Consider the following 59403-nt stretch of genomic DNA (forward strand, 5'->3'; position numbering starts at 1 on the left):
TTCACGCAATGTTTCCGAGAGAAACTCTGGCAGAACGAATCGGAAATTGCGCTTGCAGCCGAGGCCCAGACCAAAAAATGTGGCAAGTTTGCAGAGAGGAAGCAATCCCTTTATATTCCTACTCCGGTCAAGAGAGCGGATGGCCCCCGGGCCACAGGCAAAATGTTCACTGGATGACCATTCAATCTGCGGTCTCAAAAGGTTCCTGTCAGCTATCAATCTGAGCAGCACTATTTTCCAGACAGAAGCAAAATATTTGGCTGGAGGGCACACCTACACGGAGCTGTGACGAGATTTATAAGATGAAAATAACACCACCTGTAGACCAAGTGCCTTCTAAGCCACGGGCTTGTAAGTCACAAATTTGTCTATAATTCATCATTAGCGCACTGTCCGGGTCATTGACCAGTTCCCACATGTATGTCATTACTTTTGAGAGTGTGTGTGTGTGTGTGTATATATACACAAACAGAATTACAGCAAAGACAAATATCAGTAATAATAGAAAACTGGATGAGTTCATTCGCAGGTCAGCAAAAGTATTAAAGTATTACTGTATGATGTTTTGATATAACATTTAGTCTTGCAATTATTTTGAAAATAATAAACACAGTGAACTAGTGCAATATTGTGCTTCTCAGTTTTTGATCTGTGACATTTGAAATGAGAAGCCTGTCAAACTGCGGATTCAAAGCGCCGATCGTTTTAAACGGAATAACTTCTCTTTCTCACCAACACCATCAGCTGTGGATTTGCATCTGTGAGAGTAATCATTGCATCATTGGCTGTGGCTGTCAATTTTTTTTTTTCTTAATAGGTGGGATATGGTCAAGATACTTCTAGCATGATAAATTACAGCTCGCTGCAGTTAACTGAAATAGGTAAACAGGGCTTAACCACATTATTAAGGTACATGGGCACTATCAGCGATTATATAACTAAAGATTCTTATTATTCTTATTCTTATTATTATTATTATTAAAGTTTTGTTTTCGACACTTTGGCGTGGCCCTCTGTGATGTTGTTACCGGCCTTATTCATCTACTAATACGCAAACCTGTAATATAAAAATATTTATTACTGTGCAAAAACCTTGTGCATTTTTAAACAGTTTGGAAACTTGTGGAAATTATTTTAACTTTGCATGAGACATTTTTGATTATATGAATCCTATCTCTGTCGGTACCTGTTTATCACCAGCAGAGGGCAACAGTGGCCCCACCCGATACTGACACTAAATAGCGGAATAGTTAGAGCGACTGCCTTTGGACCCAAAGGTCGCAGGTTCGATTCCCAACGCACTTACCCTAAATTGCTCTAATAAAATTACACAGCTGCGTAAAAAAATGCTTGCTACGGTAGTAATTGTAACATCACGGTGTACTTCACGGAAATAAAAAGAATGTCATTAATAATTATGACAACTGTCCTATTTTGTTAAAGAAAGTGGGTGTGCATTTAAGCTGTAAAGTTCGACAAAAGATTGTGTGAAATTATGCTAGGATGAAACTAGGCGATGTGCGGTACTGCACGGTGCAGGAAGTCCAAGTGCCGTTACAGGTGACAGACACATGGTGGCGTAGTGGTTAAAGTTACCGCCTTTGGACAGGTTGCAGGTTCGAGCCCCACCTTCCGCTGTCCTACGGTCAAGGTACTTACCCTAAAATTGCTGCGGTTAAATTACCCACCTGTATAAATGGGTACATGACTGTAAACTTATAACCGTAACAGAGTAAGTCGCTTTGGAGAAAAGTGTCAGCTAAATGAATAAAAGTACAGTAATATACTTCCCGTTCTTTTCTTCGACTAACAGGGGTCGCCGTAGTTTCGGTTCGCCGCTTTGACCACAAGGCGTCGCTGTACCTTCGTGTCTTCTCTTTGACCAGCAGCAGCAAGTGCTTCATTGGTTCGAAGCGCCGCATCCCTTCAAGGGGCTCTGATTGGAGTCCTACCTGCTGCTGCTGCTGTAGTACCCTTGATCGAGGTACTTACCGCGAAGTGATGCAGTAGAAATTACCCTGCTCTAGAAACTGGGGAATAACTGCAAATGTTAGCTTGTCAGCTGTTTTGGATGAAACCGTGAGATAGACGAATAAATATACGTTTACATTAAGCCGTTAAAAGTGTTAGCTACGTGGTTTTTTTGTTTGTTTGTTTGTTTGTTTGTTTGTTTTTTAAACCAGCAGACGTTTCTCGAGAAACTACTCTTTGCTCCGACCATCAGGCGTCGCTGTAATTCCCGTCCTTTCGATTTGACCACCAGATGTCGCTGCACTTCCAATTCTTTGTCTTGGCCGCCGGGCGTCGCTTTGCGTTCGCCGTCGCTCGATGGGACAGTCACGCCGTACTTGGCGTTCTTTGCTTTGACCACGAGGCGTCGCTCTAGTTCTCGTCCTTCGCTTTGACCCAACGTCACATCCGGCGCGTATTTGATGGTGGACGAGGATCAACAGTAGGGGCTAAGTGGAAAAAGAGTGTAGCTAGGGCTTGCTAGCTACATGACGGTGACATAGACGGGAGATTGTTTGCTAGAAAAAACAGAAATAGGGAAGCTAGGATTGAAGGGGCCCGCCGCGGAACCGGCCTTCTTCCTCCACACAGCTGTACGTGCAGCCGTTTTGTGTCCAAGCGAGGAGGAACGGGAGAGAGCCCTCGACCCGCCGCCGCCGCCGCCATCTCCCGCACCCGGACTCCGGAGCCGTCGCCTGCCTGGTCTTCCTCACGATGGGAAACGCCGCCGCCGCCAAGAAGGGCAACGAGCTGGAGAGCGGTGAGTGGAGACAGCGGCCCCGGCCGGGGGGTAGAGACAGACAGACAGACAGAGAGAGAGAGGGTCGGTCGGGACACGCATGGCGGGCGGGGAGATACGGGACAGGATAGGGAGCAGAGGAGGAGGAGGAGGAGGACGGGCCCGGCGGCGGGACGGACGGGGCTCATTCATTAGTGACCACGGTGTGAACGTGAAACATGATCTGTCCTGACCCATGATGATCGCCACAGCCCGCGTGCGAGAGAGCGAGCGAGCGAGCGACACACATGATACACAGAGACAGACGGACGGACGGAGGGAGGGAGGGAACCGAAGCGTCATTGCTTGCTGACAAGACAAGAGTCAGTCGCTCGGGGCTCCACACACGACCAGCCGATCGGTAGATTTACACTGGTTCCCCCCCCCCCCCCTTCATTATTTATACGGTGCCGAAGCTGCTTTTTAAATTTAACGCTGCTCTCGTGTTGCAGCCTCGTCTTACTTATGAAGTCAGTGCTGCTGTGTGTGTGCGCGCGCGCACGTGCTCTATGTTATTCGGGGTCACATCTCAGATCTGAGTGGAGTGCGAGCACCGCACACCCACACCACACCTCACCTCACCTGTCCGCGTCGGCTGTCCAGACACTCTGCCTGGTCGGACTCGTGCACTGCGATCATGTGGGGGCTTCCGGGGGGTATTTGCCACCGCCGTCAGAGGCCGATTCATTGCCAAGCCTCGCGTGCCATGGCATGTGTCAGGGGACAGTTCACGCTGGGGGGTACTGCGCTGCGCAGCGACGTGCTCCTCCTATTGCCACACCGGGTGATGCACTGAGTTCTGCAGGAGTTGCAATGACAGCTGGGCTGGGAGCAGGGAGCAGTCTTTGTTTGTTTGTTTGTCTGTCTCACCCCTTTGTTCAGGGAGACTTGGTGCTGATGGACTTCTTTGCAATGATTTCCCCGCTTACAGGGCACTGTGTTCTTAGTGTGCCGGTTCGGGCTAAAGACTTCCATCAAGCCTGCTACGGTTAGAGGGGATTCGAACCAGCGACCTGCAGCCCTACGCACGACGATGTGTCCCGCCCTCAGCACGTTACTGTTAATGGGCTGGAAGATGTCGCGAGCTGTTTTCTAGATCGTTGCGCCATCTGATTTTTGTGACGGCTCTTATCGGTCACATGCACATTTTTCCAAACCCTCTCTAGGTTACTGGCCTTTTTGAGGCTTCTTGGAGCGCTAACCTGGCTGAAAAGTGCTCCGAAGCAGTCAGAATCTTACTCTCTGCGCGGTTATAAATCTGATCTTGCATTTGAACATCTCATCTGAGAATTGCAGCTGTGTCCGGTGATTTGAAGGAGAAACCGGTGAAGTAAATGGAAATCCCTGCGAAGCTTCAGAGAAGCTGACAAATGAAATACTCGGAGTTCAGCCCCGTTAGACTGTACCGGCACTTAGGCCATTTACACACTGGGGTAAAAGTGTAAAATCCAGTTTCTCTATTAAGATTAAGTAAACTGATCTTACACAGTCTGCGGGATTAGAAGACCTGTAACGTGAATGGAAGCTTTTTAACCGAGAGAAGTCTGGAAGTTTGAATTCCCTCTCTATGGCTCTTTTGTCCTTCCTCACACTTTGGAGTATTCATCCTGAGCAGGGAGTTTAAACTTCGTTTTGTTTTTGTCAGCGTTTATAACTGTATGCCAGCAGCATTGTTGGAGATTTTGTGTAGTGATAAAATGTAAAAAGTATTTTACCGGAGCAGGAAAAGGCAGGCATTACTTCACCGGTTAGGCAGAATTTGCTTTGCGAAGTCTCCCACCGATTACAGCAAGGCACGTATTTATTACTCTGTAATTTGCAGTGAGTTTTCCGAAGAACCTCAAAATGTATTTTAACACCTGTGAAATTGACCCAGGAAAGAATTCATTCTGCTTGACTGAACGAAAAGAAAAGATTTGGAATATTCCCTATTTAAACAGTTTGTTGTGGGGCAATTGCTGCCACATTTGTGGAAAAGTAGGACGCGTCTTCGTCTCTATCGACATGTCTTTTTCAGTATGGTAAAACTGGTCAAAACTCACAGGTTTGTTTTCTGTGGAGTTGTGGAATATTATTAAAAGTTATGTTTTTGCTGAAATTATTTTGAGTAAGCGTCGCAAAATTGTGGTTGATCATGTTATTGCAGGAAATGAACATAATAGGAAACATGCTTCGCAGATACAAATTCTTTCCAAAAACATACTTCTCAGTTTTGAGGTGAGTTTGGATCTGACCTCCTTGAGCTACTTCACTATGATGCATTGTTTTGTTCTTGCACAAGTATACCTCTTCAAGTAGTAAAAGCAAGTAAAATATCAAGTTTATTTAACTTCAGTTTTCCAGTTTTCCTACCAGATAGTAAGGCCAAATGTCTGCACAGATACTCTCAAGACATGATATGCACTTCTGAGAAAGAGGTGTGTGTGTGTGTGTGTGTTTTTAAATAGGTCCTAAAACAAGACTTTATTATTTACTCTGGGAATTGGTCTGTTTCTTTATTATTGTCCAAGTTTACTTTTACAAAGTTATTTCCATCGTTGTCCCTCTACTATGAGTACTCTTCAATTAATAAAGATTATGGTAAGTCCTCACTTTTGGTTTTCAGATCTAACAGTTATGGAGTTTGTTTAATGAGCAGCTCAGTTAAGTCTGCTTAATTATGACCTTAGTTCAAATATGAGCATGTATTTTAGTATACATTTAAATTTATTTATTTAGCGGGCACTTTTCACCTAAACGACTTACAACGTTAAGCTACTTGCAATTATTTACCCCTTTAAACAACTGGATAAATTTTACTGGTGCAATTCAGGGCAAGTACCTTGCTCAAGGGTACTACAGCTAGAGGTGGGAATCGAACCCACGACCTTTGGGTCCAAAGGCAGCAACTCTAATCACTACGCTACCAGCTGTCCCGCAAGTGCAAGGACACGGAACCACTGAGCTGTGGTTGTTGATGGGAATGAGCAGTTACGGCCTCACTGATACTTATCCTCACTTGTCTGCTGAAATTAGTTTATGCTGTTTGTGCTTTTGATACCTTCTCAAACCATCTTCCAGCTGCACACTGGGTATCCAACAAGTAACTGGTAACAGCAAAGCATTTGAAAAAGTCCTCTCGAAGGTCAACAAGAGTTCATGGGTGAATCACTTCCTAATGTACTTTGTGGTTGACATTTGACCAAGGTACCAGAGGGGTTGCACTTTAATTGTAAAATAATGGTAGGCACTGATTAAAAAGTTTACATTTTAAACCCAGCACACTGGATTATGTTTTGAAAGGCCATCTATTTATTTTAATTCCTCTTTTATTGTATGTATACCTCTTCCATAGTGTCCACTGTGAAGATGAGGGGTTGAGCCATATGTTTGTAAGGAAAGGTTGGAAAATAATTTCTATAAACATGTTTGTACCGTAGTTAATGTTTCCTAAGGTTAAATGACTCTGAGACTCACTTACTTGATATTTTGAGTGCTCTTTTTTGTGTGTTAGCAATGTGAATGTTGTTTTTTTTTTTTTTTTTTTTTTTTTTTTTCTTTTTTCTTAACCAAGTTTCGAGAGAAAATCATCATTTTAATATATTTTAGCTAAACTTTCTGATCAGCATTGTTTATGGATGATGGCAAGGTGGCTGCTATATTGAAATGTGTATGAGAAAGAGGCGATTGCTCAAACTGATGTGAACTTTCCACCGGGATGAGTGAAGTGCACATAATGAACAGTACAAAGTGGGCGTGAGGATTTTCACCAGAGGTACTGCATGGACTCTCGCAAGCTGTCAGTTCATAGGTTATTTATGACCTGCAGCCCTTACAGGTGTTCCCTTAAAGCAGAACACAGCCTAAAAGTCAAACGCTGTTGAATATCTAATGTTTTCATTGAAATACCTCTTTTGATCACAGCTGAAAATGTTGTCATAAAGTGTAAAATATAAATTTTCACGACACTGGCATTGTCTGCTAGTAATCCATATGTACCATAATATACACATTATGTTACTATTGGTACTTCGTATCAATTAAACGTGTAGAAGGTCTTGCATGCAGGGGTTACACTTTTTAAAGGCACTTCTTGTCCGTATTTCTTAATCGCAATATTCAGTCAGTTTTCAACATAATTGCCGTCTCTTAAACTGTGGAAGATGAGAGAAGGTGGATATCCATAGCGGTTTTCTTCATCAGTGCATTGGTGAAAAGAAGTTAGTGGTAATTTTTCTACATTTAAATTTTCAGCAGAGGTACATTTGCCCCATCTCATAGTGATGGAAACAAAAATTAACAATACAGTTTGAGTCTTCAGCACAACACTGAAATCCATAACGCTGGAACCCACACATGTTTTGAATATGTGAACTGTACTGTTCACAGCTTCCAAGAGGAAGTTGTGTGAAAACAAATATTTACTTTTAGCTTAGCTAACATAATTTGATTTTGTGTACCCACAAGATGTCTCGCTGCCTGCCGTGGGACAGGATGCACCCTAGAAAGAAAACCTTACTGGCTTCAGGCTTACAGCACCGTGGCACATGTGTATCTCAAGTGCACTAAAACAAATTACCCAGAAAATATGTAACAGGTGAAGCAGCTAAATGGCCATTTACTGCCTTCTACTGAAAGTGTGACATAGCCCAGCCCTGCACATAGAATTATTGATTTATTTTTTTTTTTTAGGTGTAAGTTTGAGGAAATTGAAAGGATTTTTAACAAAGAAAATTACTTCTATATGAAAGTGGGTGACACAGTGGGTAGTGTTGATGTTCTGCAGCTCTTGGCCTGTGGGTATGAACCCCCCCCTGGGGGGGGGGGGGGGGATATCTGAGAGAGTTCTCAGGTGAATTGATGGCTTTGTGTGTGAGACTATGTGTTTTCCGTGTGGTGGACTGGCACCCCATCCTGTGTACCATTCTTCACGCGGTCTCTTTCAGGGGTAGACTCCAAACCAGCATGATCCGCATTGGGCATGGGGTTACCGGTAAAGGAAAGATCCATCAAATACTTTACAGGTAGTTATACCATGTAAGAAAGCTGTGCTTCTGGTGACTTTGGCTGAAAAGGTTCACGTCCTCCTATAGGCAACCTGTTTTATCCAACCTGGAATAACGCTGCCCAAACTGTACGTAACTATGTAACTTGGGTTCTCCAGATTTAAGCAGTAGTACATGGTAATTACATATCAACTGTAATGAACAATCCAGACAAAGTAGTCCGTCTTAGTTAACGTTATCATCAGTTGTGTGATCATGGAGTTTGTTTGTTGTGTGATCAGTTACGTCTCTGTGTACGACTTCCATGTTTACATTGCGCACTGCACACTTTATATACGTATATAACCTCGTTTCTTGGATTTTTGCACTAATAGTAATTTTTGTAATTTGTGACTTTGCAGTTATGGTCATTTTTGTAAATTTGTGATTTATGCCTTGTGTTCCTTGTTTTCCTTGTGTTTTTCTTTCCTTATGTCCTTATTTATGTCATAGGCTGCTGAGAGGATTCACAGAGTAAGAATCTCGTATGGTGTAACGAACTGTTTACTGTACACATGACAAACTCCTGAATCTTGAGTGTAGACATAATAAAACAAAAAAAATGCATTAAAGGGTGATTAATGCATACAAGTTAATAGCTAAGTTTTTATTCAGTGCAGTACATTCAACTGTGTTAGTGCATTAGCAATGTTAATTTACGTTTTAACTCTTACTGTCCGTCAGTGTCAGAATTGAGCGTGGTTTTCACCGCAGTGCAGTTGAACTGAAAATTTGCAAAGACGTTGGTGTCAGGATACACATTAAAAGTGCATGAAACATATTGCAAGCATTTAGTTTTTGTTTTTAGTCACACACGTAAAGAAGATGTGTGTGTCACCCTTACTTTGCTTTTTTTTCACTTACTGGAAAGTTCTGTCCTATTACCAGTTCTGTGTTTGGAATGAAATTGTAATTAGTTTATTAAAATCAAATAATGACTGACAATGAAAATGCAGTTTTTCTGTTCAAGGGTTTAAGAGCATGATTTTTCTCTTTTTGTGAAAGCGTTAAGTTTTTAGCACTCGTCTTTCTAGTATATGGTGTGTGTGTATAAACCGAAATAGCACAAAATGCTGTTCTCAATAACTTTTTTCACATGAGAGGAATCTCTTGTGAATTTTGAGCAGCCGTTTCCGTTACAGTACTTATCTCCCACAGTAAATAGCTTCTCCTTTCTGTTTACTTAGCACATCCCTATACGGTGACCTAATATGGTGAAAAAAGGCCCAAAGTGCTCTGTTCCCATTCATAAAAGCAGCGAAGACACTGGTTTCAAGTGATTTATTTCACGTCCGTTAGCTTAAGCCATCGAAACCCCCTCTGTTTATGTTCCGCGCCACAGGGCTGTCGGGGCCCTTGTTTGTCGATGACTGGAACCTTCGTCAGAGGATAAATGTAATTACAAGCTTTGAAAGGGTTGACGCAACCAGCCCTGAGTCTGTATTAATTGACATGTACTTTGATTTGTGTCGATCGGTGATTTATGGAGCAGTGTTATGTAAAAGAGTGCTTCCCCAGCACCACGTTTGTAGTGTGAGAACATGGAAGAAAGAGTTCCCTTCTGGACTTCTGGGACATTGCTATTTATAGTTTACGTTCACTTGTGCTCCTTCTCACTAGATTGTGCACTTCCCGACAAAGAAACGGGCATCGAGTAGCGTGCTTTGCAGCTTTAAAATATTTCATCCATTCTGTCAATGGGTAACATCACATTTTTCTTTAAGTATTGTGTGAAGTTTATTTACGACTTTAATTAGTGTTTGTTGGCGTTTTGGAATTGATTGAAATGACCAACCCGGCAACTCAGGGCGTATGGGACAAGCGGTTCGGAAAGTGTGTGTGTGTGTGTGTGTGTGTGTGTGTGTGTGATGACCAGAAGCGACATGTTCTAGGTAAACATTGTAGTATTTATCATTTCAAGCTAAAGGTTGCTTGTGGAATTGCTTAGTTTTGACATGAATCGCCACAAAATTCTGCTTACAAAAGTGTATCCTATGCAGAACGAATGTTAAAATGTGTATCGGGCTTTTTTTGTGACTATTTCCATTTTGGTTCCGAAACTTTTATTTGAGAACATGTTCTAGAGATAAATGTTTTAATGTTAAGCGAATGTTCCGCATACAGTGGTATAATGAAAAGAAGTGGTAGTCATATAGCAGGTCCCCCCCCCCCCCCATGTCTGACGATTTTTTTTTTTTTTTTTCCCCCCCTGCTTAATGCTTCACATCACTCTAGTTGCCAAATTATGGTGTTACAAAATAAAAAAGCCTGTCAGACTTCACTTCTTATGTAGTCTAGCTTTGCTTTCAGTCTCAGATTTTTGTTCTCACTCTTCAAAGTGTTTGTCTGCCACATTTTGCATTGCTGGTATTTAACTGGTTCTGGGAATTTCTTTTCTTGGAAAGCAGCTGAAGAGTTTCAGATGGTGGGTCAGTGACTTGGATTAAAAATAATGTGAAAAGATACACACGCTGACAGATGCGAAGACTACTCTCGTGCCTGGCGGGAGTAAGTCAGTCACCAGCCCTCATGACTCTAATTCATGACTTATTTCAGGAGAAGGTGACCTGCAGCTTATTACTGGTTAGCGTGCAGAACTTTGGAAACGCACTTCGGTTATGCTTGTTTGGTGGGAAACCGTGGCTTTCTACAAGGAAACGGTTCCCTGTTTGTTCAGCGGCCGGAGCTTCTCCTAGCGTCCTCCACGCTTGACTGAGCAAGTCGTGTGGACACGAACAAAGGTGTCCTAAGCTTTGCTATGTATAAACCCCTCTAAGCTGACACACTGAGAAGATTTGTCTGTGTATTACTTCACAATGTGCCCGTGACCAGGTGGCCCAGCAGCTGGCTTACTGCCCTCCATACCCACCCCGCTCTTTTTAATTTAAACCCTCACGCAAGAGATCTTTAACACTTTTCCCCTTGCTTCAGTGACAAGTGTGCCAGTTTAGATCATTTTCATATTAATTTTATTTCTGGAAGAAGTGGCACTCTATGAATTCCCTTATCCATGTGTTAGTCTCTTGACACAGGTGTGAGTGATATACATGGTGGAAGACACCAGACCTGTTCTTAAAGACAATGTACAAAACATTTTAAGGCATTATTGTATGTTATAGTTGGGTGTATCTATATTTTGGGCAGCAGCTACTGTAGAGGTTAGGGGTGTCACCTTGTAATCCTGGGACACGGGTTCAACTCTAACCTTCTGTGGTATTCCCGAGTAAGGAACTTGCTTGGAATTGAACCACTGAAAATACCTTTCTGTACAAATGCCTAAAGAATTGCTAGTAGCATATTTTCTTTTAAGTCTGGTTGAACAAAGGTATCAGCTAAATAATGGTTAATACATGTTTGCCTTGTTGCTTTGGTCATTGTTTTATGAACAGTGCCACACATCACCAGAAGAGAGCGCTATTAGCCTTTTCATACACTGTACCTATGCATGTATACTACAATTTAGTGTGTGTGATAAATCCATAAATGATGTGCTGTTCTTACTGCCGGTCAGTTGTATTCTGATTGTTTGTTTAATTACGCCGGACACCCACTAAGGAAGCTGCTCGATAAACGAATGAACTCTTGGCTACGTGGGACGAGACAATTTTTTTTTTTTTGGTCAATAAGTAGTATTTACACACAGAATACATTTAATTGCTTTTGACTCGCTGCAGTAAAACCCGAGAAGATAGGGACATGCCCATGCTTTCACTGAAAACACATTCAAGTGCTCTCAGTGTCTGCATTGGTTTTGGTTTCGTATAATAGTTACAAGGCATCAGAGGAGGAAATGTGACTAAACCACAGGACTGCAGTTCTGCAATGTCTCATTTTGTCTGGTCATTTTGCAGCTCAATTAATTTGATATGAGCCTGCGTTGCCTGTGCAAGGAGTTCTAATTTTCACTTCATGCGGTGTATTTCATAGTAGGACTCACTGCAACGTGTATATCCTTTTAATTGTAACTTGTAATAGACAATATGATTTTTTTTTTTTTTAATTACAAAAAGTTTAAAAGTGTTAAAAGTGCCTTGGGGAAAACAAGTCTAAGTAATAGAATAATAAGATAAGAAAATTAGTTATGGTGGAAAAGAGCATATGCACCAACCCTGCAAGGGCTTGTTTTGAGACCCTTGCGCTCAATGTGTTCATCTCTTGAGGAAGTCTCAGGAGTGCGGTACGCCAAAAGGCCGCTCAGTACATGACAAACAGGAAACATCCCCTCTCGCTGCTGGGTTGCGTGTCAGAAAGAGTCTCATCTCCCCGCCAAACTGTCGAGAGCTTGTGTGTGTGTGTATATGGCACATGGGAAGGACCGGCACTCGAACTACAGCATGCAGAGGCTGGCCAACTTGGCCGGACAGTTCCTTTACAAAGGCTACCAGGAGCAGAAGAGCGAGTGGCCACATGTTTTAGAGTTTGCTCTCGATTCTGATAGATCAAGTAAGTGTCAGCGGTGCTGCTCCTAAGGGGAAAGAGCTGCCCAAATCTGCTGCCAGATCTAGGAATTATTTCTGAAATTTTTATTAACTAAGCTGTTAAAACAATCTTACCATAATTAGATTTTTTTTTTTTTTTTTTTTGTCATGATTCTTTGTTGAAATCATTGAAACCCCCATAAGCATATTTTAAAGTACTGTTTTATATGTTTAGTATCGGTATTAAAATCAGCACATAAACTTAAAATGTTTTTATTTGAATCTATATGTGAAAAGATATTGCTTTTATGAGTATTTGTGAAAATAAATAAATTCTCAATGGAAAGAAGTTTTATGTAATTGTAGGATTAGGTGATATGACCATCTGAGTTAAGGTAGCATCTTGACTCTTTCTTTACTGTTCAGTATCCCTATGTAGGGCTGCATATTCTTTTTTTGTTTTTCTGTATGCATTTGCTGTCAGAGTGGTAATTCTTCTGCATATTGTCTGTTTGTGTTGGTCCAGGTAGCGCTACAGTGTTGATAAAGCAGAGAGCATTAAGGTTATTTAAAATAGAAGACAGGCAGCCAGGATGCTGAACTGATCTGTGCTCATTTATACTCAAAAAGAATGACTCCTTGGTTTTTATTTTATTATCATGTATTCATTCTCTTGGTTTCTTGATCAAAACAATTAGATTCACTAGAAGTGAAACATTCTGGGCAAAACATTCTTTGTATGTTTTTCTCCGTCAGCCCAGCACTAGAAGCGCTAGATGAGCATGCTCATAAGTTGCTGTTGTAGTTTTGGTCAGTCTCTCGGCATTTTTGATTTGCCCCAGTGTAGAAAAGTTGTTTGTTATCCCATTTCCTCTTGTTGTTTCTTAAGATCATTAACATCTATTCCAGTACCTTCAATAATAACAAGAACTGGAGTGGTAAATCTGTGTGGACAGTTCCCAATTATCTTCCACTGTTACACCCTCTCCAGTAGCCTTTAGAGCTGTCATCTTAGCTAAAATGTCATCACGACATAATAAAGAAAGCCATGCAGTAGAATGTATAAAATGGAAAGACATCAAAGACCTATTTAAGCATTAAGTTTGAAGACGATATAAAGACAGTGTCAAAATTGTCTCTGTTAAACCCCACTTCACCACAAACGCTTTCAGCAACAGGATGCAGGCCTTGGCTGGTTTGCTGATCAAATGGCTTACTAGAAAAATGAACTTCTGAGTAGCTATTTTTGGCCTAGCAGACACTAATCTTGATATTATGAGCCGTTTGCGTGTCCCTTTGGGCTCCTCATAATAAATGCTGAAATCTACCAGCACAGATGAGTTTTGTTTGGGTGGATTGCCTTTCACTTTGCTGGTATGTAGACATCAGATATATTAGCATATTTAAATTCCAAAAGGATAGTTTATCTGATAATCCAAAGGAGATTTTATGTGGTGGTTACAACAAAATACCTTTTAAATATTATGGAACTGAAAGCCAACAAAAAGCAGCGGTTCATCACAATTAAGCCTTTCTTTAAAAGGAAGCTAGTAATAACATTTAACCTTATTGTGTGTCTGTGTGTGTGTGTATGTGTATATATATATATATATATATATATATATATATATATATATATATATATATACATGTGTGTGTATATACAGTATACAGAGAGAAAAAAACAGTTATTATATGAACAAGATACTGTCCTTATTTTTTTTGAATCTGTACTAATTTGTACTTTAAACAATTGGGCCGTGTTCAAATTAGGTTCAACTTTTGGAATGGAAAAAATGACATTCTTTGTGTCTGCTTGTAGGGCTATGTAACATTTTTTGTTAAAATTGTCCTTGAAGAAAACGTACTGAATCAGGGATCTGTTATCCGCATGTTGCCCATTGCTGCTATTGTTTCACTTTCACAAATTTGTGGTATGAGATTTAAATGTTGGCCTAAATCCATTTGCCTATCACGTACTGCATTCCTTTAAGATGAGTGATAAAAGAAGTTTTGTGCCTATGGGCTTTTGAGGGTCTGGTGTTACAGTCCTCCCTAGATCTGTGCTGCATTTCTTACTTGAGTTATTATCACTTATGTCTATATATTCACATAGCAGACTCTAGGTTGCTAGTAAAGTCAGTCTTTACAGCTGCGCAGATTTATTTCAGATGTTATGTTGTTGTTTTGCATATGTTGAGTATCACAGTGCTGACATGTTTTGTTATATTACTGCCATGAAGTAATTGTGTGAACTAACAAATTTGCTTTAAATTGTTGTAGCTCGTTGTATGTAGTAGATGTTTGTGCCCGCTGTGGTCTTCTGTTGAGAGAATCATTCTCTGAATGGTCCCTGCTACAGCACGAAGTCAAGTGTTAATTCTGTACAGATTCTGTTACCATGGCAATGGTCTCCGCTTAATCTAATTGCAAACACTTTAGCATCACGATGCGTTTTACATCCTCGGTTTCATTTCAGTTCCCACTCAGAATTAAAACAGTGCCAATCTGTTTGTTGCCTCCTGGCTTTCGGAAGCAGAACATTTATAGAGTTGCAAAATGCGAATTTAAAAAAAAAGTTAGTTTCCGCAATATTGACACACTTCTTGGTTGTACTCGACCTTCGGTTGTATTCAGAATGTGAGAGAAATCTTCTGAATTTTTTTACGTACGTCAGGAGTCTGCATCATAATGAATGGTGAGTGAATATTTGTCTTGATGTTTAATCTTAAGGTGCAAGGTGTCCTTTGATTACATTTCTTTATGCTTTATTTGATTTCACAACCTTTTGTCAAAGATACAATGAGATATCAAACAGTGATTGCAATACTGTAACTGTCTAATCTGCTGATTGTTGAACAAGGCTTATTTTTGAATTTGCCAGCTGCATCTAATATGTATTTTTATGTATAAAGATGTAAAACTGGCAGATACAGGTTACTAAATATTACTGTCAGTAGTATATAAGCTTGGTGTGTGCTGTGAGATATTCATCACATGGTTGGAGTGTGGTGCTTGAGGGCTTATTGAGAAGTGCAACTTCACCCCCTTAGTTTCCATGCTATTTGTCACGTGCATTGTCTTCCTGTCCCTCCACACCGGAAGGAACTTTCCCCTCAATGGAGAGTCATCATTGAGTGTTCTGAGAAGTTGGACATGCCTGAATTATCATGTTGCATTTCTTATAAAATTTGGGAGAAAATTCTGTGGGTTTTAGAATGAATGTCCTGTCCAACACATATGTATCGCCTTCAAAACGCTGTTACAGTTAAGATGTCTAGGTTACCGTAACATAAATGTGTATATGTTTCTCAAAAAAAAAAAAAAAAAAATTCTAGGAAGGTGATCAGGAATTGTCGATATTCTGATAAAGTTTTATGCAGCTACTCGTTTGAACTTTGGTTCATATGGTGGAAAGGAAATAACTGTACTTATAGATGCAGACGTGATTTTTGTTTCTCTTCCTGCTAATGTACACATTGTATTTTCTATGAGATGTACGTCGCTTTGGAGAAAAGTGTCTGCTAAATGAATAAATGTAAATGTTAACGGTGTCATACTCACACAGCCCACTGACCCTTTTACTGTGGCCAGCTTCATTGGTATCCAGAATGTATGTGATATAGCTTGCTGTAAGCAGCAGTGGTGTTTTTAAATATTATAAATTCTGGATTTGGCCTATTTCAACATTAACCATTAAAATTTTAATAAATTGCAGATTCCTGTGTACACTGTATAACCCACCAAGTGCATGTGTCACCATTCATGCATTATTTTATTGTCACTGAGAATGAATTCCAACAAAAAGAGAAATGGTAACCTTGCAGTGTATCATCTTGAAATGTTGAATGTTCATACCTTCTTGCATAGGGCTTTTTAAAATGGTAAATTACAGTAAGTCCACACCAACATGAGACAAGCATTCAGCAAATTTACTTCTGACAAAGAATATGTCACACAAAGGGCTGTGAAGCTAACACAAAATGTAGAAACACCTCTCTCATTAAGCAAAAAGTGTTGCAGCCTTTTTCCTCAGAGCCCAGCAAAAGCACCAACATTGTAATGAAGATCTAGCTGTCAGTTTTCATCTCGAAAATGAAACATGGTCTCTCACAGAGAAGGTTTTGGATATGACACCAGTGCAAGACATCAATTCAGGGAAGGGCTTGTTGAGTAGGTGTCAGCTGTATGAATAAATTGAAGTCAAGAGGGTATACTGTAAATTAGTGTGACTTACACCAGGTGTAAGATTGGGGAAAATATCTTTGTGGATATAAAGGAAGTTGGCAACTGATATAAACAGCATTAATAAATAGGAAGTTGTCTCAAAAAAATTTCAAATAAATCACATTTTGAGCATTATATTTACTGAACTTAATCAGACCATGGGTTTGAACCATCATCAGAGTTTGTGGAAAAAAAGGATTCTGGTGCAGCCCATACAATATCTGATAACACAGATATGGAAAAGATTTCTATTTGAATGTGACACTACAGCACGGTGACTTGGCAATTACAGAGGTATATGACAGGTCACCTGAAACTGCTTATAAAATTTGATTTTCTTTGCCAATTTTGAAGAACAGTTGTTTGTTTGCGTTTGATCTTTTTTCTAAGCCCATTTGCAGTTGATTTGAACAGCACTTCACATGACATTCAGAATGATCTCATACGTGTGCAGTGCTACAGTAGCCAAATGACCACCGTTGCTGTGTTCAGTTTTTTTTTTTTTTTTTTTTTTTCTTCCCCCCCTCCCTCTTAAGGGCACCTCCCTCCCAGCCGAAATAGCACAACTCTGCCAGCTGCCTGTGTCCTCTCTATTTGGAAGCAAGTAGTTCTTTGAGCAGCTATTTATTCAGCCTTAACAAATCAAAATGCACATCCCACGTTGGTGACACATTTTCGCATTAATCTGTGTGTTGCAACAGCGCAGAGCATCAAACCAGACATTGATGAAATTTGGCTTTATGAAGTAATTTCTAGTTTTCTGGACGGAGAAGCAGAAGCAACATGTAAAGCAAGAGGGTGGTAAATAGTCAAATCCATTATATTTGTACCTTGTGTTACAAGGTTTTGTATTTCTCAGTATAGGAACATTTTCATTTTATTTTTTATTGCATTTTCACTTGTTTTTAAAAAAAAAAAAAAAAAAAAATTTGCAGGGCAAAACTGACTGTCATTTAAAATGAGTAATGTATTCAGTGAAATTTGCTGAGAGGCCAAGGTATTTATCGGTGTCTCACGGCTTTTCTAAACATATTTCTATCATTGTATATTTTTTATAGGTATACCTGAAAGTTTTGCAGAAACTAGACAGTGAGTGAGCAGAGGTATGTCTAGTATTATGCTTTTTGGAACTTGTTTCTGTTATGAATCACTTCCACATAACCATTAAAATATAGTCAGGCTTTTAAGGGGTGAAATACTTTTCCTTTCTCTAACTTACCTTTTTTGTTCTACATTGTTTTACATTGTTATATTTTTACATAGTTTTTTTTTCTCCTATGGTGCCTGAAGCAGATATTTAACAAGTGAAGGAACACAGCACTGTCTTGTGTGTGTAAAGCACACTGAGCAGATGTGAACATTTTCATTTTTCAGTCATTTGAATGTACATTTTATTATTGCTTCATATAATAAAACAGACATCCATTTCAAGTTGTACGTTGTCTCGTATCCAGTGTTTGTAAGATAGAGTAACAATTCGCCCCTGCTTTCAATGAGCTGTTGATGAAAATAGAGCAAATAGTCTTACGGCAAAATTTTATTTCATAACAGCTTTATCTGATGTTTCTAACAGAACATAAACAACCATTATCATGTAATTAAGTTTGAAGAAGTCGTGCTGGGTGATGATTCCTAACACACAAAATGTACACACTAAAATAGAAACTTTCTCATAAGATGTCAAAATGCCAAATATTCTATGGAAAGTTTTCTATTAAAAAAAACTGTTCTTCCATAAAAGAATCAGGTTTTCCTCAAGTATTCTTTATGTATAGGAAATTAGAGTTTCTGTATTTTACCGTTTACTGCAGTAAAATTGTTTGATATGTACGTTTGTCCATATTACAGCGTTGCATAAACCAAATTTGATTTCTTGTTCCGTAGTCCTTGCATAATGGCTTTTCACATCAAAATTTGTTCCTTTTGTAACCTTTATTATCAACTCTGAAGTGTCATTCACTTTTTCGAATACTTCAATTTCTGTTCTCATGCCCGCAAATGGTTTAATATGCAGGCATGACCTGGAATTTAAATGGTTTCTAAAGTTCCTTTGTGGATTGTGGTGGTATTCAAGGGGCTGCAAACTGACAGAACATTTTTATCTATAGCTGTGTATTTTACTATAGCTGTGCAGTATGTCTGATGTAGGCTAATACAAAGGGAGTTCTTGATTAGTCTTTAGCAGAATGTGGTAATAAATCTTGTTTAATACTGTTTTCAAAGGGGAGAGTGTGTGGTGTTGCAAGAAAACTGCTCCTGTCATTTTTCTCTGTCGGTCTGATAATGACACTTGTAATGTTCATTGCATCTAATCCATGTTTTGTATTTTTGATGTTCTTGTTGTGCAATACATAAACCTTTCTCTCTTTCTCTCTCTTTCTCTCCTTCTCATTATCCCATCCGTGTGGGTGTTCCTGCAAACCCTTGGTGATCTTTAGAGACTTTTGGTATGCTCATTCTTTCACGAGATGTCCAAAGTCACAAAAACCGCCAATCTCTCTCTCTAATCATTTTAAGGGGTATATTTGAATCAAATTTGCTTCAAAGTGATGGTTCTTGTTTTAAGAATTTGATGTTTTTCATTAAGGTAATAAAATATAAATATGAAACATTTAAAATTAATTGAAAGCTATGGATTTTTTTTGTTTGAAGTTTCTGTGATTATGGATGTCTCCTGTCTGCTGTCTGTTCCATGTAGTTTGTCTTTTTGCAGTAATAAAAAGATTACAGACCACAGGCTTTCTAATTTACACCATATTATAGTATCTCTTCAAATGATGCTCAACAGTTCCTTCCTTTACAGTTCCAAAATAATTGAACTGTAAAATGTAGAAAACTCTTGGCATCAATGTCTTTTTTTGAGATTTTATATCACAGAACTTAACGATTGTTGCTTTTGCATTAAATACATTTATCCCCTGCTATTCGGTCTCCTAATAAGTTTTTTGTTTTTCTCCCCCCCCCCCCCCCCCCCCCCCCCCCCACATATCTGGTTTGAGATTATTAACACCACTTACCATTAATTAGTCTGGATTATATAAATAACAATCTACAATCTGCTGCATCTGGTCCAGCCCACAATGCTTGATCCAGCGTGATAAACTGAAACATGATAATAACATAATAATAAGAAGGTTTTACATACCGGCCCATGTTTTCTACAACAGTACACTTTGTGGAGTCACTGAAATAAGATATTATAATGTATTTATTTTCCTGGAACAAATTGAGAAAAAGTAAGACTGCAAAACCTTTTAATGTGTTACACTAATTTGCTTTGATATTAGGCTTTGTTAAGGATAGATTTGGAAAGAACCTGTGATGGGGTTGGAACAATTTAAGATTTTTTTTCACATAGAAACAAAAGTAATTTCATTTCATTACTATTTAACATTCAGTCCGTTTTCAGGAATGAATTAGGGCCAGTTAACGGGGGATAACTGTAATTTTAAAAATGTATTTTAAATATAAATGGGTTTTGCTAAATGTCATCCAGCCTTTTTCACTTTGGTTTAATCTTACTGCAGTTATTTAAAGAACCCATTGACCTGACACTTATGTTGAAATGGTTTTCTGTGTTGACTGCAACTTCCCAACCCCCAAACTGCAAGAAATCACCTTTGAGAAAAAATGGTTCATATGTTCTAACTGAATACTTTTTTTCTCCCTCCAGTGAAAGAGTTCTTAGCCAAAGCCAAAGAAGACTTCTTAAGGAAATGGGAATGCCCACCACAGGTACAGACCTGAAATGTTAATGTTAAGAAAAAAATTATCCCCCGCCCTCCCCATTGCAGAAATATCAGGTTGCTCACTGTTAACAACATACTTCTCCACTGATGTATGCTGATCAGGCCACGAAAATAATTCTTGCTGAAGAGAGAAGGTTTTTTTTTTTTTAAAGCAAAAATAAATATGTGATTCTGTTATGGAGGTCAAATAGTCTAATTTTGTATAAATTCTTTGTCCAATTAGCTTTTTTCTTTTTATGAAGTAATTGCATTATGTTACCTTACATAATGATACTTTATTTTTAACCGATGCTTTAAACACCGAGGTTAAATACACGTGGAATATAATCCCATAGTACCTTTCTACTTCAATCCTTTTTTTAATGGCTTGGGGGACAGCTGGTAGTGTAGTGGTTAGAGTTACTGCCACTGTCCGGCTGTATAAATGGGTAAATAATTGTAAGTTTGTAATTGTAAAAATTGTTACCTTAACATTGTAAGTCGCTTTGGAGAAAAGCGTCAGCTAAATGAATAAATGTAATGTAAATCTAATGGTTTTTGAGGATGGGATGTTGTTAATCCTGTTTAAACTGATCCAAAGGGTTTCTTCTTCAGTGCACAACAGGTCTAGATGACTTTGAAAGGATAAAGACGCTTGGCACAGGCTCATTTGGAAGAGTTATGTTGGTAAAACATAAAGGAACAGAGCAATACTACGCAATGAAGATACTGGACAAGCAGAAGGTTAGTAGAGCATTAACTGCTCTGTTGTTTTAGAGGTGTGTGGTGTAATGTAGTACTTTCCCTTCTGACAGATGCAGTCACAACAGCAGCTGTATTCCAGACTTTTTTGGTCATGTCCTTATAATGTAGTGTTCAATGTCAGCATTTTTCCAGCATCCTCGATCAGGGGAATCCCATCTGGAAAACAATAGTTTGAGTAGTGTGAATTCTCAGTTTCTTTTGTATGAGTTTTTTTCAGTATTCTCAATAGTTACCATGGGAGCATGGTGTAGTGTGACCATTTTTGAAGAGTACCACCTCCTGACCATGGAACAGTTGCTCTGGATGCATGGGCTGAACAACTGTTTTATTAACAAATGTAAAGTTTTCGATCCTCAATCTGAAAGAAAATTCTAAGTAAAATTGTCATGTTCTCTGTATGTCTAGGTCTTCTGCTCTTCTGTTTACTTCAGCCACTCTGGCCCTTTTATCAAAATGAAATCACCTTTCTGAAACTGTGTATCACCTGTTCCCTGTTGATGTGCAACTAATTTATACAGTATAATAACTACTGAACTCTGAGGGATGTTATTTTAATCGTCTTCACTAAATAATCTGTTGATATTTAAGGTTTTATGACACATTGATCAAAATGACAAAGGTAAAGACAGTTTGACGTGAACAAATTGAATAGACACTTGTCATATCCACCCACACCAGTTCCCTTAAAGTATATGAGTATTTTGTACCATTATATATTCATGAAACATCACTAAAATTCACACCCCTTGTTCTTTATCTAATATACTGTGCATCCTGCTGGCTCATTTGTCACCTCAGATTTAATGACGTATCCTTTTCTGTTGCGTAGGTGGTCAAACTGAAGCAAATAGAACACACACTAAATGAGAAGAGAATACTGCAGGCCGTCTCCTTTCCTTTCCTTGTCAAACTGGAGTATGCCTTCAAGGTGAGTTCATCTTTTATTTGTACTGCTTCTATTTGTGGCATTTTTCCATATGCAATATTTTGACCATCTTGTTATTTCACTATGGGGTTACTTAATGTTTTGATTTTGTTGTTTGTGAAATATGTGTATCAGGTAATGGTGTCCTGCCCAGTTTGCCACCTTGAATCTAAATGCAATAATTAAAGGATTTATCATTTGTTTCATCCTAGCTAAAAATGTTTTGTTTTTTTTTTTTTCTTTTTTTCCCCCCCCCCCTTCCCCTACCATTCAAGGACAACTCCAATTTGTATATGGTAATGGAGTACGTACCAGGTGGAGAAATGTTCTCACATCTCAGACGAATTGGAAGGTTCAGGTAGGGTTAAAATTACCGAGAAACAGAGTGCAATTTGTTTCAATCATAAATATATTGCCTTTAATTTTGTTTGAGCTGTTAACTGGTTTTCAGTACTTGATGTTTCTTGGCCTCTGACATACTATTTGCTTGTTTTAAAGTTTATGTGCTTTTTCTTCCACAGCGAACCTCACGCACGTTTTTATGCAGCTCAGATAGTTCTGACATTTGAGTACCTGCATTCACTAGACCTTATCTACAGAGATCTAAAACCTGAAAACCTTCTCATTGATCAACATGGGTACATCCAGGTTTGTCACTGTGGACATGGTCCACCCTCTGCTTTTGGTTGTGCTCATATTTTATATTTCCCAGTCATAGGTCACTTTTTATTTTAGCATTCCTAGTGGTCATATTGAGAATTAACATTAAGATCCATTTTCAGAGTATATGCTTATGCGGACAGAAATCTTTTATATTTTACTTTCTCAGGTCACAGACTTTGGTTTTGCCAAAAGAGTAAAAGGTAGGACTTGGACATTGTGTGGAACCCCAGAATACCTGGCACCAGAAATCATCCTTAGCAAGGTGAGCTTCTTACTGCATCTTAGTGATGGGTTGAATTTAACATGACCTGTAGATAGAGTATTGAAAATGTAGAAGATTCTCCATTACGTTTTACTATGTAGAAAAGTTTTTGGTATATAATGAGCCATGTCTTGTACTGTGGTCATGTTGTCTAGGGTTACAACAAAGCTGTAGACTGGTGGGCCCTGGGAGTGCTTATCTACGAGATGGCAGCTGGTTACCCTCCCTTCTTCGCCGACCAGCCCATCCAGATCTATGAGAAAATTGTGTCTGGCAAGGTGCGGAAAAGTTTCCTCACGTAATGCTTACTGTGATGATACATAATGATTTATGGAACCCATAGGTTTTAGCAAAGTTTATCAGAAGAAGTTTGCTAGACAAATATTAATATTGCACTATGTAACTTGATAATATAAAATAGAACAGGGGTCCTGATGCTTTGGAGGTTGGTTTTTTTCACTGTGAGCACCATCAGTTATTCTTACTCAGCCTTTTTTGGATATTAAATGCAATGGATTATTCGAATCATGCTGCCCTGAAAGCACTACTTTAGAAATCACTGTAATTTTTCAGCCATGCTGAGCCAAGCTAAATTTTAGAAAACTGCTGTCTTACTTTCCCTTTGTGAAATTTTAATATACATCCATCATCAGTAACAATTTGTCCTATGCAGGGTTACAGTGAGAGAAAACTTTTAATTTAGTTAAATTTTTCAAGAAGAATAATGTAATTGTTTAATTAATAGAAACAACATTGCCATTTATTTTAGGGGTGAATGTAAACAGTTGTTTCAAAACATTATTTCCCACGTTAGCATAGTTACTTTTCATTAATTCTACAAATGTGATTGTAAACTGAAAGGTTTTTTCACCCAGTGTATAGAAAAAATGGTCTCCTGGTTTGTTTGGGATGTCCTCACATTGTGTGGTACTTGGCATAAACCCTCTGTCATTATGTCTTTATTCACACTGCTGTAGTAGTGATAATGGCTACCCTGCCCACATAGTCGCAGTAGTGTGCTCCATGGCATACAGCATTGTGTCTCTGCACTGTAAAATAGAGCGGTCTATGGAAGGACCAGTGTTGCCATGGCATTTTGAGCTTGTTCCACAGTTGCATTCATGTAATCCTGAAGTTGGCATCTAAGCATGTTTTGAAAAATGTGGTCCGTGTCCTTGAATCGGGTTTGGTGTATTGGTTTTTGAACAACTCGAATTTCAGATTCATGTGCTTTTACCTTTGTGAGAGGGATAATGTTTGCAGGAAGCCAAACATCTCCTGTACAGTTGGAGCTCTCGTTTCAAAAGTCACCTGGTAGTAAATTATTGTGAACACGTACAATAATTTGTACTTAAAAATTTGAGTTTCAGAACATTTTCATGATATGGTTATTTTCAAATGTCTTTTTTTTTTTTTTTTTATCTTGGAAATTGAACCTTACATATTTTCTTCTTGCATAACGCTCATTAGACATCCTAACCTCCTCTTTTGTAGGTACGATTCCCCTCTCACTTCAGCTCAGATTTGAAGGACCTTTTGAGGAATTTGCTGCAGGTGGATCTAACCAAGCGGTACGGTAACCTGAAGAATGGTGTCAATGATATCAAAAACCACAAGTGGTTTGCAACAACAGACTGGATTGCCATTTATGAACGGAAGGTAAGATGTTACTTCTTAAAAGCGCTACTGATGCTAAAACAATATATAATAGAAATAATTAAAAAGTATGCAGAATTATTCATCTGAACTGATGCCCCATGGAGGTACATGGCATAGGAAGTAATTAACTACATTTCATATTTATTTTACCCTTATGTTATAATCATTACTGTATTTCTTAACTTTCCATCATTATTCTTAGTTATTTCAGTGACTTTAATTATAATACCTGTTCAGGTGAATTTCATAGAATGTTGTAGGTATGTTGTGAATCCAGTTGACTGAGAATTGCATGCAGTAGTAGAAGCACGCAGTAACAAACATCTACTGATTGTGTTCGAAAACATATTAAGTGTTGTTCTGTAAAAGATGTAGGAGTGCAGTATTTTCTTCAAAAAATATCTTTTGTAACCAGAAAACACAATAAAAATATAAAAGCACATTTCTTTTTGTAATATTTGGTTTAATTTTAAAATGCATCCCTCTGCAGGTCCATTGGTGTAACTGCAAGGTTAAGTGCTTTACAGTGTATCAAGGTCACAAACTGGAGTGCTGTACAGTATCTGCAGAATTACTTGGTGTGAGGTGCTGTGTAACAAGGAGTCTCTACAAAAAAAATGTTTTTTTTTTTTTTTGGGGAGGGGTGCATTTTTGTTATGGGAAATTTTGAGCAACAACTTTTTAAATTATTCGAGAGCTGGAGTTTGGAGCTTTCTGTGGATGTTTGCTGCTATTGGAGGCAAAAAGAAATTTTTGGGTAGTGTTGGCAGACAGTTATATTAATCTGTCATTTTCTTATTCAAGCTGTAAGTGATGCAGTGCTTCTATTTAAATTTGGGTTTGTGCTTATAGGTGGAGGCCCCTTTCATACCAAAGTGCAGAGGTGCTGGAGACACAAGCAACTTTGACGACTATGAAGAAGAGGACATTCGCGTTTCTGTTACAGAAAAATGTGCTAAAGAGTTTTCAGAATTTTAAGGGCATGTGAGTGAGGTCACATCAGGGCTCAAATGTTGGGATTGTTGCACTCTGCTAAGAGAAGGGTTGGATCTGAGACCATCCAGTTAGTTCAAATAATTACCTAGTTCCTTCATTCCACAAGGTTGAATGAGGTTCTTATTGCCATGATCCATGTGTGCTGTTAGCACAACCATATATACAGGCACATTTAAGCAGACACTTTTTGTTGCCCCTTTGTTTTGAACTTTGAAGCAGTTGTTGTCTTGAATGTTGTTTTGCCCCTTGTTCAAAGCAGTTGTATTTTTATGGATAAAAACAGCAACTAGAAAAGGCTACATTTCTTTAAACATCCTTTAATGTTGACAGTTTAACTAAGTGATGTCCCTGGCAGTTTTCTGTATGTTGTGTAATTTGGGTTGAATCAAGAGAAATGTGTTGCTTCTATTTCTTGCCAGCTCAGTTCTGTCTGTTACATGTATGACAATTTTTAAATTAAAATCAAAATCCCTCCTTAGCTCAGACTAAAACTTTGACAACTCCTTCCACAAGCAGTACTTGTCCTTTGTGCATATGTCTGTCAATCAAAAAAAGGTTTAAGACATCATGTGTGTTCAGATCATGACCAAAAATAGAAGTAAATAGATGGCAAAACAAGGGAGAACTAACCCCTGTTTCATAGAAGCCTGGTTCCACCTAGCTTACAAAAATGTAATTCTTCACTCACTCAATATTCACGCATTTATACAGCTGGTTACTTTAGACAGTGGCCAAATTATAAAGCAGGAAACCATAAACATTCGATCTTTGTATCATTTGTAGCAGTGTTGTACACTTTTAATTGTTTGTTTTTTTGCACTCCATAAGCCAAGTATTTAAAAAAATAAGACAAAGGAAAGTTTAATGAAAATGTTTAGGGTGCAACAAAACTTATGGCACTCTATATGTTTCAACTTATATGTTCCAACTTAAATTGAATTTTTTTACAAAAACTGGTACTTGGAGTAAATTACTAAATCATTTGATCCATTGCTTGCTGTAAGGTAGTGGGGAGATTGGGTTTTGTCTGTGAAACACTGAACTGGCTTGGGCTAGAGCATTGTTTTCTGCATTATTTTAATCATTAACCTAAGTTCTCAAAAGAAATTGAAAAACTGCCATATTTTCATGCTTTACATTTTTACTTCTGTATTTTTGGATGGATTAATTTTATTCTTATGAAAGAATGTAGTGCCACGAACTAGTAGATATGTATATTTGTTAAATGCTTGATTTTAAGTTGCTTCCACACACCAACTAAAACAACATTTTAGTCATTTATTTGCAAGCATTGGCACATTTCTATAATATTTTATTCAGTCCCTTTTTGGCACATTTCATAAAACACATTGCATTGTTTCAGATTTTTTTTATTTATACATATATTAGGGAAAGATGCTGTCTAATAAATTTTATTTTTAAACTGTTAAAATGGAATAGTTTTTCTGCTTACGTTCCACAGTTTTGCCCTCACTGATGTACAACCGTTTTAAAGATATTTGCATCACTGTGTTAGCTGTCACACTTGCTGGAGAGTGAGTTGGTATGAAGTATTTTACGGCCTTCTAAGTTATATGGCACCCCTCACTTTTTATTTTTTTTATTTTTTTTTTTTTTAAAATAAATACTTGTATCTAGCCATTTCACTGTACCTGTTTTGACTCTAATATCAATTATCTTTGTATTTAGTTTATTGAATGTTTTGCACAACAACATCATTAGAAGGCTAACAGCAGTTTTTGACCACCCCTATTTACTTGTACGTGCAAGGCAAGTACCAGATACTGTACTGTAGCAGAATATGTAACAAAAGGTGTGTGCGTGTGCGTGTGTGTGGATGTATTATATAAAAATAATACCTATATCACATTAATAAATGAACAGAAAATTCTTTGTATGAAAATATTAATCTTTTGTATTTCATTTAGAATGAGGATATGCTGTTGTATGCTAGCTGTATGCGATAAAATCTACAGTAACTGTTGTCCTTTAAAGATTTTAATAAATGCTGGAGATCACATTTAACATTTTTGTTTTGAGAATTTTAGATGTTACTGAAAATATGAATATCAATAGCTTAATTTTTAGCTAAGTCCATTCAAGTAATAACTGAATACAGATACCCTGATGCTATTGACAACCATGATCTTATAACTCCAATGGGAGTGACTGGTCATTGATGTCAGACTTAATCATTTAAATTCATTTTTCATTCCTTAAATGTTTCATACTATTTGTTGAATGAAGATTTAAGCATGGCACAAAAGTTTCCAAGTTATCTGTAAGCCATATTTTTTATGCTTAGCTTCTTTATCTTAAATGTAATGTAACCCATATATATAAAACACCCTGGGGGGGGGGCACCTGGTTTTGTGTGTCACCATGCATTGTTAAACAATGTAAAGTAAAAGAGTTCTTGCATAATTTGGTTGCCACCATTAAGTAATTGCAAAAGCTCACACACAGAACAACATAAACTATACAGCATAACAAACCGTCAATATACTTGCTGTTCCTTTCTTGGAAATTCCACAAGTTATTCTGCTGTTCATGTTGAGTCCTGTTAGTTTTTGTATACTATTCTGGTTATCTTACAAAAGGAATACCTTTTGTCACAATTTCAAATAAACAATTATTTGGTTGATACCTTTTCCCAAAGTTACTGACATGATTAATGTAAATATTCAGAGCAAATATCTTGGTTTAAGGCAATACCTACTTTACCACTATTTACCTGTATATAAGTTAGGGCACTCTTTCTGTATCAGTTCAGGGTAATTTTATTGACCAGAAATACTACAAAAGGAATCTGGTAACAGCCAGGAACCTTTAGATTGCAAAGTTCCCAACTCTCTGCTCTGGTCCCTGTAATAAATACAAGTTTCTATTCTGATTCCATAAGTACATAAGTCAGCAAGACTTACAAACCCATACAAGTTGATATGAACATAGCAATAAATTATTTGATGTAAGGTAGAAGATATGCTAGGCAAGTTATATTTGCTATGATGTATTTGCTGTCCAGTACTATCAGATAAAATCAGCTGGATGGTAGTATGAATATCTTATGAAAACAAATTTTCAAATGCATATATTATTAACATCGCAAGTGACACATATGTAATAACTCGTCCATATTTTTACATTATTGTGAAAAATGTATATTTGTATACACAAGCAGCTGTTTATGTTTTAAAATCTTTACTGGTATTGTCTCCTTAATCATTACTAATCTTCCACCGTTCCGTTTGCGCGAGCCAGTCACTGACTTCCGGTTAAATCCTTTCTTTTAAAGCAGGCTTTACCCTGTAGCACCGGAAATAAAAAACTACAATGCCCACAATCCCCTGTGAATGAACGTGATTGGCTGAAGTAGACTGTTTCGCTGTGAACTATAGATGTGAATGTAGTTCAGGGAGGAAGCTCTTGGCAAAATCTGGCTAACGAGCCAGTTACAATAATTATATCATAAGGTAAGCGCGTTTATTTTTTCGAGTGGAAAAAATGTGGGTAAATATCTCAGTGTATGCGTGCGGTGACGTGGAAAGTTTCCAGCGTTTTTCCCGCGGTTTTTAACGAATTTATGTATCTGTTGTGAGCATCCAGCTAGTACTAGCTAAATGTGACATTGAGGGTAGGTGGAGTGGAGGAGCCCACGCGCCGCCAGCGCTGCTGCTCAGTCTCTGTAACAGGACCGCGGACACAGAGGAAAAAATGAAATAAAACACAGTTCTTTTTCACACTTTACACGTGGCCGCACAACTATTTATAAGACTTCAAAATTATACGCGGAAATATCGAAATTCCGCGGAAACGTCGTTCTCCAACTAGCAGAGTGAGAGAAGAGAGTTAGGAAAAGCGGGATTATAATCACGAGCTGAAGAAAACTACCTCAGTTGATATAAAATAGTTCTTGTTGGTGCAAAATTACTGTTTCAAACAGTGTTGATAAACGAATCGATATTTCTGGCTCCTTAAATATTATGCTCGGAAAAAAACCGTCATGAAATGATGAATATGATGATTCCATGTAGTTTCGTCAGTCAGTGAGTGAAGCTGAAATTCCAACCTAAAAATGCATTAATAATTAACAGTCATTAAAATTAGTTTATTTTCTTTTATCTGTTCAGTTACTGCTGAGGATAATTATATAATAATTACCTTGTTGATTAATTTCTAGCTGACTTGAGTCATGCATGATGCAGTGTTCATACTGATACTGCCTACTTTTTTCACTTCGGAGTTCATCTGAACTAACTTAGTAGCACTAGTAGTACAGCCTTGATGGAGGAAATACTCCTGAATTATATATTATTTTTGCCATTTGGAAAAATTGAATAATTATACATTTAAAAGTGTGAGAAGTGGAAGTTTGCACAAGTGTATGACCTGATGTGATCTAACATCTGGTTCCTGGAGTGTTTTCAGAATCCTGAAAAGTCAAAATTGTGCCTGTGTCTGAAGTCCAAATAATAACTTTAATTTAAAATACTGCTGCTTTGTAAACACTAAATAGAGTGAAAATAAACTACCGTAGTATCTTAAAGTCAAGGAAGACTAACAAAGAGAACTTGTGGCCATGTTCACCAAATCACGTAACATAAGCAATGGGTGGCTTAATTCTTAAACATTCAAGGGTTCGCTGTTTTATTTAATTTGGCTTTTGACTTTCATTTGCAAATATGCTTTTTTTCTACATCTTCTGTAAAATAACATATTGCCGTGACTTTTGTCGCTTTCTCTTAAAATTATAGAAATACTTTTAATACAGCGTTGCTATCTTTGGAGTATCAGTATCCCATAATAAAGAGCCTTTTGTGGCAATAGCTTCCGCTATGACAAAACCCTCAGCAAATATCCGCATTGGGCCATTCAGTGTTGCAGAGACAAAGTGTCGGCCTGTGGGTTTACTATGGTTTGACAGACTTCAACAGGTGTGTGTATTATTTCAGCCATATTTGCCAGATGCAGAGGGAAATTCATAACCCTAAGCTAAGGCAATGAGAGAATGATGCTGCAGATGTGGTGGCCAACATTTATCTAAGAAAGCCTTTACATTTGCTTTTATTAATTTATTTACAGACACTTTGGTCTGAAGTTACTTGTGCTGGAGAGTCCTCATTGAGACTGCACAGACAAGCTAGTAAAGTAGCAGGTTAAGTGTAAAAATCAGCAAAATCTGGAATGTAGAAAACAGGGTCTCTGGTGATTGTACGGCTGTATTCCAGTGTTAGATATTATGAAGTCATGCCTGAATATGTTGCGCAGTAGACATGTTTTGCAAAAAAGTATGTCCACTTCTTGAAGGTTTAGTAACAGCTTAGTTGTTGTATACTTCACTTCTAAAATCTCAGGAAAAAGCTAAAATAAACATGTTGCATCACAGGGCATGTGTCCTGATGTATTACACCATGAAGTCAGATGTTCTGTGTATATTTGAGAACATTAAATATGAGTCAATTGAGAATTAGCTATCGGAACATTAAATTCTGAATATCATTTTGGGATTTTAAAAAGGAACAGAGTGTTATGATTTGTATGTGTTTTGTAAACCTACATTAGAACTTAGTTTATTGATAAAGGTTTGTTTGTGTGTATTTATAATGGCATGCTGTCCCCTAAGTGATAAGCATTTATTCTCACCCTGCAGGCTTTTACCATCAACCATTTGCATCAGTATAATCACATTTTTGTGCCTTTCAAGTAAAGTTTGCAGTTTGTCTGTCAGTTTCTCTGTTATGTAATATGTAGCAGTACACGGTTTTATGCTCAAAGTAGGAATACAGTGCTGAGGTTGAATCGTGGATCATTGTATGAACTCTGTCACGCAGCTGTTCTGTCTTCAAAATGTACAATATAACAGCTCTTTGAGGTAAATGGGAAGGCTATTGTCTTATGTTGTTTTGTGCCTCAGCAAGACGCTTGCAATCCACATAAAGCAATTATATGCTTCTTTGTTACTGATGTGAATCTAATTGTACATAAAGTAGATTCGTAAAGGTTTTTTACTTACATGAATATATGCTGCCTGTCGTTATAATTGTGTGCTTTTAATATGACTATTTTATGTGTTTTATAATATTAATACTATCATAACAAATATATTATATAGCAACATATATATATATATATAGTATATTTTAAAAATGATAATGTGTAATGTTATGATACCCACACACTTGTATTAAGAATAAATGGGAAACACACCAATAAACTCTAGTATGGAACAGATCACATAGTATATTTGCCCCTAAAATATTTTTAAGGAAATTCTTGGTCATTTAGTTCCCAGTCTGTAAGCAGAGAGACCAAATGTGAGTGATCCAAGGATAATAATTTCATGGAAGTCAGACTTTAATTTAGTAACTGATTATTTATAGTTGGCTTGTGATTACTAATATATAATCACTATTTTTTCCCCTGCAGTACATTGTCAAGCGCTGTTCCTCTGTGTTGCTTAGCAACTGGCTTTCCATGTGCATCAATGAGGAAGCGCACTGTGGCGAGGCAGAGGTGGGGTGGGCTGAGTCTCTGGCAACTGGGAAATCACAAGTACTAAGGCAAGCCTGAGGTCTAACAGAAATAGAAATTAGTGAAATACAGTAGGCAACCCATAGCCAACGAAAGCCACACAGACTAAATATAAATGAAAACATTGCCACCTACTTCTGCTACTAAGTCATGAACCTTTTCTCTACAGTGATTGCCTTGTATGGTCCTTATGCTTGTTAGGGAGTTGACTCTTCTAAATTGGAAAAGTGGTATTTTAATACAGTGGTACCTCGGAACTCGCACGCTTTTGAACTCGAACAATTCGGAACTCGAACAAGTTGTTTGAGAAAAAATGTCTCAGAACTCGAACGAAATTTCAGAACTCGAACTGATGAACCTTTCAGGCTAAAACCTGTCGGGCACGTGAGGCATCTTTTTTCCCGTAAAACAAAGGGTGCGTATGACACGTATGACTCAGTATGAGTCAGTCTTGCCTGAAAACTCCCAGAGTGAACATCTTGCTGAATTGTGCTGTGAATTTCCACATGTTTTTGTGGGTTTTTTCTATATCTTATATTAAATAAGCCATCATGGGTCCTAAGAAGGTTAGTAGTGAAAGCAATCAGCCAAAAAGGAAAATAGTGAGAGCCACTATATAAATCTTAAAAAGGAAATAATTGAAAAACACGATAGAGGTGTTCGTGTGGTTGATCTGGCTGCACAGTATGGAATGCCTAAATCTACGATTTGCACTATACTGAAAAATAAAGAGACCATCAAAGCAGCCAATGTTGCTGAAGGAGTGAAATCTATTACTAAAGCAAAGACCACAGGTAATTGATAAGGTTGAAAAACTCCTGTTAATTTGGATAAACAAAACAGTTAGCCAGTGATAGTATATCAGAGGCAATAATATGTGAAAAAGCAAGGATGCTGCATGCTGACCTCGTTAAGGACGCCCCTGGAACGAGTGATGATAGTGAGCCTTTCAAGGCTAGTAGGGGGTGGTTGAAGAAATTCAAGAAAAGAAGTGGCATTCATAGTGTGGTGAGGAGTGGGGAGGCTTCCAGTGCATCAGGTATGTATATAGGTTTAAATAGGCAGGCATTTGGGGTTCTGGAATGGATTAATCAGATTTACATTATTTCTTATGGGAAAAATTGATTCAGAACTCGAACTTTTCAGAACTTGAACGCCCTACTGGAACGAATTAAGTTTGAGTTCCGAGGTTCCACTGTACCCTGTCGATAAATAAAGACCTCTGCAGCAGTTTACCTACCTCTGAGAAACGTTTTATACATATGATGAAATCTAAAAGTTATTTCATGCTTGCTGTATTATGTGTTGTGTGTCAGATTCTTGAATGTAAAAGGTAATATTTTAGAAGATTAAGTGGATGCTTTATAATTCCCATGCAGCAGTGTGTGCAGTATAGTTCTCTGCAGATGTTGGAGGAGACCTTCATACAGCAGAATATCCTGTGTTCTGGGAAATACACCTGCCTCCTATGAGTCTGTGTGACCTCTAATATGCCCTCAAGGCAGGAGCGTGGCCTTCCACCTCAGCTCCACTTCATCACATTCATTTTCAGTTGTGTTCTGATGTCACTTACCCGGAGTTCAGTCCAGTTCTCAGAGAGCATCGTTAGTCTTTTTTTTTCTCATAATTATGTTAACGAATTTAAGTTGTCATTGGCCCAGCTTAGTTAAATTCTCTAAAGGTTTTGAGGTTTTGTAAATAATTTTGAAGATGAATCATTTACTTGCAGCATATATACTGTAATTTTACATGGGGAGTAACAGTTTTACCAGAAACGATTACTGTAGTAATGGCGGGGTGCGGTGGCACAGTGGGTTGGACCGAGTCCTGCTCTCCGGCGGGTCTGGGGTTCTAGTCCCACTTGGGGTGCCCTGTGACGGACTGGCCTTCCGTCCTGGGTGTGTCCCCTCCCCCTCCAGCCCTACGCCCTGTGTTGCCAGGTTAGGCTCCGGTTCCCCGCGACCCTGTATGGGACAAGTGGTTCAGACAGTGGTGTGTGTGTGTGTGTGTGTGTGTGTGTGTGTGTGTGTGTGTGTGTGTGTGATTACTGTAGTACTCAAAATACACTTCTCCTTCCTGCCAGTAGTACACATTTAGTTATAGACAACATGAGCTGACAGTTTTTGAAAAAAATATTAGATGGCACAGAACAGTCTAAGAGCTGCTGTCTCTTGGCATTTTATTTTCTTATTTCTTCTATATTTTAAATAACATTTTAAACAATGAAGGGATTTTTTTTAGTGTATTTATTGGTAAAAGGTTTTCAGGGTATGGAGCTCTGTGCTTTTTATTTATGTTGAAGTTATTTAACAACCAAAGTTCTGTGTTAAGCAAAAGAAACATATTTATCAGTTTTTGTTTCCATAGCTGGCATGGAGAACAAGACAAATGGCTCAGTGGACACCAAAAAGTAAGTTATCAAACAGCATATGTGCCTGGGGTTTCTGGTTATACATGTGGGTGTGGTTTGCTCTTTAGCTTAGTTTAGAAGTTAAATTTATTGTTATGCTTTGGCCTTAATGACAAACCGCCCACAAATGCACTTGGATGTAATAAATTTACTTTATTAGAAAAGTGTTTCCATTTTATAATTCCATGAAATTTTATTAATGATACCAGGGTAAATTCAAGTCTTTTATAATCTGTTACACTGTCCTATGTTATGGTTGTCTGGGTGCTATGTTATAGTTTTTATGTTGTGCTACACTGATATTAATGATATGAAATAGTGGGGCAGCAAGTAGTGAAATGATTACAACTGTTACCTCGTATTCTGAAGGTCTTTCTCCTGATGTACTTTCCTTGATAAAGGTACGTTAAATAGATACAGCAGCAATATCCTGCTGTATAAATAAGGAAATCATTGTAACTTAGCTAACATTGAAAGCTGCCATAATATTAGTTATTTTTATTTTATTATGTATTATTGAAGAGTGGCTGCAGAAAGTGCAGTAACAGTAATGGTTTATGCTATAAACTTATAACCTCAAGGTTGCTACTTTAAGTCCCCCAAGAGACTTTACTCTAGTACCCATGAATGGTATCAAGAAAGCCACACAATTATGAGATAAGGTTTGAACAAAATGTCAGCGAAGAGCAACGGAGCCTTGTGGAGAGGCAAAGTTCTCTGATCTCATAGTCTTGCCTGCAGTGACCGTATGTGGCTTACCAGTCACGTGTCTGTCATTGCTTCTGTCATTCTGCAGCCTGCTGGAGAATGGACAGTTTCCCGACCCTGCTGACTGGGCTGTGGCGGACGTGGTGGATTACTTCAAAGCTGCAGGCTTCGAGGAGCAAGCCACTGCTTTCCAGGATCAGGTACTACAGTGCCTTCCTTTTGCATGTTATTAATTGGATGTACTTAAGCTGTTGTCTTTTTCATAGACACCTTACAGCTGATAATGTAAGTTGAATTGCTCTATAACTTTGCCTGCATCATGAAGGGAATGTGTTGCTGACAAATACTTTCTAACACTGTCACCTTATTTACCATTAGTTTTAATAGTAAAACCTTTTATGCATTCCTGAGCCCAAAAATTGACACCCATTTATGTTTATATTTAGCTGATGCTTTTCTCCAAAGTGACTTAAAAATGTTAAGCTACTTAGGATTGTTTACCCATTTATACAGCTGGGTAATTTTACTGGAGCAATTGCAGAAAAGTACCTTACTCAAGGGTATTACAGCCAGAAGTGGGATTCAAGCCTATGACCTTGGCATGGTCCAAAGGCAACAGCTCTAACCACTAGTACCAGTTGTGAAATGTTACAAAACACAAATGTTAAAATATTGCCAGATCCCATGAAAGGGGCGCAATTAACGGCTTAGCTATCAGGAGGTACAGAAAATCCAAATTTGTTTCTCATAAATGTAAAGAAATGCCTTGCAAGGCCAAGTACATTTACATCCATTCATTCGTTTAGCTGATGCTCTCCAAAGTGACTTACAGTGTTAAGGATACAATTATTCACCCATTTATACAGCTGGGTAATTTTACTGGAGCAATTTAGGGAAGTACCTTACTCAAGAGTACTACAGCTAGAGGTGGGGTTCGAACCTGCCACCTTTGGAGCCAAAGGCAGTAGCTCTAACCACTGTCTGTCCCAAAGCAGGGGCATTAAACTAAAGTTGTTAACCTAATTAAACTTGTCATAAAGTCAAATTCTCATAATTGAAATGGAGGTATTTCGGACGATGACTGTATTACAATATTATTATAGTAAACAGAAGCACTGAGATTGAAATTTGCTTACCTTTGGAATACTTTTTATGGTAGTGCCCTTGTTGTAGTAATCTTGCCAAAACTGTTAAACGAATAGGACTATGACTACTACAAGACTAGTGAACTGGGCAGTTCCATTACTGAAGGACCATGATGTAAGCAGAGTGTACAAGATGTTGAAAATACAGGCATTCCCCAAATTACGAATGAGTTATGTGTCCTCAGTCTGTCGTTAAGTCGGAACAGTTAGGTATGGTGGGTATCTAATGTCAGTTTGTCAAATGTTTGTCTTAGTATATAGTATATCGTTTACCTTTCTATGCATAAAAAAACATTAAAGAAACACTTCTGGATACACTAAAACATCCTTAATATAACAATACAGCAATAATAATACAATGTAATGAAAATAAATGTAACTACAGTATTTATAATAGAAACATAGAAAGATAATAAATGTTTCCACTCTCATAATGAACAGTGGACATGGAGGAGGCTGGACCCAAATGCAGGATCATTTATTCACAATCAAGGGATTAGATGTGTTCTCGGGGTCGGTCGATCGATCGGCGAACTGAACAGAGGCGAGGATCCGAAATCGTGGTCGAGGGACAAGGCGGGCAGTCGTTATCAAAGAGATGTGGAACGGGACTGGGGAACGATGAGGAGCAGGACTTGAGCAAAGAAAGGTAGGTTTGAGAACACAGATGGGACGGTTGTCTCGAGTGAGATTCTGCAACTGGGAAGAAGTATCTTTTGTAGGCCGGTGCTGAGACAGAGGTAGAGAGAAACTTTAATGGTCGTTTTTACAATCTTCATTGGCATTTCATCTTTCTCTTTATTATTTCCACTTTTAGTTTCTAATTAGTCACCTTGGTGAATAAGGTGTGGGCTCATAACACTACATAGAGTTCTTTGGATGTCACTTTGGAGAAAAGTGTCTGCTAAATAAATAGTTCCAACTGGGACCCTTTTCTTTGTTGCATCACCATCATTTGCATCACATTCACACTTTGGTGCCATGGTTAGGTAGGCAAAAACAAAAAAATTAAAGCCAAATACAGTAACACACGAGACACAACAGGAAAAGAAGGAAGTCTTTGTCCTACCTCGAGCTCATGCGCCCCGCTAACGAACTGCTGTAGACGCTCAATGTTTTGATGTGTGTCGCAAAGTAGCGCCCATTTGTTATTATGAACCATTAAATATATAGTAACGCAAATTTTAAAAATAGTAGGCTTAATTAATGAAGTTTTCATTTGATTGTTACTTAAAGGTGACAAAATGAATTTCCAGTCAGTAAGGGGGTGGTTCATAACTACTGGTTGTAAGTAAGTCAGATGCTCGTAACTCGAGGACTGCCTGTATTGAAAAAAATGGCAACAAAAGGGGAATCTGTCAGTCTTCATATGGGTTTTCCTATGCAGATGTTTACAAAATTTTAATTAATTAATTAAGGTAAATGTGCTACATGGACACTATCTCTCATTGGCCCACTAAATCCACTACATTCATGGGTTGAACATGTCTTTGCCCTGTAAATTCAGACTGATATTCCATGTTTGATCTGGGAACTACTGTTGCCAAAAAGCATAAAGACATGCAAGTTTCATTGCAACACTGGAAATTCTGAATTAGTAAAAAGTGTGCATGAGTTCTTGTCCCTAACAATCATGAATTCACTAAAGAGCAGATTATACTTGCAGATGGAGAGAGACATTTTACAGAAATATATCATCTGCACACCTGTCACTCAGGGCTAACTTCCTGAAGCTTTATTCCTAGACTTGGTGAACACTCATGACTCATGGTAGGAAAAGGCTGCTTGTTACAGAAGCAGGAATAACAAAGGTCAAGTGATGGGTGAAGCAACAGAAGGGCAGCCATGAGGGAAGTAGGGTAAACACTGGCTGCTGCCCAGGCCGAAAAAGGCCGACTTCAGACCTCAGCTCTAGCAAATGTGTTCATGTTTAAAGTAGTGCAGTGGCAGGACAGACAGGGCAAGCTTAGATTTTTAGGAAAGTTCAAAATATCCGGGAATGTTGGCTGACCATTACCTTGCTGACAAATGCTGAAGTGGAAGAGAAGGAGATAAAAAAAAACTTTGGATATATATTCATATATCACATGGCAAAGCAGGAGGTAGGGGTTTTCCCAGGATGCACATGGGACGCCAGTCCATCACAGGGCACCCCAAGCAGGACTCGAACCCCAGACCCACCACGGAGCAGCCAAGCCCGCTGTGCCACCGCACCCGCCCCCCCACTAAAATTTCTGCAAAGTATATTATATTTTGTCATGAATTACAAAATGTTTTTTGTTTAAAACAAACGTATGAAAAGCATATGGCTGAAATGTACTGATGATGTACTGCTTTTTTTTTATGGATCTGTGAGTAACGTGACCATGGAGGAGCTGTGTGGGAAGAAGGGCTGGTCAGGTGTGGTAGCCATTGAAAAACATGGGTTTAGATTAGAGCCCCACAGTCTCACATAGTAAGTGTGACAACAGCCCCTGCTATTTATAGAACTGTTAGGTTACTATTTACAGCACAGTAAGTATTGTGGAGGTACTCCATATGGAGAGTGAGATTTGTGTGTGAACGTGCCAAAAGTCTAACAAAGAAATTCATTTTAATTCAGAACTCAGGTCATTTACTGGCACTTTGATCAGTGGAATAACCTGCTGAGACAGCTTTTTCAGATTCTTAAAATATGCTGTAGGTAGTGTAGTGGTTAGAGCTTTTGTCTTTGGACCCAAAGATCACAAGTTCAAATCTCACCTCTGGCTGTAGCACTTATGGCTTCAGTAAAAACAACCGAGCTGTATAAAGAGGTTAAACCATTAAGTAGCTTTACATAAGTTGCTTTGGAGAACAGTGTCAGCTGAATGAATGTAAGGAAAGCCACTGAGAATGCTGTAACTATTTTGCATTTTAAATCAAGCATTTTTTGAAGTCAGCCCTGTTGTGCGACTGTTTATGTGAATTCTTGAAAGCTGTGCTGGCCTTTTACTCAATTTCAGGCTCAGGGAGTGTTGTTGAGCTCACTACAGGAATAGGGCTGAGAAATCCCAACCTGCTGTGGCTATGTGAAATACACCCCTCCCCAAGGTGCCCCTGCTGCCCTGCTCACCATCCTGGTCCCTCACAGTCAAATATGTTGTTTTTAACAGAAGGAATGGTTCTTGTCTTCTTCAGGAAATCGATGGCAAGTCCTTACTCCTCATGACACGCAACGATGTCCTTACGGGGCTCTCAATAAAGCTGGGGCCAGCTCTGAAGATCTATGAATATCATGTGAAACCCCTCCAAACACAGCACCTGAAAAATAACACATCATAGTGCTATGTGCTCCTGCCGATGCCAGAACGACAATCACTGAGGACTCCTTTGGACGGGCCACTTGCGTATTATGCAATTTTACTTGAAGCAATGAGAGGAAGTCCGTCATATGCTTTCTGTCCAGTTACAGTTTTGGAGTGGCTTGGAATATACAGGTACAGGATTTTACTAACATATTTTTGTCTTTCTGACCGTACCTTTTTCTGCTCTGTAAAACTGAATGCTGTACTTTGGAAGCATAAATCTTACAGGATTTTTTTGTTTACTTCCTTTGTCATATTGTTGGCCATGGAAGTTAAAAGTAATTTGCCACCCAGTGCTTTTTGCATAAATCCTGAAAAGACTCTGGAGATTCTTAAATGAGTTGGATTGGACTATGAAGAAATGGATGGATGGTTAACCACTGGCCAATGTTGTCAAAAACACAGCAACCGTGTAACATTTTTACTTGGTTTACAGAGATCACTGATGGCTTTCTACAAGGTTTACTTTTGTGTTAAATCCCATTAAGAAATTTTGTATATATTGGATGAAGAGGTGAGAAGAACCCTAGACAACTGTCAGAGCTGTGGGAAATACATTCAGTATCACTCATTTGCCCTCATTATGTTTCCTTTTGTTCTAAAAAGGGAAAAGTAATTTGTCAAAATAAGAAACTGGAACGTGAAATGGAAACATATGAACATCTGTTGTTAAAGCTCCCATGTTCAGGCAGAGGCAGTGTGTCTAGTAGTTGCTAATAAATACACTGCTTTTGAATTTAGGCTGCCAGATTTCAGCAGAGAAGGATTTTTTTTTTTTTTTTTTTGAATAGCTTGAAGGGTATATCCCACAAGAAGATATCTCCTGCATGTGTTTCATTACAATGTAACTCAGGCTGTAAGGACTCTGGCTTTATAAATCTGTTCAAGCCTATGTGTTCAAGGTTTGAAATGTGCAGGTATACAAATGGTGCTCATTCTGACCATCGTCAGGATAGTTTTACCAATCTGCCAACCTTTGTGTATAGCCTATCCTATCCTGTTGTTCTTGCATTAAATGGTTGAGGGTGTTTTGTCATCTTCCTCAGTATCTCCAGCTGCACATTGTTTTGTCTTGTGAAGTGTGATTGATTGCACAGACATTGTGGTGATGTCACACCTTTCCCCCTGTGGAATGATCCCCTCACATACGCCATGCTGGACAGAGGGGATTTTCCTTTTTCCGCCCCTGTGTAGGAGAATCTGCTGTGATGGGTAGTGTTTTCCTTCAAGCACCAATGTTCTGTATTGGTGCACTGCTAGCTGAGCAAAGGTTTACAAATCTTCCCTTTTTTAACCGTGCATTTGAACAGTGTTGATAGTTTACTGTATTGTACAGGTTTACTGATGCTTCTGCTTTTCCTTTGCTTGTGTGGATGACAGGTTGCTATCTGGGGGACTTCAAGAGAACCTAATTCTCTTTAGCACTTAAAATCTCAGCTGTTGAATCTGATTTGCATTGTTATGAGAATCAGTAACTGTATGTTGTCTGTAACAATTAATGCTGTCTGTGAAAATGAGTTTGGGGAGAGGGCACGGGTGGCTTACTGAACATGACTGGGAGTCTGGATCAGATTTTTGTGAAAATAAAGGCTCCATGTGAAGGTGTATAACATTTTTTGGAAACGCATCAGATAAGATAGTGCTAGTACCTCATGTCCAGCAAGTTTGTGTGTATTTACTTGACCCAGTGCTGCCTTTCTGCCCTTTTACTGTTCTCTAGATCTATGAATTATCACTGATACTCCACTCAAAACCTCAAGCTTGACCTCCAGAACAAGTGTATTGAACAGGCACATGCTATTGCTTCATTTTCCTTCATCTATGGAAGAGAATGTTAGAAACTGTAGCTTGTAAATTCTTAGGCTAATACTACTAACAAGTTGCTGACATTGCCAATAGCTGTTATGAGGTAACAGGTAGTTATGTGATACTGTAACAATTTCTAAATGAATTTAACAATGACAGTAATAGCAGCAGTAGTGGCAATTTCTGATGTAACATTTCAAATTCAGACAACAGCCTCAACATTCTAATGTCCAGAATTACCTACATTAAAAAATATTTCCTTGGTAAGTATAGATGCAAGGTCTTTTGAGAGACTGTTAACTAAAACAATGAGGAAATCAGTGGGTAGGTTTCTAGGAAGTGCATTTCAGAAACTGTTTTCCTTATATCCAGTGAACAAAGTTACATGCACACAACATGCAATTTACTGTAACTGTACTAAGTGAAGAGAATTGTCCGAGTTGTGGTGGGTGGAGGAGGCTTGGCACTCACACTGTTCATAAACCAAGGAATGCCTTAGATTTCATGAGAATGTATAACTTCTTTATATAAAGGCCAAATTAGGATCACAAAGTCTTTTCCCATATAATTATAGTGGCAGAAAGCTATTATTAGACATGTGCATAAACCAAGCATGAAGTCCATTATCTGGTCTTGTAAAATTAAAGTGCCATCACTTTCGTGGTAACAGTAGGTTTCATGGCCCTTTCAGGCTGAAGAAATCCAGTAACTGAAAACTTTTCTCTAAAGGTGACTCTACACTAGTGAAGATGCAGTGGTTTTCAATTTGATCGTCACCAAACTTTCATAGTTCCCAACCCCAACTCCATTTGGTTATAAGTTCCCCGTATTACAAAACCTGAAGTACCTGATTTTTACAATAATTTTCATTGCACTACCACATCACAAATTAAGAGCAACACAATACAGGTCAGTTTTGGGTTCACTATCCCTTTATTCAGTTAAAGCAATTCAGAGACCTTTGCAGAGGTCAATGAAGTTTAAACCTGTAATTTGTGTGTACTGTTCAGTATCTTAAGCACTGCCTTAAATTAGCTTACTGATGTCTTGTACAACATCAAAACGTTACCACATGAACATGTGAAACACCTTGAGCAACTAGTACATTTCAAAACTATTCCCAAAATGAAAATTTTACTTATAACCTACTTTGGAGTATTCTGTCTTGTTTGCTAGAATACAAAACAACCCAAATGTGGCCCATTTATCATTCAGTACATAAAACATTTATCAGGTAAAGGTCTTGTTTATAAAATAAAGGTGGCAGACACATTCTAACTGATTTATTTACTTGTTAAAAAAGTCAAAAGTTGATTGTTGTGAAAACAGATTGTTGTGAAAAGGCACAATGCAACCAACCAAGTGAAGTACTTCTCCTTTCAGAGACAAAGCAACTGACCATTTCAGTAGGTTACAGTATTTACGGAGCTATAAAAAAAAGCTTCATTTCAATGCTGGTAGACAAGAATTGGCAGTTAAGTCACTATGAGGTACAAAGTATAAGGAAATTCAGAAGGAGGTCATCTATACATATTTATGCAATGCCCCATGTCATCTGTCCCATATGGCTTCAGGAAAATGATGGGTTAAAAGCCTAAAAAACAGAACAAAAAAAATAAAGGGGGGAGGGGTTAACCAATATATATTATATATTTTTTAACATTAAACCAACAAGGTAATTTTGAAAGCTTTGTTACAGAACAATACTTTCATATATGTTGCAATGTAACAGAAATGAAACTTTTGTTCTAGTAGCCTATAATAATATTTGCGAGCCCAGAAACGGCCTTTACCGGTACACAAACGTGCTGGGACGTCACAAGAAGGAGCAGACTTTCTGAGGCCGGAAGGGATTGGTGCTGGACGACACGCCTGTCAGCAGAGGATCCTGCTGGGCGTTCTGGAGGCAGAACTGCTGCAGGTCCGCCGCGGCCTGGGACACCTGCAGGGACGAGCACATGCGCACACAGCCCTTAAACCCAGTTTTAGTCCCTGTCAATTCTCACACGCGCACTCACACACCCCTGCCCAACCGAACAGCAGCTGGTTGTAAGGGACTGAAAGGGCACATGTTAAACTACCCAACACAACAACTTGCTATAAATACCAGACCTGTGACCTGTATCTACCTTCAGCCAGTCCTGCTGCTGTGTAGTACCCTGAATCAAGCCAAGGTACTTACTCCCAATGTACTATACTATACTATAAGAAGATCCTGCTGTATAAATGGGTGTGCCACTCATTGTCGTGGAGTGTCAACTTTCTTCAGCTGATGCTTTCCCCAAAAAACAAACACAAACACACACACCGCGGTCAACACGTGGATCTGTCAGACGAACTGATTTACTGCAATTCCAAGCCTGGAGAGTTTCAGGTCTCTAAAAACACACCCAACGCAACCCACGCAATGCCATGGATATTGTCGGAATTATATAAATAAATAGAAACGCTACTAATTAAACTGAAAAGTCAAACCACAAACGCAGTCAGCAAAAATGACACAGCGGTTTTTATAGCAAAATGACAGGAATTATGGCAGCAAATGGTGCTGCGAGCAGCGCTCTTGTCTTGTCCCAGCACCTGGGTGTGCGAGAGGACGTGGGTTCGACTCCCTCTCGACGGAGTTTTATGTTCGCACCAGCGTGGCGAGTGGTTCCCGGAGTGCTCCGCTTTCCTCCCACGCCACGGTCCAAGACATGCTTACTTTCGCGTTAAAATGGTAACCAAAAATGCCTGTGGTGAGAGAGAGTGTGTTTCACCAGTGTATAACTAGTACCTAGCAGTGTAAGTCACCCTGGAAGGAGGATGTACGAAAACTAAGTAGAAGTAACAGTGAGTCTTACAGTCAGTGTTCTCTGAATTTACACCGACACACACACACACACACGACACGCGGCACCTTACGGAAACTGGTACCGGCAACGACGGTAAAACTAAAAAGTAAAGATTCAAGTTTGTGACGCCGGCTGTCCGACCTTAGATTTGTAAAAAAAAAAACAAACAAATAGCGCTAAGAGAGCGGTTCGGTTCGTTCCTTTGAACACTTACTGCCGCTACTAAACTGTTTGTATGCACACACAGTTAGCACAGCTCGCTAACCGCGACGCGGTAGCACTGACGTAAAGTTTACTCAAAATCCGCGCTAAAACTACTACATTAAAACCCCATACAACAACATTAGGTTAAGGCAGTAATATAACCCAGCACACACGTTTTAAGCGCTGTCTAAGTCACTTAAGCAGTTAGTTCAGGAGGATGCGGAGACTGAGCTGTGTGACAAAGAACCCGCGAGCCCGCGATTCGCGCGAACCCGCACGGGGCCCCACGCCCTAAACTCAAGGAAGGACCCTGCCAGCCTGCCTCAGCCTGGCTTTCTCCAAACCAGTCACTTCGGTCACAATTCCTACCTTTACTCTGTTGATCTTTGCCTCGAATCGCAGCTGCTGAACGATTTTCTTCATCGCGACCAAATTTGATGAACCAGACATGTTTTCTTCAGAAGTGTAGCTTGTCTATAAAACGTAACAAAGCTGTAAGAAGCCGCTTTAACTGCACACTGTTGGGTGGACCCGAGTTTCCGGTTTTTAGGTCCGCTTCTTCAGGCTCTCGATGCTCAGCTCCACGCATGCGCCGGATGTCCCGACGCTTCGAACAATGCCTCTCTATTGCGCGTGCTCTATTGGTTTCTATGGTGTCCGATTGATGCCATACAGTGCCGAATTCCATTAAAGATGCTAATTTCTTTGCAACATTACATTGAATTACGAACGCTATCATTACATATGCAGCCCACGCGCTTCCTTTTCGGATCTTGATTTAAAAAATTAACTGAAAGCCTATAAGGTGCAGTACAGTGGCGCGAAAGAGAATATATATATAATTGATTCGATTCCTGGTCGGTCACTCTCTCGTCTGTGTTGTTTGCATGATATTCTCCTCGTGTCTCTTGCATCGCTTTCCTCCGGTGCTCCCGTTTCCTCACACAGTCCCGAGACATGCAGTTCGGGTGGAGTGGTGATGCTAAATTCCCCTTAGCCTTTAGTGTATGAATGAGTGAGCGACCGTGTGCGTGTGGCTACCCTATGGACTGGCGTTATCCAGGGCAAACCGCTCTGCAGTGCTTCCGGGATAGGCTCCGAGCCACGAGGATCATCATGATCTTGCTAAAGACAAGCAGTTATTGAGAATGTATGAACGAACAAGCCTTACAAATTCAAAGGACAGTGTGGGAAGGGGTGGCACACTGATGGAGGATAGCACTGCTGCATCAAGCCACCAGGGCTCTTGGGAATTCACAAGTTCAGGTCAGCAGGTGTGGAGTTCACATGTTCTTCCTGGGTCTGCATGGGTTCCTCCACAGTCCAAAGACATACGGTTCAGGTGAACCAGCAGTGCTAAATCTGACTGTATGCGTGTGTGCGCATGCGTTCCTACGATGCGATGGACTGGCAGCCTGTCCAGGGTGACCCCCTAAAGTTATGCGAGTGATTCTGAGATGGATCCATATTACCGCAACCCGAACAGATAGTTAGCAAGAGTAAGTACAGCATGTAAGATTTCAAATGGAGTTACACGCATTTCCAACCGATAACACTACAGTTCGTTAGTTATAACGGTAGTTGGTCAGAAGAATAAAATGACACTGCCCTGTAAAACATCTATAGTTAAAGGGGGCCCCGTCACTGATACCCATGTTAAATCAAAATTTGCAATTTTTATACATTAATCTTATCTTTCTGTATAAGGCTACAGTACAAAATCTTATGATGGTACATTTTAATAAAATTTGCTATAATGTGGAATTCAAGTTTGTAGTGCATTTTCCTTTATTATGTTTCATCCAACAAAGAATTATTGCATTGATTGTAGGAGCAGCATATCATTAGTCAGATTTGTCAAAGAACTATTTCAAAAAAAACTTAAAACCATAAAACATGATGCATCTAAGACAATGGTACAAAATTAATTTACATGAACACAAGTGAAAACTTCCAACATTCAAAAAAAAAAAAAAAACTATGTACATTCTATAAAGCACAGAACTATATACCACATATGAAAAATAAATAAAGCTTTAGAATAAACTATACCACTTGACTTCAAATATATACAGACAAGATGTATAAAATCATTCCTTTCAAATTTTGAATTAGAAATAATACTACAGTCAGTTGTCAATCACCTTATCTGGCTTAGACAATAACAGCAGAAAAATTCTATTAAAATTGGCTCACTTGAAAATCTAAACATTTAAATGTTGGAAATTGTTCATATGAGAAGTATCTTTTGGCATATTTCTTCAAGTGATTAATATGAAGAGTGTGTGTTTATTTTGCTCTTTGTGATCTATATTGTACATCATTTGTGGCCAGCTGTTCAAAAAAAAAAAAAAAGGTCCAGTTGCAAGAAAAGTGCAATTTATTTTGGGCTGTTTTCTGCATCTGAAAGAGTATATATACTGCAGTTTCCAGCCTTGAGGACTCGAGTCTTGTCTGAAATGTCACTGCTGAGGATGGAGTCCTGAAGGTTCCCCATCTTTGGTTGGGTTTTAAATGACCTGTAACATACTTCAATCAATACTGAATTTTGCTACTGTGATCAAGGGAATCGTGACATTGTATAGTTGATACCTCCATTAAACTCCACATAATGAGCTGAAGTGTACAAATCCTGATCCCATGGGGGGGGGTATAAAAATTTAACAACAGCATGAATTCCAGTGGAAATGGTACCTGTGCTCCGGGATAAGGCGGAGTGTGCGATGGAGATCAGTAGTTGATGGCATCTTTACTGGGGTAGCTTTGGGCGTACTGAAACTGGTGTGTGACAGCGACTTTTTCAGCTGCCCTGGTGTGGAAACTATCTTCATCTCAGACTCTGGGCCTATAGGAAGTCCAGTGGGTCAGTTACTTTCTAAGAATCATTAAGCTACTTTCGACATCCACTATAAACTGTTACACAAGATATTTATAGCGCATAGGGATGCGCGTGTATACCCACACTCATGAGCGCGCACTTACACGCAAAGTGTGTGTAGTCAAAACGTTATGAGCAGCTCCTACACAGAACTAGCATGCTGACAGCTTTCAACCACAGTTGTACCATACAGCAGCAAGGTTATAAACTGATTGCACCACATAGAAAAGAATAGTATTACTGCTCACTTTTGGATAAGGCACTGTGAGAGTATGAAGTCTGTGGCTTCTTACGGTCTATAAATGGAGTCATGTTCAAAAACTGATGCTTCAACCAAGTTGCTCTGTCTTCCTCAAATGCTTTCCTCTGATGAATGAAAAGATGGATAACACATATAAATACATGTATACAAGTACAAATATGTGTACTTGGTTTTACCTGAAACAGAAAGGTCTGAGTAGTTGGGGAGGTACACTAAAACACAGGCTACAACAAACGGTAACAAATCCCATACCTCACGGCCCAGTCTAATTGCAGCCTCTGTGAAGTTTTTCCTTTCCTTCTCAAAGTTCCTCCTCTGCTCATCAAACAGCCTCCACTCCTCTTTGAGACGCTCCTTCTCCTCAAGCATGTAGCAGTCATTTAACAGAGCTGCAGTCTCATCATCACATGGGGAGCTAAGCTGCTGCTGTTGACAGAGGTAGAGTAAAAAATTGACAAACCACCAGTTGTCTGAGGCTCAGAAGTCACTGATTTACCAAGGGGCTTGAAAAGCTCTTTGGCAAAAAATTCTAGTGTATAAAACTACAGCGCAGAGTGCGCCTCGGCTAACCTGCCACAACTGCTGCTGTGTTTGAATGAAATCTTTACACTGCTGAATTTCCAGCTTCAACTTGTCCATCTCCTCCTCATGGGCCTTCCTTGGGATGACATCATTATCAACCCATTTACCATTTTGCACCAAGGAAGCTGTAACAAAAAGCAAACAAATTCCCCATTCACACCAACAAATAAGTACTAAATTCCGGTGTTAACTTGCTTCAGTGATCATTCTTCCCCGAACACTGGACGCAAAACCATGCATACGCAAGTATTACATTGTTCAGTACAAAGACAGCAGCAGATGTCATGCAAGACACGGATTGCCCAGGAGTTAGGGTTAGAGTAATGGTAACATCCAGTCAAATATGGAAAACAGCTTGCCTTGCGATTTCAGCAAAGGCTGATCTCAGCTGAAAATGCCTGTGACATCTAAGAAGGGGCAGGATGACAAAAAAAAAAAAAAAAAAAACTTGCAACTAATTAATTTCAGTGAGAACAAGCACACATACCCTAAATGTACTTTATGTCCACTGATCATTTACTATGTGAGAGCTAATCTGACTATACATGTTTGCACATTGTCGCATTGGATTGGAGGGGCAAAACAGTAATTTGCCATAATGGGGAAAAAATTTCTGCTTGTGTAAGGAGGAGGAGCAGACAGCCATACTGTTTCAATGACACTGATGACTGGGACTTTTCTACTTCCATTAGAGGTACAGGTGTCTTATCACATAAGAAGAGAGAAAAAAAAAAAAACTTCCTAGAAATTCTGTAAAACAAAAATTACAGCACATATAAAGACATGAAATAAGTACTTAAGTTTCTTTTAGTACAATGCTTCCTGTCAATATTTGAAAATATCAACCTTATTTTAAATACTGCAGCATAACTATGTAAGTTCTAACTTCTTGGTTCAATTAAACCATAAGGAACAAAATACTCAGATTCTGTAGGAAGGTTTTAATAAAATTACAGGTAAAGCAACAATTCTAACATATGGATTTATGCCACCCAGGCCAGGGTGTCACCTTGGCTATTCAGTTTCTCCATGTGGTCTTTCAGCAGTCTCCACTGCTGCCGGATGCTGTTGGTGAGCTGCTCTCGAGCATGTTCACAAGAAAGCTCCAGGGTCTCGCGACTGGAGTCACACACATCCTCCTCATTGTCAGATGCAGTCTGCAACAGAGGTCAGAGGTGTCACATGAAAGCCACTGCAATAAACCAAAATACAAAACTACAGGAGGCCAAAAAATATGGTTTCCTCTACATAATCCCATGTGCAAACCACAATGAACTGGACAGAACAAAATAAGTCTGTATAAAATCTGTATACCACCACTCATAGAGATTCAAAGTCATTTGTATTTGAGTCCAACTCAGGGAGAACCAAGTTCTTTTCTGAGACTTGATTTATGATATTAAATCATTAAAGTTTAATGACTCAACCACTAAAACTTCCAAAGACTACAGATATTTAAAAAAAAAAAAAAAAGTTATATTTTCAGATTAGTGTGCAACATGCCATTGAACAGGACTGGCTACAGAGCAACTACATATTTCGTCAGTGTTCTCCTGTCCCAAAGAAGAAAGAAAAAAAGGTATACACTTGCCTCCTAAAAACAAGCTTCAAAACATAAAATTTCATTTTATGAACAATCAGTTGTAACAGAAGATACTCCATTAAAAAAACTGCCCCATTGTCAAAACAATAAACAAAATTATAGCAATTCCAAAAAGTTTGTTTTACTTCCGGATAACTGACAAGGATACTAACCTGTTCAAGACTCTCTTCGATTGTCTCGCCTTTCAGGCTGTGCTTCCGTGAACTCAAAATTGAGACCATTTCTTTTTTCATCTGCTGAAGCACCTTCTTCAGCTCTGCATTCTCCACCATCAAATCCTTCTGTCGACTCTCATAGTTTTTCAACAAGGTCTGGTACATTTCCTCCTCATTCCTGAAAGAAAAACATAAATGTCTCATTTCCTATATTTTACATGGATATTAAGCCTTTGAACAGAAGGTTTGGTTGAAACTTGAAGTTAGATTAGCATATGAATGTGGGACACAATTACAATAAAAGGAAAGATTACAGTGAGGCCTTGAAGGCAGGAGGACCATTCAGTTTAAATGCTGTACATGTGGGAAGAGAGGGGTGAGAAGAGAGTTTGTTCTGTAACGAGATAAAGCTAAGATAGCCATTCTGTCCTAGTAGCAGGAACGGTTCACCTGAAGTAGTGCAGAGGTCAGGATGAAAACCATAGAGGAGAAAATACTTGTATTTCCCATTAATTTGCTCATTTGTCCAAATTACATTTTTAAGCAGATATAACAAATGAAATTCTTTGGTGATTAATCTATTAACCAATGAATCATATTCTAGCAGTTTAGTTTTTACCAATATTATACCGTTAATAGTGACATTTAACAATTTAAAAGACCTTTATCAAAAGTGTGACTTGTTCCACTCTACATTCACGTTATGCTCGTGTTAAACAACACAAATTTTGTTTTTGATAAAGATAAGGAACACAGGTTGACTACTGGAGTTCAAACCAGGAGCTGTCTCCACAAACAGTTCAAAAAAACCTTTTTGGAATCTTAGTGCTACATAACACACACACATGGGGTCGCAGCAAGCCAGAGCCTAACCCGGCAACACAGGGAGCAGGGCAGGAGGGGTAGGGGACACACTCAGCACAGGATGCCAGTCCATCACAAGGCACCCCAAGCTGGACTTGAACCCCAGACCTGCCAGAGAGCTTAACTCTAAAAGTCACTATGGAAGAAAGCCTGAGCTAAATGAATAAATGTAAATTTCACAGGACCAGTGAGGACCTAAGGTTCAGCTGTCAATGGGGCATAGAATTGTGTTTAATATTTCACTTTGAGAAGAATAAGGAAAAACTGCATCTTTATTAACTGAAGCCAAAAAGACATTCCTGACCATTTGTTGAGTAAGGAATAAATCTGACACATTTTCTCATCTGTCACCCCAGACTTCTTCAAATGTAATCCTTGTTTCCCTGCAAACATTCAACAAATTTTAAGAGGCTGCTCAGGTGGTATTTTACCTGGCTTCAGTCTTGCCAGTTTTCCAAAGGCTTCGCTTCCCATCAGATCTTCCCACATAATTCAATACTTCAATAGCTGGAAGGAAAAGAAAAACCAGATAAAATTATCTAAAAACTTTTCTTTAAATCCCCCCCACAAAAAAACTGACCTATCACTTCACTGAAAACATTCTCCCCCCCCCCCCAAAGAAAAAGATACTATACACACACACACCAAGTTTCTTATCCTTCTTGTCTATTAGAAGTTGATTCAAACGTTCCTTCAGTTTGGTGTACTCTCTCTCTTTCCTCTTCATATCATGGTTGTACTGTGTGGCACGGCTTGATATTATGTTCTGAAGTTTTTGCACCTGGTGAAATAAGAATTTACAAACTTTACCTACCAGGCAAGTTTTACTTTGGCTGTGTGGAGTCGTTAGTGTGAAATCACTTATGGAAATTCTGTCCAAAATACACAAACCATTACATTTATAAACAATGCAGTTTAAGACTATCTTAAAACGATAAACGAATTTGAACAATTCTTATAGTTTTACACAGCATACCGTTTCCTATGTATAATGAAATTTTATATTGTGGAACAGCCCTTTCACTGCATTTTAAATCAGCAAACTGCTGTTTATAGCTGCTGAAATGGTTATTTAATTGTTGTTTGATCATTACCATGACAAAGTGAGCTTCATTTCAAGGAAAAGTTTACCTCCTCCTTCTCATTTTTCAGACTGTTTTGTAGGCTCTTAATTTTCATTTGAAGTTGTCGCTCCCTCTCAAAAAGTCCAGTGTTTTCCCTTTTGGAATGCTCAAGTTGATCCTGGAAGCAACAGCAAAAACAAAATTTAACTCTCGACTAATTTTTATATTACCTACCCTGTAATATAGGTTATGCAGGTTTAAAACTACTTGCTAAACTTACAGACGACGCAGATAAATAACTGTTAGTAAACATTAATTGGCAAGGAATGGTTACACATAGTGTCCTGGCAAGAAGTTCCACCTTGTTTACTACACCATAAACATAGCTAGTTACCAGACTTTAAAACATAAATGAGGCAGCAGATAGTGTAGCGGTTAGAGCCGTTGCTTTGTAATCTGAAGACCCAAGTCCAAATTCCACCTCCTACTATAGTACCGCTGAGCAAGGTACTTACTCTGAGTTGCTCCAGTAAATATCACCTGTAAGTGGGTAAATAACTGAATATCTTAGAACACAAACCTACATTGCTTTGGAGAAAAGCATTAATACAACTGTAGCTACCTTGAGTAGTACTGAATTTCTGTGGAACATTTGGGATAAACTACCTTGTTCACCAAAAGGAATGAACACAATGTATATACACATGCAGATATGAACCTTGAGCTTGGAATTGCTGAGCTGCAGATGCTCAAGGTTACTGCTGTACTTGAATTGCTCTGTCTCCAGGTTCTCCAGCGTGCGTTGGCTTCGGCGGTGCAGCTGCAGCAGTTCATACACCGTGTTGAGCACTGAGACCATGTTTAGTTCTGGTTGGCCACTGCACTCTGTACATATTGCTGGAAAGCCCAAGGAAGACACCTCCTGAGAAGATGCAGAGGGTGCAAGGAATGTCAGAGCACCTATAGACTGTTAGAGAACACAGCTTGCAGAAGCACCGTGAGCTATAGGATTATTACCACATGCATCACGACAGAAAATGAGTGTTTCACCACCAGTTACATAAGCATGCCTTTTTTAGGGAAATTTCATATTTCCCTATAGAAAACAAAGCTGGCAAAGAGCATCCAGATTTAACATGTTTATATTCTAAATGTATTATTTTAACCCTGCATCTTACCTGATTGATGTATGAGATGCACTGTGATATGTTCTCCTCTGAGCAAAAGGCACTTAATATGCTATAGGAGTTCTTGGAAAAGGGTATAGAGGAGTGTACTGCAAACTGAGTAGGATACATTGAAGGATATATAGTGAACTGGGAGGAGTTACATGAAATATCTTGGTTTTCTGTTAAAAAAAAAACAAAAAAGGTAAAATGCTTTGTTAAAGTAATGCATACTCAGAGGTAAAATGCAGGAATGAAATTAATATTCGAGTTTCAAAATAAACACTACAGTACAGGAGCATTCCAGTCATCTAACTGCAAACATATGCAGTACACCAACAAGTTTTAAGCCATCAGCTGTTTTATGAATTTACCAGGACTATGTGAGAATTCAATACTGGCAAGGGAGGAGAGGGGGGGGGAAGCTTGTTTTAAATCATACATTTAGTGGGGCAAAATGCAAAAGTTGATAACGTGAAGTCGTTAACCTCGGGCAAAGCTAGGAGCCTTCCTTGAAAACAAGGAGACTCGTAAATCAACAGAAACTGAATGTAAATGCAATACAACTAAAATCTAGGGTAAAGAAAGCACAATAACGAGTTCTGCCCTTGAAACCACACCAGAGGTTAAAAAAGAAAACTTTAAATAGCCTCATTTGCTCTCATTTTTCAGAAAAGGAGGTTAGTTATGTAGAGCATAACCAAGAGACGTAAGAACTCCAACCCAAAAAAAAAAAAAAAAAAAAAAAACAGTACATATAAAAATACACAGTATATACATACATATATACATCTATATACATATAATACAGTAAACAAGTTCATGACCATCATTCTTCCTCAAAATGAAATTTAAGGCTGGACACAAAATATCCTACAGAAGAATTCACAGAGCGTAAACAAAGCAACGCACCCAGTGAAGACTCCGGCATTGCTGTCATCCACCTATCTCCCATATCCAATAAGCACAAGGACACCTGAGGGAGTGAACCTTCCACAAGGTGTGTAATACATGAAGCAGCGTGTGATCCTACATAGACAGCACCTGAAATAGACAACCGCAGCAGAGCAGATTACCAGCAGGCAGTTGACACAAACACGACATTTAACAGCACCAAGTATCAGAGGTAAAGGGGACATGGAAACAGACTAATAAGAAAGCCACTTCAGCCTGTTTGAACACTTTGCTCACTGCCTCCGCTGCCTCAGGTAAGTGAAGTGGGGGGGGTGAATAATCACAGTCATGACGACAAACAGGCCCTGAGGGCCATCATGTACATATACTACACATTCAAACAAAGTTGAAATAAACCAACTGATGTATTATTTCATTGCTTTGTTGACACTTATCTAGTCTTTTTTTCTAAAAAAAAAAAAAAAAAAAAACCCATTTAACATAGTAGGACATTTTACTGGAACAATTCTGGTTAAAGATTTTGTTCAAGTATATGGATATAGCAGGGAGGGGCATTATAAATGGAAATCTTCATGTTACAAGTCCATGTCCCTTGCTAGTGAAATTGGTCAAGACAAGTAGTTAGAAAAGATGCTAAAGAAAATGTTTATTTTTGTGGTTTGAAAGAGCACTATGTACAATTTTTCAAACACGATTAATGAACCTGTAAAACAGGTTCCCTTACATTTTTATGGTTCTTACATAACTGGCTTATTTTGAAAAGCAAACAGAATTTTACCCTACTTTCCAAATTTGACCTTGTACAGTTAAAAACCATCATATACCAAGGATTCAGGATGTCAAGTGCAAAGCACCTTAGTACTTAAGTTATTACCCACTAATCCAGCACACAGATGGCTCTTAAATGCAGCAAAAGCTCATTTATTTCTGCACTACAAATTAGCAGTAGTTTACTTTACCAAGCCAGGATCTAAAAGCAGAACGACAACAATGTTTGTACGTGTACGTCAACTGAAAACATTTAATAAGTGGACCAAGTCTTCAAAACTACTGATACACTAAAGTTCCACTTTATATCCGACTCCCCAACAGAGTCACAGTAATTTAATATGGTTTACAGCATCCTACTGTAATAGTTCACTGACAAAGATGAGTCTGAAGAATAGAGTGGATTTCATTACTTCTTAGACTCAGGGTGATCCAATATGGACAGGTTACCTCCAGTTCAGACAAGATCTCAAGATTAGCCGTCTTCCACCGGGGACTCGATTCCCCACAATCTGGCACCCTGAGCTGCTTGAAAATAGACTTTTAATCACCAAACCCAAACAAGCTAAACTAAAGTTCTTCAGTTTCAACAAGAAGTGGGATACATAGAATAAAAGCCTACATTGCAGCTGCACCATTTCAACACTAAGCTGTTTGGACACTGATTTCGATATGAAGACATGTGCAGTCATACTGCACACACACTGAGTGTCAGGCACCCTTACATACATCCAGTTCATTTCGAGAGCAAGATCAGTTTTACCCATCCTGTCTGCCATTTCAGCCCCATAGGCATTACTGTATCATCAGTAAACTGTTACAGTACTTCTGTAGCCACACAAAATGTATGCATCACCCTTGATAGTCCAAAGCTTACTGTACTATGTATTCAAAAAAACTTTACAATTCAACACAATCGTGAAATATCGTACTATGGAAAAGGTAAATGTTGCTGTCACTTTGCGAGAAACTCTATAACAATGAATGAATTTGTTGCACGGAAAGCTAAATATGGTGTACAACCAAAATGTGTTTAATCAGATATCTAACATCCAGCATTTTGTCACATAGAAAATAGCATTTCATAGTTAAACAAGATTACCTTCTAAAGATGTCATGTGAGCCTGTCTGAAGAGACTTAAGAGAATTCATCTCAGATCCTGTAGCTAATTCACTGCTGCAAGAGGGTGGGCACCCTGTTTACCTGACCCATCATCCATTTCTACAGCATTTACTCTCCTGTACATTTACACAATACTTAAATATTTCATTAGGTTTAATACATTTGTTTATTAGCTAAAACCAAGTTTTTTTTTTTTCCCCATGAACGTGTTCCAATTACAGCAAAGTTTCAAAGTTGTTCAGATAATGATGAGCCATTATGACGTTGACCTCTCTGAACACGGAGGAATAAGTGCAGAAAACAGTAGTTTTACATCATGTCACGTATTGTGGCATCACGACGATTGGACCACAAGAGTGTGGAAGAGCATTAAAGTGTTTATAGAACCTATTAACTAACAACACCTCTACAGAGTTATTGTTAGTTTTACGCAAACCTGCCCGTGTCTTAACGTGGTTAGCTGTTACGTCAGGATTACTCACGGGAAGGGACGGGATTTCAAACGCTACTCCCAACTGAAACTTGTAAAGTGTGCGTCAAACTTTGCTGAACGTCAATTACCAAAAAGACGCAATTTGACGAAGGACTAGAGTTTAAACTAGTACTTGAAATGCGAGGTTTTCTAAGGAATCTGAGGAAGGCAGTGACTCCACTTTTTTCAACGCGCTGCACGCGACCCCGCTTCTTCGCGCGAGCCGCGACAGGTGACTCACTATTATTATTAACTCACGCGTTCTACTTACTATGACGTCGCCAGGTGAAGAATTCGGGTTCGGGCGGCAGTGTACGCGTCCAGAGTGAACGTATGTAATTCGTAAACGTCGAGCAGGACACCAAACCCAAGCTCTCCTGACGTTAATTAGATTCTACGAACCAAAGCTGTTATTTCGCTAATCTTCACCCATGATCAGCTGATGGCGAGTTATCCTATCAGCGGAACAGGTTGTTTTGCGTGCGTGAAGCCTTGAATTGCCGGGCACATCAACAAGCCTCGCCGTCATTGGCTGGTGCGTTGTCAAGCAATCAATATCTGCTCATTCTATTGGATTTTACTCATCACTTCAGTGCGGCATTGGATAAACGGGTGTAACAGTGGATTACGATACCTAGTGTCGAGCAGTTTTATTGCATTTGGTCAAAGATGCGTACAACCGATTCATTTCATATTGCATACTGGCAGTGCTCGCAGCGAATAGGGTTTTTTTTTTAAAAAAAAAAAAAAAAAAGACCAGGTTTTAAACACAGGAAGGTGAAATCCGCGTTATGTATAACTTTCATCTTTTGAGGAAAAATTAACATTACACGCACAGAACTTATATTTACTTTCTTCACGCATAACATACTAGCCAACTCACCAGTAATATAATTCATGCGTAACAACCTGTTCATAGTCATACAACTTTTTCCATAAATCGTGATGATGTAATATTTGTAAATGCATTGGTCGGAAAAAAAGATACATTGTATGCACGACTCATCACGCTGAGCGATGCAGATCAATATCTGGGTTACACAACGCTTTCCTACTCGAATCGAGTCCGGTTCAGGGTTTGGTTTCCGAGAACTTTGCAGGTTCCCTTCTTATTTGCTTGAGTTTTCACGCACAATGCAAGGACCTGCGACGCTCTCTGTCTGTGTGTGTGTGTGTGTGTGTGTGTGTGTGTGTAAGATATCCCCTGGATGGGACACTACTAGTCCATGGCAGGGGATATCTCACACACACACACACCGTCTGAAACCACTGCCTTGTCTCATGCGGGGTCGCGGGGAGCTGGAGCCTAACCCAGCAACACAGGGCGAAGGGCTGGAGGGGGAGGGGACACACCCAGGATGGGATGCCAGTCCATAGCAAGGCACCCCAAGCAGGACTCAGGCCCCAGACCCACCAGAGAGCAGGAACTGGTCAAACCCACTGCGCCACCGCACCCTCCAGGCTCTATCGTACCTCTTAAACATCTTACATTCCAGAATATTTTGGTGGACATTAGATTTGCATAAATTCAAAACAAATATTATTAATATTTCTCATAAATAATGCATATTTATAATATAATACTGTAAATTCAAATGCACAGCTCAGCTGGTGGAATTACCAGAACAAGTACAGAAATTGCTTACATCCACACTCACACCTTGTTTTAATCAGGCAATCTTACACTCTTACAATCTTATATTTACATTTATTCATTTAGCAGATGCTTTCGTCCAAAGCAATCTTAATATTCCCTTTGAAATGATATTTATAAAAGATCAGCATGCTTTTGGCCACTTATTTAAGGAAAGAGAAGATTTCTGACCAGGTTTGTGGGCTATAGGTCCTTGGCTGGTGAACAAGTCGGAGAAGCAGTGAAAGAGCAGAGCAGGCCTGGTACCATGTGCTGCCCAGGGTAAGGTAAACGGGAGCAATTAGCTGACAGAAACACCCCAGCAGAAAGCAGATGAGCCCCCTCCTCCCCCCACCTCCTTTCTGACTGCAGTCCATCTGGGAGGAGACACGCTGTGGCCCCGCCGGCCCCTTTGGGACCTTATTCTTTCTGCATGTCCGCTTGGCGAAAGCTGCCAGTAAAACAAAGTGTAACACAATCTGTCGAAGGTACAATCATCGATAAGATGAAGGATATACTAGGAGGAAAGTAAATACTCTTTTGCTCATAAATGAAGCGTTTGTCCTAGACTGTTAATTTCATGTTAATGCAGTCAAACTCAATTCTTGAAAGTTGCTTCTTGGTTTTGTTTCTAGTGAAACATGCATCCAGTTGTGATTGTAAAAAAAAAAAAAAAAAAGCTTTAATGAAATTATTGAATATTGTACACAGCACTGAATTCGGTTTTTGTATTTACATTTGCTTTTCTTTGTGTGCATCAGGCGATATGACAAAAAAGTAGGTTGCAGCAAGATTGTATTTATTCAGAAATAGTGTGGTTCACAGATATACAGAATGTGTACATGTACATCAATGAATTATGAGTGATACATATGGCTTCTACTTCAAATTATGACTGACCCACATAAATGACTGATGTCTCTTTTGGTTATTCTAAAACTGTCACTACACTCATTACACATATGCAGCCTATTAAAGATTCATAAATCATTTGTATAGGGTCATATCTCCGTTACCAATAACAGTTCATTGTGTTACTGCATCTATTTCAAGAAGTCCTATAACTGTCTCTTACTTCTCAAAAATTTCCTTTTAACATTGCACTGAACGAAACTAGCATTTTTATTCTAACAATGATAGAACACTGGTTGCGAGACACAGTACAGAAAAACTGTAACAAGAACTAAACACGTTTTCCAGACATTTTCAAATATGTCCAAAATGTACTCCTTTACAGGGGGCGTGGTGGCGCAGCAGGTTTGGCCTGGTCCTGGGTCTGGGATTCGACTCCTGCTTGGGATGCCTTGCGGCAGACTGGCGTCCCATCCTGGTTGTGTCCCCTCCCCCTCCAGCCTTGCACCCTGTGTTGCTGGGTTAGCCTCAGGCTCACTGCGACCCCGCTTGGAATAAGCAGTTTTTGTGTGTGTGTGTGTGTGTGTGTGTGTGTGTGTGTGTATATATACTCCTTTACTGGAGGGAAGAAATCAGCATCCGTTCTC

The 59403-nt window shown here is 39.0% G+C and overlaps 4 protein-coding genes across 8 annotated transcripts; 2 read left to right on the forward strand and 2 right to left on the reverse strand.

The window, feature by feature from the left end:
• Window positions 1–2428: 2428 nt before the first annotated feature.
• prkacbb (protein kinase, cAMP-dependent, catalytic, beta b) lies at window positions 2429–27463 on the forward strand. Of its 3 annotated transcripts, none has more exons than XM_018753765.2 (10): window positions 2429–2770; window positions 20131–20192; window positions 20801–20929; window positions 21780–21878; window positions 22151–22233; window positions 22397–22523; window positions 22705–22800; window positions 22956–23078; window positions 24295–24459; window positions 25312–27463. In XM_018753765.2, exons 1-10 carry the CDS (start codon window positions 2725–2727, stop codon window positions 25435–25437), a joined length of 1056 nt encoding a protein of 351 aa, XP_018609281.1. In that variant the 5' UTR covers window positions 2429–2724; the 3' UTR covers window positions 25438–27463. The 3 variants fall into 3 exon arrangements, with proteins under 3 accessions (XP_018609281.1, XP_018609280.1, XP_018609282.1); XM_018753764.2 differs by lacking the exon at window positions 2429–2770 and adding an exon at window positions 12008–12255; XM_018753766.2 differs by lacking the exon at window positions 2429–2770 and adding an exon at window positions 14871–14928.
• A 1387-nt stretch (window positions 27464–28850) lies between these two features.
• Window positions 28851–41126, forward strand: LOC108935052 (sterile alpha motif domain-containing protein 13-like). The gene is made up of 4 exons (XM_018753315.2): window positions 28851–28928; window positions 34354–34396; window positions 35193–35304; window positions 39409–41126. The coding sequence occupies exons 2-4, from the start codon at window positions 34359–34361 to the stop codon at window positions 39550–39552; spliced, it is 294 nt and encodes a 97-aa protein (XP_018608831.1). The 5' UTR covers window positions 28851–28928; window positions 34354–34358; the 3' UTR covers window positions 39553–41126.
• Window positions 41127–42295: 1169 nt separating this feature from the next.
• gng5 (guanine nucleotide binding protein (G protein), gamma 5) lies at window positions 42296–45025 on the reverse strand. Its single transcript, XM_018753290.1, has 3 exons — window positions 44789–45025; window positions 43175–43323; window positions 42296–42975 (listed from the first exon to the last, which is right to left on the reverse strand). The coding sequence occupies exons 1-2, from the start codon at window positions 44867–44869 to the stop codon at window positions 43198–43200; spliced, it is 207 nt and encodes a 68-aa protein (XP_018608806.1). The 5' UTR covers window positions 44870–45025; the 3' UTR covers window positions 42296–42975; window positions 43175–43197.
• Window positions 45026–46615: 1590 nt separating this feature from the next.
• Window positions 46616–56769, reverse strand: ssx2ipa (synovial sarcoma, X breakpoint 2 interacting protein a). 3 transcript variants are annotated; one of them, XM_018753152.2, is made up of 14 exons: window positions 56543–56769; window positions 53906–54037; window positions 53006–53175; window positions 52546–52749; window positions 51895–52005; window positions 51409–51544; window positions 51195–51270; window positions 49897–50077; window positions 49151–49298; window positions 48130–48266; window positions 47812–47982; window positions 47546–47663; window positions 47114–47264; window positions 46616–46938 (listed from the first exon to the last, which is right to left on the reverse strand). In XM_018753152.2, exons 2-14 carry the CDS (start codon window positions 53946–53948, stop codon window positions 46800–46802), a joined length of 1785 nt encoding a protein of 594 aa, XP_018608668.1. In that variant the 5' UTR covers window positions 53949–54037; window positions 56543–56769; the 3' UTR covers window positions 46616–46799. The 3 variants fall into 3 exon arrangements, with proteins under 3 accessions (XP_018608668.1, XP_018608669.1, XP_018608666.1); XM_018753153.2 differs by having other exon boundaries at window positions 47591–47663; window positions 47812–47985; XM_018753150.2 differs by having other exon boundaries at window positions 47812–47985.
• Between the last annotated feature and the right edge of the window lie 2634 nt (window positions 56770–59403).

The sequence above is a fragment of the Scleropages formosus genome, chromosome 3, assembly GCF_900964775.1.
Source record: "Scleropages formosus chromosome 3, fSclFor1.1, whole genome shotgun sequence".
In the NCBI taxonomy this organism is placed as follows: Eukaryota; Metazoa; Chordata; class Actinopteri; order Osteoglossiformes; family Osteoglossidae; genus Scleropages; species Scleropages formosus.

Coding starts and splice junctions, on each gene's coding strand:
- prkacbb (XM_018753764.2), top strand. CDS start 12,111: ATGGCACATGGGAAGGACCGGCACTCGAACTACAGCATGCAGAGGCTG. Junction 23,079..24,294: donor AGAAAATTGTGTCTGGCAAG/GTGCGGAAAAGT, acceptor CCTCTTTTGTAG/GTACGATTCCCCTCTCACTT. Junction 24,460..25,311: donor TTGCCATTTATGAACGGAAG/GTAAGATGTTAC, acceptor TTGTGCTTATAG/GTGGAGGCCCCTTTCATACC.
- LOC108935052 (XM_018753315.2), top strand. CDS start 34,359: ATGGAGAACAAGACAAATGGCTCAGTGGACACCAAAAA. Junction 34,397..35,192: donor GGCTCAGTGGACACCAAAAA/GTAAGTTATCAA, acceptor GTCATTCTGCAG/CCTGCTGGAGAATGGACAGT. Junction 35,305..39,408: donor CCACTGCTTTCCAGGATCAG/GTACTACAGTGC, acceptor TGTCTTCTTCAG/GAAATCGATGGCAAGTCCTT.
- gng5 (XM_018753290.1), bottom strand. CDS start 44,869: ATGTCTGGTTCATCAAATTTGGTCGCGATGAAGAAAATCGTTCAGCAG. Junction 43,324..44,788: donor CAAAGATCAACAGAGTAAAG/GTAGGAATTGTG, acceptor TCGTCCCTGCAG/GTGTCCCAGGCCGCGGCGGA.
- ssx2ipa (XM_018753150.2), bottom strand. CDS start 53,948: ATGGGAGATAGGTGGATGACAGCAATGCCGGAGTCTTCACTGG. Junction 50,078..51,194: donor ACTGGCAAGACTGAAGCCAG/GTAAAATACCAC, acceptor TTTTTCTTTCAG/GAATGAGGAGGAAATGTACC. Junction 47,664..47,811: donor CAATTAGACTGGGCCGTGAG/GTATGGGATTTG, acceptor TTCATTCATCAG/AGGAAAGCATTTGAGGAAGA.